The sequence below is a fragment of the Diospyros lotus genome, chromosome 8 (genome assembly GCF_014633365.1).
Source record: "Diospyros lotus cultivar Yz01 chromosome 8, ASM1463336v1, whole genome shotgun sequence".
NCBI classification, from domain to species: Eukaryota; Viridiplantae; Streptophyta; class Magnoliopsida; order Ericales; family Ebenaceae; genus Diospyros; species Diospyros lotus.
In genome coordinates, this window is record NC_068345.1 from 9,025,185 (window position 1) to 9,097,273 (window position 72,089).

General features: G+C 36.3%; 2 protein-coding genes across 9 annotated transcripts in view; one reads left to right on the top strand and one right to left on the bottom strand.

Annotated features, from left to right (window-relative positions):
* Positions 1-11,527: 11,527 nt before the first annotated feature.
* On the bottom strand, positions 11,528-50,469 carry LOC127807508 (mitogen-activated protein kinase kinase kinase 1-like). Of its 4 annotated transcripts, XM_052345399.1 has the most exons (9): positions 49,192-50,463; positions 42,293-42,377; positions 42,097-42,159; positions 31,935-32,092; positions 29,631-29,703; positions 29,468-29,527; positions 26,465-26,581; positions 13,127-13,376; positions 11,528-12,131 (listed from the first exon to the last, which is right to left on the bottom strand). In XM_052345399.1, the coding sequence occupies exons 1-8, from the start codon at positions 50,172-50,174 to the stop codon at positions 13,164-13,166; spliced, it is 1,752 nt and encodes a 583-aa protein (XP_052201359.1). In that variant the 5' UTR covers positions 50,175-50,463; the 3' UTR covers positions 11,528-12,131; positions 13,127-13,163. The 4 variants fall into 4 exon arrangements, 3 of the variants coding, with proteins under 3 accessions (XP_052201359.1, XP_052201360.1, XP_052201362.1); XM_052345400.1 differs by lacking the exon at positions 13,127-13,376 and having other exon boundaries at positions 49,192-50,466; XM_052345402.1 differs by lacking the exons at positions 11,528-12,131; positions 13,127-13,376 and adding an exon at positions 14,382-14,411 and having other exon boundaries at positions 49,192-50,466.
* Positions 50,470-61,032: 10,563 nt separating this feature from the next.
* Positions 61,033-72,089, top strand: part of LOC127808052 (uncharacterized) — an 11,329-nt gene continuing 272 nt past the window's right edge. The window contains exons 1-6 of one of the 5 annotated variants that reach the window (XM_052346382.1): positions 61,033-61,264; positions 61,369-61,644; positions 61,731-62,473; positions 62,558-62,647; positions 70,760-71,482; positions 71,934-72,089. The exon at positions 71,934-72,089 is cut by the window's right edge and continues 272 nt beyond it. In XM_052346382.1, coding sequence (XP_052202342.1) covers positions 61,539-61,644; positions 61,731-62,473; positions 62,558-62,647; positions 70,760-71,482; positions 71,934-71,975 — 1,704 coding nt within the window. In that variant the 5' untranslated portion in view covers positions 61,033-61,264; positions 61,369-61,538 and the 3' untranslated portion in view covers positions 71,976-72,089. The other 4 variants (XM_052346377.1, XM_052346380.1, XM_052346381.1 and 1 more) reach the window with 4 other exon arrangements.

Consider the following 72,089-nt stretch of genomic DNA (forward strand, 5'->3'; position numbering starts at 1 on the left):
TTTATGCTTTTAAATTTATGCAATTTTAATTTTTATCTTTTAATTATCCACCGCCTAAATGGCCGGTTAGTTTATGTCTTTAAATTTCTGTAATTTTAATTCTTGTCATTTAATTGTTCACCGCCTAAATGGCCGGTTAGTTTCTACTATTTTAATTCCTGTCATTTAAATTCTGTTATTTAAATTATGTCATTTAAATTCCTGTCAATTAATTTTCAAATGGAGATGAGTAGCTAAATTTAATCTTAGATTAAGGTAAGGACAGTGTCTAACGCCAATGATTCCCAAAGAAAATTGCGCTTTAAATGAGTAACATTAATTTAAATTCTAGTATGAGTGTATCTTAATTATTGAGAAATCACTAGGTTTGGATTGGAGCGCAAGCCTAACTTAGAGCTTTCATGCCATGTATGAGAGTTACTAGAATTGGAAACGCTATCATATCCAAACCCGGATGATTAATTTAGTTGTTTTGTATATTAATTGTAATTGGATTTATGGTAGTTGCTTAAATTAAAATCCCGCATATCATGTATGAGGATTGCTTAAACTAGAACTATCATCATCTCTAATTGCATTTAATAACAAAAGCTCATATCTGAAATTAAATTAAAGTCGCTAATCTTTTACGCTAAAATTTGAGAATCAACGGGTTGGTACTGAAATTGTCTTAACTCAAGCACTATCCAAATTCATATTCTTACGTTTAATGTTTATTTCAATTTCTACCTTACTTTATTTCCTAGTATCTGTTGTATAAAAAAATCATAAAAAAACCTTGTTGCCAATTTGTCCAAATGCGTGTGCGTGTGTGTGACATTCTTTTTCTTTTGCCATAAATAAATCTCTCAGTGGACGATCTGCACTCATCCAGAAAATATAAATTTAAATTTAGACTACAACTGCACTCGTACACTGGTGAGTATAAACTTCTCACCAAAATAAAAAAAATATATAAAAGTTTTATTATGATTTGTTTTTATTGTGTTTTAATTGCAGGGTGAGAGTGCAGCCATCGGCCATGGCCGCTGCAACCTCTCGAGCTTGCTGTCATGGCTGCTTGGGAGCTTGCGGCTATGGCGATTTGTTGTAGCCCATTGCCTCCAGCCACCCTCACGACCAAGCTCTCTCTCTCTCTCTCTCTCTCTCTCTCTCTCTCTCTGTGGTGAACTCTCGACCTCCCTTAAGCTCTCTGCCCCAGCTCTCTCTCAGTCGCGTCTTCCATTTCCACTTCTTCCCTCATTCACCATTGCTTGCTCCATTCCCTTTATATAGCCGAAACCACCACCTCAAGCCTGCCTTGCCCATCCCTCTTGGTGTGAGAATCTGTCCATAACTCTTGCAAAGGTATGGCTTCGAGTCGCAGAGCATGGGCGACAATCACACACACACAGAGCACGCAACCTATATATATATAATTATATATTACACTATTAAATTACACATTAAAACTAAAGAAAATTACACATTAAAACTAAAGAAAATTACACATAAACCCCAATTTCCTTCTTAATTTCACTTGAGCAATTTCTTTAGTGCAACTATGCCCTTAAACATTAAATTAATTTGCATCTCAATACCGAAAATGCAAAATTAATAACTCAAGATTTACTCGATAAGGGCGATTCCGTCCCAATGTCCTCATCAAGCCATTGTTTCATCTCAAAACCACTGAAGGGTTGCTCATTACGAAAAATCAAAGCCCCCTCAAGCTTCCATTGACTTCCCAAAAATTTCTTACAATAATTCGATTTTGCAGCCTAAATGGCAGCTACATTTTAGCTATACAAAAAATCGCTCTTGATCCGATTTCTTTTGATACCATAAATTCTATCTCGGGATGCTCATCAATGTCGTATCATTTTCCTTAGACAATTTCACTCTGAGGCATTCTCAGCAGTCGATTCCGTACTGATAACTATTAGCAAGCCAATTTTTCGGTATTCTAAACTTGCTTAAATTACGTGGCAACCTCACAAAAATATGGGTTCTTACACACACACTCCCGCGAGTGCATCCTCGCCCAGGCCACCCTCACGCACGACCACCCATGCCAGCCACCATCCTCAACATATAAATGCACCAATTTAACTTTAAAGCAACCTCACCACAGTTTTTGAAAATTACATTTAAACCCCACAAGTTTTGAAAATTCTCACATACATCCCATATAATAATAACTCTTATACCCTGAATTTTCAATAATTACTTACTCATTTCTTCAACACACATAATAATTAATATTTCTCTTAAACCCACAAATAGTTGATAATCACCTTATATGCAATAATTAATAATTATCAACTGTCCACTAAATTATTCAATTTCAATAAATCAAAAATCACTTCAAATGCAGAATTTAATAATTATTAATTACTCCTAAATTATCGAGATGTTACAGGTTGTGCTAAAAGAACTAGCTTGGGAGCTTGTTGGTGTAAAAGGTTGTGGTTTACAACCTAAGATTTTATAGTGGACTTGAAAATCTCTAGTAAGGAGCTAGAGCAGTGGATGTAGGCTATGTTGAGTCGAACGACTATAAATTCTTATATTGTTTGCATACTTTGATTTTTTTCTTTTTGCTTATAGCTTACTGTTTTCATATTTCTCTTAAAAACGTTTACTGTATTTGAAAATATTAGGGCATGTTCTCTTTACTATTTTCAACCCATTTTGAGTTTTGAGTTTTTAGTTTTTCAAAACATTGAAAACGCGTTCTTTTTTCTGTTTTCAAAAATGCATTTTCGAAAATAAGGAAAAGATTTGTAAAGGAAACCCAAAACAACATTTGTTGTTTTGGGTGTTTTTAGTAAAAACACACTCAAAATCCCAAAACACGAAAAACTCACGCAGCCTCTCCCCACCCCCCAATCCTCCAATCTCAAATTTCTCCTCTCTCTCTCTCTCAAGTATAGGTGTCAAAAGGGCCGGCCCGGCCCGGTCCGGCCCACGGGCTTTTTAAACGGGCCGGACCGGCCCTTTTACTAAAAGGGCCGAGCCGGGCCCAGGCCCTTTTATCATTGATAGGGCCCGGCCCGGCCCACGGCCCCCCTACAAAGGGGTCGGGCTGGGCTGGGCCGGGCTGGGCCAACCTGTGGGCTAGAGGGCCGGGCCGGGCCCTTAGCCCACAGGGCCTAACGGGTCGGGCCCGGTGGGCCCGGCCCTTTTTTTTCCTTTTTTTTTAAATAATTTTTTTAAAAATAATACATATAATATATACATATATAAAAATTAATTTGTTTCTTTTTAAAATATTTTCTATCTTAATTCTTAAGTTTTAAATATTATTTCATTAATTTATATGCCTTATAATTTTTCTTGTGAATTGATATGAAAAATAATGTACATATAAAAAGGAGAATGTTTATTTATAATTTAAATATATAAAAAATTTAACTTAAAAATTTTAAATAAATTAATTGATGGTTATTATTTATATATATTGCGAAATTAAATTTTTTATTATCTAATATCAATAATTACTAAATAATAACAAAATTAAAAAAAAATGAGTAAGGGTCTTACTGGCCCATAAGGGCCTCATGGGCCCAGCCCATAAGGGCCCAACGGGCCACGGGCAAGGCCGTGGGCCCATTTTCTTTGGCCCAGCCCGGCCCCCCAATGGGGGCCGGGCCGGGCCCGACCCGTATGAACAGTAACGGGCCGGGCCAAAGCCCGGCCGGTCACGGGCTAGGCCGGGCGGCCCACGGGCTGCCCGGCCCTTTTGACACCTCTACTCTCAAGCCTCGGCCAAATACCGTGTCTACCATCTCCGTCACTACCATGAGCCACCATCGACCTCATCTGCCACTGCCAAAAGCCGCCATCGGCCACCCCTCTCCCCCCCCCACCCCATTCAATCCTCTCTCATGTCTCTTCTCTTCTCTTAACTGCCCCCCGCCATCACCGTGATCGCCACAAGCTGTGATCGACCGCGCCTGCCATCTCTGTCATTGCCACGAGCCCCGTAGACCTCGCCTACCGCAACCAAAAGCATTCATCAATTGCCCTCGGCCATTAAATCTTGTTGGTTCTATCCAATGTTTTGAAAATCGGACGAACAGTGAATCGGCCTATTAATTGAGTCACGAGTCAGTTGGTCCAACCGATTAAACCGAAGTAGTCTGATCGGATAATGTCATATATATATATTTGATAATTAAATAATATATATTTGAAATACTAATATTCTATATATTATTATGAGAAATGTTATTATTAACTAATATACAACTAATATTTTATATATAATTGTTATATATGTTATTAAAGAATTAATTAATAATTAAAAATTTAAAAGTTTAGTGAGAGGGTGAAAAAAATTGAGGTCAACCTGATTCCCAGTTCACCGGTCCGACCGCATTTTGACCGATTTTGACCGGGTTGAAAGACATTTAATTTTTTATGTCAAACTGGACTGGATAGGCCACCGATTCCTGATTAAATTGGTTCGATTGGCCGGTCCAGTCTGATTTTTAAAATAGTGGTTCTATCATCTCTCTTCTTTTCTCTCTACCGCCCCCACCATTAGATATAAGAAGATTTGGCCGTTAGATCTTGTTAGTTTTTGAATATGTTGGTCGATGGGCTCTTGGGTGTCGGATGGTTGCCTCTGATCACCGAAAACCACCAACCACAATGGCCGGTGGCAACTAGCAATGCCGTTTTGAGTTTGTGGCCGAAAATTAAATATTAGATCTACACAAATCCAACTGTTAAATCGGTCCCATTTTTGTGTCTGTTAACCCCTTTGGCTTGGAGATCGTAATGGTAGGCTCTGGTCATGTAAATCTCCAACTAGCGGTGGTCATCGGTGACGGAGCCAGGGACGGAGAAGATGCAAGGCACCGGAGAAAGAGAAAAAAACAAAAAAGAAAAGGAAAAAAAGAAAAAAAATTAAAAGAAGAGAAAAAAAATTAAAAAAATCATTATTAAATTTTGAAAATAAAATTATATATTTATTTAAAATTTAAAAATGTAGTATATCTATATTATAACTAAAAATATAAGATAACATATATTATATTATTAAGTGTATAATTTAATATAAATTATTGTAAAGATGTATGTTAGTAATTTATTAATTGAAATTATTATTTTATTTTAATAGTAGAATTTTATTAAAAAGAGTTAATTTTATTATTTAATAATTAAATTTATTAAATAAAATATCATAATAACAAAAAATAAACAGTTTTTCAAAATTTCAAAATAAACACGTTTTTTAGTTTTCTTTTTTGAGAAACAATTTTTCAGAATAATAAAAAGAATGCATTTTTAAAAATCTCAAAACAGACTTTTAAAACACAAAACTGAAAATGAATTCAAAATTTAAAATTCAAAATTAAAACACGAAGAGAACACCACCTTAAATACTCGATTCACCCCCCTTCTTAGGTGTGTGGTGCCATTCTATTATACAAACCTAGCAAACTTAAGCAGTTTATAAACCTTATTCTCTTCACTAAGAATCACACAACATTCAAGTTAAACCATATAAATTTCTTTTTCTAAATCACCATTTAGAAAAATAGTCTTAACATCTATTTGGTAAATAATAAGTTTGTAAATAGAAGCTAAAACAATCAAAACTAATAAAATACGAGTGACTAGAGCAAAGTATTAAAATAATCAACATTTTGTTTTTTAGTAAACCCTTTTGTAACTAATCTTGCTTTGTACTTATCAATGAAACCGTCAAGATTTAACTTCTTCTAAAAATCCATTTACACCCAATAGACTTAGACCTTAGTGGTAAATCGTCTAAAACCCAAGCATGGTTTTGTGAGAGATAATCAACTTGAATAGTTTCTTTTAAAAAATAACTGAGGAGAATAAATAGTTTCAAAATAAGTTAATGGATCATTTTCAACAAGATAAGGCGCTAGTTTGGCAATGCGGTTTGACCGCTTATAAGCGTTTCATTTAGCTTATACGCTATGAAGCTTATTGTGTTACCTGTTTGGATGTTGCAATAGCTTAAAAGCGAAGCAGCTGAAACGCTAAATCAACAGCGTTTTGGAGAAGCCATCAGCCACCCGCTTTTGCAAAGAAGCTCTGTGGAGCGTTTTGAGTTGAGCAAGAATATTACCATTTCACCCTCCAACAATATAAAAAATTACAACCCCCTATCCCTATACCTTACCGACTCCCTTTCACTGCTCTCACCTTCTCCTTCATTACTGCCGAATCTCCTCCATAAACGGTCGTCGTCGCCGCCCAGTGCCACCTTGCTAGCAGATCGCCGCCATCGCCAGCGCCGCAAGCTTCCATCGCCGCCCATCGCTGCCTTCGCCACAAGTCGCCTCGCTGCTTAGCGCTGCCATCACCGTAAGCCTCCATCGCCGCCCTACTAACAAATCGTCACCATCACCGGCGCCCATCGCATCGACGGCCGTCCTTCGCCCTCGTCTCCTCCGCGCTGCTGCCATGGCCGAACTCTATATATATATATATATATAACAATAATACATAATAATATATATTATTATTATATAACATATATAATACATATAATTTATAATCTTAATATATTTTTAATAATTATGTATAATTTCTTAACATTTAATGATAAAAATATATATTTTTAAAATTTTTCATAATTTTTAACATGTAATTGAAAGTATTTTAGTAATTAGAGATTAATTTAATTTTTTAAAAAATATATATATTTTTTAAATTTCATTTACATTATTTGGTGTCATGTCTATTTTAGTCTTTTTGTCAAGTTCTAATAACTTATCAGCTTTACAAACCAAACACATAACTTTACACTAATAGCTTAAAAGTATATTTATCCAAACACGTTATCAGCTTAAACGCTATCCAGTTTAAACGTTATAACCAACTTAAACACTATTCAGCTTAAAAGCTTAAAAAAAAAAAAAATGCATAGCCAAACTAAGCCAAGGATAAAAAAACATCCCCCAAAATTCTTTTATCTTTTGCTCCTTCTCAATTCCAAGTCAATGTGTTCAACAACCTTTTGTAAACTGGAATCAGAAACAATTTTAATTTTTGAAGGAAATGCATCTTCAAAAGACTCAGCATTTTTTGTTTCAATAATAATATTAACATAAGCACATCACTCTTCATCACAAGAATTCCATATCCAGCACTATGTTCTACATAACCAATAAATGCTCAATCTAATGTCTTATAACCTATTTTCCATTTTCTTTGGATCAATAAGCAGAACCTTGGCTAAACACGCATCGCACTTTTAAATCTTTCAAATTTGGAGAATAACTCTTCCATAAGTGGTGTCTTACCAGATTTCTTTTAAGGTATCCTATTTTGTAAATGACACGTAGACAACAATGCTTCACCCCAAAAATTATCAAATGCCTCGGAACTAACAAGTATAAAATTCATCATTTCTTTTAAAATTCTATTTTTTCTTTCAACTACACCATCTGATTCGATTCAGGGGAATAAAGATGAGTAATTTCATAAATTATTCCTTCATTCTCACAATAATTATTAAACATGATGTGCTCACCCCCTTCTATCTGACCTAGAATTGTTATTTTGAGACTTGATTTGCACCAAGTTGGCTTTGATGCCATCTCTTTAGTTTGGCAGCCTCAACTTGCTTCTGATTTCTTTCTTTGATAATAATATGAATAGTTAACTCAAAAAAGGACCCCTACTTGTAATCAGTTTCCGCCTTTAAGTCTTCTTACAACTTGTGATACTTGTTAATTTGGGACTTGATATTGTTGAGAAATGTAAGAGTGTGCACCTAGGAGGAGAGGTGAATTGGGTGTTTCAAAACAAACTTAGTTTGATAAAGATCTTATATAAAAACTGTTTTGATCATTTTTATAACTTTGAACTCAATGCAAGAAACATAAACTGAAAGTGCTCAAAATATGAAAATCAAAAAGTAAGAGAATTAAAACAGGCAAGCACACAAAATTTAGAGTGGTTAAGCTCAACCCGAACTACTCTACTACCTTGATTACTCACCAATAATTTTTGAAAATCCACTATTTAGTGTTTATTTAAAGAGACAAACACTACCCTCTATTATAATAGCTTTTGTAAGTCTCAACTATAACCTTTTCCAACTCTTTTACCGGGAGAAGGTGTTGACCCTTGCAATAGTTTGAGATAAAAAAAAAAAAAAAATATGGAGTAGAAGCTCACAAAACAAGCAACTATCAAAAGAATATGAAAGAGATCAAGAGGGATTTAAGAATACAAATAAAGAGTATGAATAATAAATAATAAAAGCTCTTTACTCTCTAGGTATGAAAAACTTGAAAATAAAGGAACAATAGAGATTAAGCCTTTCAACTCAGCTTTTTCTTTTCTTTCTTTCTTTTTCATTCTCCTCAAAAGGATTTTTCCATCAAACTGACTAACTCCAATTCTGTGCATCCCTTGGGTACTTATAGGTGCTTGAATTTGAATTTTAAGACACCTACAACCTCCAGAGCTCTTTAGAAAAAGCTTCTTGGTCAAATCAGCTTTATATATATATATATATAAAGGATCATGCTAGATGTACAACAAATTTGTACATCTTGAGCTACATCAAGGGGTATAAAGACTAAAATGTTCTGCGCCTCACATGCGCCTCACGCGCTTCTATGCACCTCATGAGGGGTTTTTTTGTCATTGATACACATTTGTGTAGCCCCAAGGTGTACACAAAGGTGTACCAATAGCATTATCCATATATAAATAAAGAACATTCTTTTTGCACAATATATATGGTTAGTATATATAATCTCAATTAAATCAATCATATATTCAACAGAAAGTTGTCTTATATTTATTCAAACAGCATTTATAAATATCTAATTGTCTAAAGATGAAGAATAGTTATATTTAATGCAGTCTCAATGACTATATTTTTCAAATTTCTAGTACTGTTAATTGAGTAAAGTTAAGTGTTACTCGAATGAGACTAGAGGTTACTCGAGTGGTTTTAGCATTTAATCAATTAAGTGATTTATTACTCTACTACTTAATAATCTTACTCAATTAAGATTATCATACAGATATTTCATTACTCGATTATTCAATTTAGTTACTCAACTAATTAAATAATACTCAATTAACAAACATCTCTTAATTGATTTAACTTTTTCACTAGCTTACTACTCTAGGAATGTTACTCAATTATTGAATATGTTACTCGACTAAAATAGATATTACTCAATTAAAAAACATCTCTTAGTTGATTGACTTTTTAAGTGCATTACTGCTTAAAAATGTTACTCGATTATTTGAATACATTACTTGACTAAAAAGGATATTACTCAATTAAAAAACTTCTCTTAGTCGATTAAGTACTTTTATGCTTAAGAATGTTACTCAATTATATAAATATATTACTCGACTAAAAAAGATATTATTAGATTAACAAAAATCTCTTAGTCAATTAAATTTTTGAGTCAAAAAATAATACTCGACTGACACACATAATACTTGACTAACATAACTCTTAATCGATTAAATTTTTTTAGTATTGTGTTTTTAGTATACTTTACTCGACTAATTAATGTTCATTACTCAAGTAATATTTGAATGTCAATTTAAATTGAATTTCCCTAAGATAATTACATGACTAACACAAAGTTGTACTCGAGTAATGTTGGAATGTTAATTTAAACTGATTTTTCCTAATATAATTGCTCAACTAACACAAAGTTATATTCAAGTAAAACTTTAATATCAATTTAAGCTGAATTTTCTTAAAGACAATTACTCGACTAATATACGATTGTACTCGAGTAATGTTTGAATGTTAGTTTAAACTGATTTTCACTAATACAAAATTATACTCGAATAATGATTATGTTAATCTATTAACTAAGTATATTACTCGAATAACATCTTATTTTCATATTTCATTTCAACAATTGGTATTTTTATTATTTTTAAGCATATGTTTATAATTCTGAAGCATATGTTTTAGGATAAACATAAAAATCAAGAGTTTAACAGACATCCTTGCCTAATTCAGTCATCTCCTAATGCTAGTAGTTACCAATCACAATTTTTTGTTAGCCCACAAGGATGGAGAAAAAAGGTATTTATAGGCTGCAAATGGCTCGTGGCTGGCTATAAAGGGAATTTCAATTACAAAAGGAAGAATAAAATAAAGGCATAACGACTATAGAATTAAGGCTGTAAGTGGTAGTTAAAAGATGATTTCAAAACTCTGGCCAGAAAACAATTCTAGCTGAAAAGCAAATTTAAACCCATACCTATTTCTTCCTCATCTCAAGCCTTATAAGATGGATCACTCAATATAAAGATAGTTGTTTTAAACATTCTTCTCTTGTCAATGCGAGATTTACTATGTCTTTTGAAATACCTCACCTTACACTTAACATACTTAAATTGATTAGAATATTATAATATGAAAAAAGGATATAATAAAAAAAATAATATAAAACTCAAAAGATTAGAGAGTTATGTAAAATCTTAGCAATGAAAGTTGATTGATGTAAATCTATCTCTTTAGATCTCCTCGTGATATCTTTCAAGATTTTGAGTTCATATTTAAAAAAAAAAAATTATTCCCTAATTAGGAGCAGATTCAAAAACGAATTTAGGAGAAAGTTGAACCCCCACTAACTCCGTAAACGAATTTAGGAGAAAATTGGACCCCCCCTAAATCCGTCTTGCCCCTAATAAAGGTAGGAATTTGTCTCTTGCTATATGATACTTTTTTTATTATATCACCTTAAAAAAATTTACCTTCCTAAACTTGTTTTTTTATCTTTATTTCCAAATTTGAAAAAAAAAATCGTATGTATATGTATAATCTATTCATGGACTGAACCGAAAAAGATTCCAAAAACACACCCTTGTGTTCAAAAGATCGAATTATAATGATTTGGATATGTTCATTGGTCATGTCACAACTTAAGGTTTAGAATTCACTCAATTTTTGTCCCTCAAATTAAGTAATAAATGTCACCAACTCGAGTACTAAATTGTCTGATAAAATAAATTAATAAATAATACAATTAGTCCCTCAATTTGATGTTTTGTAACAAAATAGTTTCTACTTTAATTTATCTTATAGCAACCATTAAATTTTAATCTTTTTAAAATTTAATCTCTTTTAAAAATTTCATTAAATTCCGTCAAAAAAATAATTACGAATATCTAAAATAATTATCACCTAAAACATTCTCACCTAGAACAAACAACTACAATAACCCATCTATGTAACAGCGAAATACACTTACATATTCGTAGGTTCGATTTCTTATCCTACACAGTGAAACAAAATCTCTATATACGATTTACCTCCTCTACTAAAATCGAGAACATGAACGAGAGACTATGCAAAAGTAATAATCTCAAAAGTTATTTATTTATAGAATTTAAATCACAACCATAGTAAAATTAGACCTTTTAAACCTATCTTAATTCTCTAAGCAAACTGACCATCAAATAGAGAATATCTGATAATTTTTTCTTCTATCAAATTATCCTCATCTAATCAAAACCGAAAGATACAAAAAAAACAAATTAAAAATAAATATAATTTGAGAAGTTATCTAACAATTAGATCATTGGATCATGAATAATAAAATATATAATTCACAACACACAATATTGAACTCTCGCAAAACTTGTACAAAAGGAACCACATTTTACACTTGCTTCAATGAGGAGATATATACGAATACGACTAGCCCCTCGTCCTTGTTTACAGCCATTCCTCCAAGCCAACTGTTCTACATTCCACAACTACTTAAACTCACAGAGGATAGAAAAGGGAAAGATCTGTCATTCTCAAGAAATTGGTTTTTCCTAAGACAAACAAATGAAAAAGGAAAACAATAGAAAACGAGTTGTAGTGTGATGTGGGAATTTCTTAAAGAAGCCAACTAACATAGTACGGCAGTTCTCATGGAGTCAATGGCGCTGATTTGATTGATGGGGGCGAATATGACGACGCATTTTGAGGTCTCCTCACAAGTTCCAACATCTGGGCATTCGATACCTTCCAGGTTGTCTCAGGTAACTGGCATCCAATCCCCTGGATGAGCGAGGCGAGCTGTTGCTTCAGCACCAGACCAAGGATGATTCAATGGCACAGGGCCAGGCGAAGCCAATAACAAGCAAAACTTTTACCTTTAATTGGGAACGCATATCTGGAAGGACAGAAAAAGAAAAGAAAATAAATGTCCATCCATTTGCACCTTTTTTTCTCTTTCTGGAAGGAAGTAGAATTCCTCAAAAATACTTTCTTTGCAGGTGTATCAACCAAGTAATATAATCCTTCATTTATATGTAGCTGACCGTTGTTTTGCCAAGGTGCAACAACAAAACAACAAAACATCCTAACTATTAAAAACAAACAAAAGGTCTCCCAAAAGTTCCTTTCATGAGAATTTCAATTTCTAGGACACAACAAACAGGGCAGTTTGAAAAGGCTCAATCATGATAATTAATGCATGCATTGTTGTCAAACTCGCATCAATTCGTATGAATTTATGACTTTACGAGCCATGTAGTTTTAAATAAGTCAACTCGCTTATAAACTCGAATTTTCATAGAATTAAAGTTGACTCGCGATTCAATACTGTAAACTCGATAAAGTTGATATGTAAACTCAATCTATAAAATCGTAAACTCGCATACTTTTGTTAAATGTTTAACAATTGTGTTGTTTTTATTTATATATTAGGTCATGATTGACTTATGAAAATTTATATTATATATAAATTAATATTTAAAATTTTAATTATTGATAAATGATGACAAAAAAATGGGCTTAATATTTAAAAAATTTATATTATTTAATATTTTTTAAATTAATAAATAAATTTATTTTAAAATAAGTACATGTACTTTATTCATAAAGAATATGGTTGTAAATTGTAATAATTCTATTATTATGCAATATTAATTCATTTTTTTATAAAATTATGCCATTCTAAACTATATTTACATACACTAAAGAGTATTTTTAATTGTTCTTAAAATTTTATTATTTTACGATTCAATTTTATAGTCGATTTTATAGATCCTCATTCGATCGCACTTAAAATCTCGATTTTAACAACTTTGAATGCATGCCCTTTATATCAGGAAATTTTGGTGTTTCTGACACTTATAATTTCCTAAATCCAGAAAGATTATTTACCTCAATTGTCTTCAATCTTCATAACTACTGGCAGCTTCTAAATCCGACGGGCAGGATGATATGGTGAAGATGAACCTGAGGAAGGGGGAAGTGACCTCCTAACAAATGGGTGGTCCAGCAGCTGAGCAGCGGTGGGACGAGCTTTTGGGTCTACTTTAAGGCATTTAAGAATGAAATCTCGTGCATCTCTAGAAAGAGAATCGGGAACAGGTGGTGGGTGGCCCTTTCCAATCCTAAACAATGCCTGCATCTGCCGGTATCACAAAGCCAGACATTAGAATAATAAACATGGAATAAGTATCCTGTGAAGTTGCAAGTGCAAAAATAACTAATCCAGTATAATACATACACGGTTGAAAATAGAGGACACGGGGGTGAAAAAAATCATTTCACCTGAGTGGGAAGCTCATGAAAGCTGGCAAATAAACTGGTTTGTTGAATCGCGCGTTCAGTTAACAATAAGACTTATGTATGTGGATATTATCATTATGAACCAACATCAGGGGTATTAAAAGCTTTTGAGTTACAAGGACAAAGAGGCACTTGTATGACCGGTACTCTGCAGTTAATATATACACGGCTTTGGTTTAACAGCCCTTCCTTACCCAAAAAGGATCAGCTAACTTATCCAATTATCCCTAAATGCATATCCCCATAACTGATCATTAGGGGTGCTCGAGTGTATACATTTGCCTTCTTTGAACACTAGATGAGGCACACCTCTCAATAACAGTGAGAGAGAGAAAAAAGTAAACTCCCAAAGAGCCTCAATTTATAAATTAGTTACGGCTTCTTGCCTCACCAATAATTATCACTGCCTAGAGGACCCCTGCCTCACCAATAGGAATGATTGTCAAATAGGAATCATTGCAACCCAAATCTTCTCCTCTTATGAGCCCCAATTCATTTGGGATAAGCAAACCAGTAATTGGAATGCCCAATAGATCAAAAAGATGTCAAAATCTACATCACTGTCAATGAGTCAAATGACCAGGTGATACAATTAATCCAGATTTCTTGATAATTTTACTCACAAACACCGACAACAAAGAACGTATTCCACCTCAAGTTATTAATGTATAAATCTCTCTTGAACAACGATACAGAAAACGAAATCCACCCTGCTCAGTACACCTGAGGTTTGGTCTATAAATGGAGGTGGTACCCCCTCTGAGGTTCCAAAAATTGCAGCAACCTCCCTTGACTTTACAAACTTTCTTGCAGTAACCCCCCTGCCATTACTAACCCCAATTTAAATTTTTTTAAATGACTAAAATGCCTGCATCTTCACAATACTTTCTCCGCAATCTCTCTTTCTGTATCTTCCTCCCACTTTGTCCCTCCCCTTCTCCAATGCAACAGCAACGGTGACTCCCTCTCTCTCTCTCTCTCCTGCCTATCTGCTGGGTTCATCGTGAACGCTCCACAAATGGACAAATTTTAGTTCACTGTCTTCTTTGAAGGCCCTTTAATGCAAATGAACACAGAAACCTAAAAGAAATGGGCAAACACCACCAAGTTCTAGGCTGCTTGCTAAAAACTTTCAAGAATATTAAGATTTTCTTGAATAATGAAAGCCCCATTAATGGATAAGCTATCTTTCTTTCTAAGGATCCAAACAATACAGAAGATCCCAACCACTCCAACATAAATTATATCTTGTTTTTCTGTTCATGAGCAGATGATAACAAAAACACCTCAACAATTGTCAATGTGCCATGTTTTCTTTGGTATTTTTTTAGTCATGCACAGCAGATTGATGTACAGTTTTTTTTTTTTTTTGATGCATTGATTTGACATCATTTTCTTGTAATTTTCAGATAATCTTCTTCGTAATGATCATTCACTTGTCTTATCAGGCCATTTTCAAGGTTATAAATCGACACATTAATTCTGTTACTTTTACGTCCATGGAGCCTGATAAAACAAAATCTTGAGATTCCAGGGATTTTCTGGTTCTTTTGTGGACCAAAATCATCATTGCTTCCTGGATTTTCCATTCCCCTCTGATCAGGTGCATCTTCCTCAACCTCCTGTTCTGTTAGAGAATGGAGATTTCCCTGATGCAACTCTCAGGCTGATAAACCATTTCCTGCTCTATTGTTTAGTGGCCAGAAGATATAGACACTCTTTTTCTCTCTTCCTGGCATCTTGCAGGTGATGAGGTGGGTTGATTTTTGTTCACAGGCAGAGCATTTGGTACCCGGATTAGTTAGTGAAGAGATTAAATAATCCTGGCCCATGTTTGGTATAGTAAATTTTGAATGAGGTGTAGGTGGAGTTTGATTGCTAAATGACTATTTTGCCTATTAACCAAATCAATAAACCACAATCGGCAACATACCATCGGAGTTGCCACTTGTTGACAACTCCAACGTTGCTGACCAAAGTTGTAGTCCATGGTGAACAATTTGTTCTTCATGGCAAATGACAGATGAGACACACCAATGAATGAAGGGAAGGGCTGTGTGTGTGTGTGTGTGTGAGAGAGAGAGAGAGAGGGGGGGGGGGGGGGGGGGGGGAATGGCTTATAAGGGGCTTTCATGTCCATAGCAGTAAGGAAATTAATGATCAAAAGTGCGATTAATTTATCCCATGGGGAGCGGTAGGATTAGATATTTAATCCCACCTCACCCAGGATTCCAAACGAGCCATTACCATGTCAGGTGGTAATACTTCCCCTTATTCGTGTACCAAACAGACCGTTGGGGCAGAGGTTTGTCATGTACCTAGGGTTTGATAGGGAATTGAGAGAAATCAGAGGGGGAATTAGACGGATAAGGAAGGAAATTGCAGCAAGAAATGGGGAAGATTACAAAGAACAGCAAGGAGAGGGAAAACGGAACAGAGAAGGGAAGAAATTAGAGGGGGAGAAAATTCTAGAGAGAGAAATCAGATTTTCATTTATCATTTCAAAACATGAAAAATCTCATCCATTTACGGCAGTCTTATATAGGCATATCTGACTCCTAACAGCATACACAACTCACCCATGTGCTCCTAACCAATTGCTAAAATATCTCCTAACAACTATTATTAACATATTACCATATTGCCCCTTTATTATTCCTTGAGTCATGACAATTCCCCCCTCTTTGAGAGAGTTCTTGCCCCCAAGAACTTGCAGCACATAGCTCTGGCTCGTCATCCAATGCCCGCTTTGTCAATCTATTTCATTCCTCTTTCCTTCTTGCTCCTTCTAAGCCTCTTCTTCTTCGTTCTTAGGTTCCTAGGATCAATTCCAAGCCTAAGTTGCCCCAAAACTTCCATAGGAGAAACTTTATCGAATTCAAGCCCAATACAACCATCCCCAATAATAGTTGTCCCATCAAGTTTGATCTCCAATCTGAGGACCTGATCAGCAACTTCCGAACAAAAATACTTAGTAGCTAAAACTTGGAGTCCAACATAAAGACCATCAGTGTTCGTGTTCTCCGTTAAGTTTATTACTGTCCAATACAAGTAAGGGTGGCAGATCTATATCCATAGTTGCAGTTATTATACTCCCTTTAAACCCACAGCCATGCTCTGTTGTACAAATATCAGCAACATCCAAGAATTGCAACAATGGAGAATTGCAAACTTGCCTTCTATACACAAACCAAGGTTGTCTGTGAGCATTAGAATTAGGAGCTACAACAACTTCAATCCCAGCCAATAGTTCCTCAGTAGCTGCCAAGGTTGTCTGTGAGCATTAGAATTAGGAGCTACAGCAACTTCAATCCCAACCAATAGTTCCTCAGTAGCTGCCATATGGCCCCCATCACAATCATCTTTCCCAACTTGATTTACAACTTGCTTATCAACTAAATCCTCAGCATTGTCCGGGATCAAAGGCAATAGAACAATGTCCTTAAGAACTCCAATATCCGTATAAATTGATGGTCCTTCAGTCAGATTTTCTTGATCAAATGTTGTTCCATTTCCCACAAACTTCCGATCCAGAACACCACCAAATCCTTTAGCCCATGCACTAGCCACCGAGGGTAACAAGTTGTCCTTGGCTTCCTCGGTCACTTCCTCAAATGTTTCCCCTTTATTCCTTTGCAGCCTTTCAATAGGTGCATCTTGAGAGGTTATTTCTTCTTCTAACTTCTCCATCTCAGCAGGACAATTCCTCTCCAATTTCATAAACTCCCTGCTGCCTCTTATTATCCCTATCATCTGACTAGCTGCATCATTCTGCTTTAGTTTAGGACTTCCATGACTATCATTTGGAACATCCTCATCAAGAACTTCTTTTCCAAAGGGATCGGTGTGTTCCTTTACTTCTCCTTTTGCCCACACACCCCGGCCCAAACCCTCGGTATTTCTGCGATTGCTGCCAACACTATCCTTACCGTCACCATCCTTGTCAATTCTGCCTAAACCGATATAGGGTTTAACATAAACTCACCGAACTTTAAAAATATAATTATTTACTCACTGAACTTTAGATTGTTACTACCTGCTCACTGAATTTTGCTTAATATCAACCATCCATCACCCGTTACATCTTACAAACAAAAAATACCCACATGGCTAACAGAATCCAGAAAAATTTAACGAACACTCACTGAACTTTAAAGATGTAACTACTTGCTCACTGAACTTTGAATTGTTACTATCTACTCACTGAACTTTACTCAACATCAACCATCCATCATACGTTACATCACCGTCTGATCTTGCACACGAAAAATGCCCACGTGGCTAATAGAATTCAAAGTGGCCTAATCAAATCCTTATTTTGGGCCAACTCAGCAACGCTCTCACTCACTCTTTCTTTCTCTATTTCCCCTTCCCTTGCTCTAGTATCGACGGTTCACACGCGAGCGACGAGGCATCGAGAGGTAAGGCGGCAACAATGCAGTAAGCAGCAAGGCGGCGGTAGTGTGAGGGTCTTCTCTCTCTCTCTCTCTCTCTCTCTCTCTCTCTCTCTCTCTCATTTCCCTTGCTCCAACAACAGTGGTTGGCACTCAAGAAGTGAGGCGATGAGGCACCAGGCAACAAGGCAATGGCCACGAAAGGGTCGATGACAACCGCCGTTGCTGAAGCTGAGTTGGCTGAAAATAAGGATTTGATTGGGCCACTTCGGATTCCGTTAGTCATGTGGATATTTTTCTTTTGAAAGATCAAACAGTGATGTAACAGATGATGGATGATTAACGTTGAGCAAAATTCAGTGAGCATGCAATAATAATACAAAGTTCAGTGAATAAGTAGTTACATTTTTAAAGTTTAATGAGTGTTTGTTAAATTTTTTTAGATTCCGTTAGCCACGTGGACATTTTCTGTTTACAAGATGTAACAGGTGATGGATGGTTGACATTTAGCAAAGTTCAGTAAGCGGATAGTAACAATCTAAAGTTAGTGAATAAATAATTATATTTTTAAAATTCAGTGAGTATATGTTAAATTTACCCACCGGTATACTTCTTCCACTCCACATTGGAGGTAAGCAGTTAATCAATTTCCATCAACCTTGACTTCTCCTTCGGTAGCTCCATTTTAAGAAATTCCTCTTTGTTAAAACTTCAATGATAATCATCAAAGAATTATGTGGAAAGCTGTAATGATACTTCTTAGTTAGTATCATCTCAAACTCTTGTAACTACTCATGTAACATACGGCCAAATTCATTGCTTGTATCATGTACCACACTTCTTGTTTCCTTGTCCAATTGGCTTATCCCTTTCTCTTCTTTTCCCATGCCTGAGGCTTTTGGCCAAACTCCTCATGATGTCTACCTTCAACTGAGAAGCATTATTCTGCTGCAATTACAACCACGTCTGTTTATGTATGCACTACTCCCTATGACCTCACGAGCAGGACGTCCCCCTGAAAATGCAGCATCCTTCTACTGCGATTGAGACTCCAATGGTCTCGTGCGTGCACTGCTCCCCATGGCAAACTTCTCATGAGCAGGATAAGTCGAAGGCCAATAAACAGGAACTCTGTACATCCTTAATCCAACACTTCATTTTTATATTTGCTTCACAATAGTCACCTCTAAACTGATCCAAGAAGTGGCAAATTATAGGCATTGTTCTGCTTCGAAGTTGATCCTATTTTAGGAGCGGAATAAATCGCACGTTACCGCGACTTTGATCAGCCTTCAAGAGTCGCCTAGGGCTACCGAATCTCCTGTCTGGCTTGCTGAAATAATACCTAATACTTGTTGGAATCACCGTCGAAAACACCGTCCTTCTCGCCTCCAAAAGTTAAGACGAAAATTCTGATCATTGGTTTGTTACAGCCACGAGGATAACCTCACTCTGTGACTCCTTCCGATTCGGACCGTGAGGTGATTTAACCTTGCTTCTCCCTTCAATTCCAAATAATAATTATCGAAATTATCGACCGATAGTCACTCACCTGTTGCGCCTTCCAAGTTCAAACTAAGGGTGCTCGCTTGCTTGGAGATTAACCACATCATAAGCGATAGTCTAGGACCGATCGAAATTCGCCTGGTTAGATTGCCAACGAATTCCGCCTTCCAAACACCATCGAATCTTCCATTGGACCACCTTCGTAAATCACCTTCCAAGTCAACCACCTTCCAAGTCACTGGAGTCACCAGACCTGCTTTGCCTAATCACTGACTGCAATTAACAACGGTTGCGTCTCCTACTTCCTCAATCGCTTCAGGTCTGCTCGCCTATCAACCCACTCCAATTGCAAACGCTCCTCTGCACTGATCGTCGATGGGCTCAAGTCCGATGGATCTCCGATTCGTGGATCTTCTACAGGTCTCACCAATCACCGTCGACGATCATCGAACTTTCTTGCTCGCGCTCGTCTCACCCATATGCAGCGACCTAGATAGGTTCCAAGAGTTGTTGATTTCACTACTTGAACTCGCCTGACTATTACCGATTTTCGTAATCGCTTCTGCGTCGTCTTCACGTCTAGACTGCTCTGATACCAATTGTCATATACATAGGGTTTGATAGGGAATTGAGAGAAATCAGAGGGGGAATTAGACGGATAAGGAAGGAAATTGTAGCAAGAAATGGGGAAGATTACAAAGAATAGCGAGGGGGAAAACGGAACAAAGAAGGGAAGAAATTAGAGGGAGAGAGAATTCTAGAGAGAGAAATCAGATTTTCATTTATCATTTCAAAATATGAAAAATCTCATCCGTTTACAGCAGCCTTATATAAGCATATCTGACTCCTAACAGCATACATAACTCACCCATGTGCTCCTAACCAATTGCTAAAATATCTCCTAACAACTATTATTAGCCTATTACCATATTGCCCATTTATTGTTTCTTGGGTCATGACAAGGTCCCCTTTACCTTCTACGTAGAATGCCTTTGATTGCTCACCCATGTGGCAACTTCAACACAAAAAATAGTTAAGAGGTATGATGTGGAACATTCTCTCCCTTTTTTGTGGTCCTCTCAACTCCAAGCCTCCTTTCCTTTTTTATCTTTGTTCATTTTCTTCATGAGTTGTATTTTAACTGTTGATATCTAGTTTTTTTAACAGGGCTCCCCTGAATAGTTAATACATATCAAAACTAGGGATCACCACTAATCAATGATAATTCTCTATGCATGTGCAATATATGATACAAACATTTAACCTCAACTGATACAACAAAAATGAAAAGGAACAACAAGAAGATAAAGAAACAGAAGACAACAGAGAAAGAAGAAAGAAAATAACTAAGAAGTGTGAGAATTTAGATAGAGAGAGAGAGATGGTTTGAAGAATATCTCTATATCATTACAAACTAAGAGATGGAACACATATATATACAACTATCATGACATAAGCCATGACAACATGCTATCTCATGATATAAGCTATGACATCATGCTAACTATCTCTATATACAACTCAACACTCCCCCTCAAGTTGGAGCATAAATATCATATGCACCATACTTGTTACAAATATATTCTATCCGAGGACCCTTTAGAGACTTATTGAAGACATCTGCAAGTTGATCATTGGAGTTAACAAACTTTGTAACAATAATACATTCAACCAACTTTTCACTAATAAAGTGGCAGCCGATTTCAAATATGCTTGTTTCGTTCATGGAACACTGGATTAGAAGCAATGTGCTAGGCAGCCTAATTATCACAAATAAGCTTCATATGAGACACTTCACAAAACTTAAGTTCCTACAAGAGTTGATTAAGCCAAACGAGCTCACGAGTTGCATTACTTGATCTAACTACTACATTTTGTTTCTTACTTTTCCAAAAAATTAAATTTCCTCCCATAATAACACAATACCCAAAGGTTGACCTACGATCAAAAAGAGATCCTACCCAATCCGCATCTACATAACAACAAATATTTGTCCCTTATCCTCATAGAGTATCCCTTTATCTGGTGCTCTTTTGATGTATCTTAGAATCCGAATAACAGTATCCCAATGAGAGTCACATGGAGAACTGAGCAATGTGACTAACTAACTACACTTACAACAAAAGCAATGTCAGGGCAAGTGATGGTGAGATAGTTCAACTTGCCTACCAATCTTCGATACCTTTCAAGATCTGAAAAGGGCTCTCCCTGTCCCAACAAGAGTTTGATATTCGAGTCCATTGGAGTATCGGTCAATTTGCAATTCACCACGCCAGTTTCTTTTAAGATGTCAAAGGCATACTTCTTCTGAGAAATTAAGATACCATCTCTTGATTGTACAACTTCAATACCCAAGAAATACTAGAGTCTGCCTAGGTCTTTGGTATGAAAGTGCTAATGTAGATGTTCCTTCAAATGTTTTATACCAACTTGATTATTCCCTATGATAACAATGTCATCCACATAAACAACAAGGTAGATGGATAAAGAAGAGGAGTGTCGATAGAAAACCAAATGATCAACTTCACTCCAGGTGAGACCAAAGGCTTGAACCATAGTGCTAAACCTTCTGAACCACACTCGTGGATATTGTTTTAGACTATAAAGAGACTTCTTGAATTTGCAAACTACATTGAACTCCCCCTGAGCAACAAAACCAGGCGGTTGCCCCATATAAACCTCCTCCTGTAGATCACCATGGAGGAAGGTGTTTTTAATATGCAACTGATAGAGCAACCAATGATGCATAGTAGCCACAGAAAAAAATAGAACAGAGGCTATTTTAGTAACAGGAGATGAGGTATCACTGTAATCCAGCCCATAGATTTGTGTATAGCCTTTGGCAACCAAGCGAGCCTTAAGACAATCCACCTATCCATCGGGGCCCACTTTTGGAGTGAACACCCACCGGTAACCAACGGGAGTCTTTCTTGGTGGTAGGGACACCAAATCCCAAGTACCATTTGAGTGTAAGGCTTCAATCTCATCGAATATAGCTTAGCGCGAACCTAGATGAGACAAGGCTTCACCTGTGGTTTTAGGAACAGAAACAGAGGAAATACTCGAAACAAAGGCATTAAAAATAGGTGATAGACGCTCATAACACACAAAATTATAAAGAGGGTGTGGATTACAAGTGGACCGTGTACCTTTGCAGGGAGCAACAGGAAGGCTAGCTAGCACAAGATCCGTGGCAGGATGAACAACTAACGGAGAGTGTGAGCCTGGAGAGTCCTATTATGGAGGAATGTTGGCGTCGACAGTAGGTTGAGGACGACGATGATATGTAAGTAGTGGAGGATCCGTGGAGTGTGGACCTAAAGACAGTAGTGGGGGTTCCATAGAGGAGGAGACAGACGAACCCGAAGAGGGCAACGGAAGAGAAGAGAAAGGAATAGGCAATACTTGATCAAGACTCTATGAATCGAGCTGAGCAACCAAGAAGAAAGACTCTTGTTCAAAGAAGATGACACCAGCAGATATAAAAAAGCGATTTAACTAAGGAAAGTAACACTTATAACTTTTTTGCAACTGAGAGTAGCCTACAAAGATACATTTGAGAGATTTGACAGCAAGTTTATCTTATCCAGGTGAAAAAGAATGCACAAAACAGATACATCCAAATACATGACGGGGAACAAAATAAAGTGGTCGTATAGGGAACAAAAGAGAATGAGGAATTTGGTCCTATAACATAGAAGATGGTATTCGATTGATCAGATAACAAGCAGTAAGAACAGCATCACCTCAAAATTTGGTGGAAAGATTGGCATGTAAAAGTAGTGTTTGGTTAGTTTCAATGAGATGACGATTTTTACGCTCAGTAACACCATTTTGTTGGGATGTGTAAGGACAGGAAAATCGATGTAAGATGCCATTAGCAGTCATGAAAGTAGTAAACTATGAGGAAAAATACTCAGGGGCATTATCACTACAGAAAGCACGTATAAAAATGTCAAACTGTGTTTTTATTTTAGTAATAAATGTTTGAAAGACAAAACAATTCGGATCGACTTTTCATGAGAAACAACCACGTGCAACGAGAAAAGTCAATAATAAAAATAACAAAATATAAAAAACTTAAAGAGTAAAGTCAACTCAACTGGGCCCCCATATATCAGAGTGCACAAGGGAAAAGAGAATCGCAACCCAATTATGGACGCAGCTAAGAAAAGAACTACGAGCGTGTTTACCACGCTGACATGACTCACAATTAAAAGTGGATAATGACAACAAACTAGGAACTAACTTCTTTAGTTTGGAGATGTTGGGATGACTGAGACAAGAGTGGAGGAGATCTAAAGAAGTCGCACTGGTGCAGGCTACCGGCAAACTAGGCACAACAAGATGATAATGGCCCCGTGACTCACGCCTGACGCCAATCACCCGCCCCGTACCCTGATCCTACACAAATGGAAGTAGAGGTAAAAATCACTGAACAATCTAGTTCTCTAGTAAGTTGACTAACAAGAAACAAATTAAGAGGACTACATGGGACATAAAGGACAGAATTTAAAGGGAAAGAGGAGGTAAGAGGTAAGAGAGGTTTTCCCTATCCCTTTAACGAGCGTTTTGGTGCCATCTGCAAGAGTGATGGTTGGTAAATATTCAGAAAGTGTAAGGGTAGAGAAAAGATCCTTATTTCCACACATGTGATCAATGGCGCTAGAGTCCAAAATCCAAAGGCCAATAAAAGGGCTTTGAGTAACACAAGCCATGGGATGACCAGTAGATGGCTGAGATGCTTGGAACTTCAAGAAAGCCTCATACCTAGTAGCTGGTAGGGTTACCATCGAAGGGCCCAATGCTGGACTAGAGGCACTCTGGGCAATATGAGTCGCTCGAGATGTCTGAGATGCAGGAGGGGCACCTAGTCGACCATGCTTCTTCCAACACTTATCTTCCTCATGCCCCTTCTTTTTACAGAAGTGGCAGTAAGGGGAAGAGTGGCTATCGGACCAGCCTTGATTACCGCCGAAAGTTTGAGACACAAGAGCAAAGGCCTCGGGAGGGGTACCTGTAGAAGTACCAATAGAGAAAGAACTGCCAGCCATATTGAGTAATCTTTTGTATGCATCTTTCATAGTAGGGTTAGTGGACCCAATTAAGATCTAATGGCGAACAAGTTCGAACTCAAGCTTGAGACCGGATAACGTAAGGACCATGAACAGTTTTTCCTGTTGAGAATCATGAGTGACTTTGGAATCAGAGTATGGAAGAAGAGCTTCAAACTCCTGCATGAGAGAATGCATTTGGCCCAGATAGGATTCCATAGAGTGACCCTGCTGGATGTTCTTGATAGTGTGGACTATCTATAAACGCTAAATGTCGGTGGTATAACATTCAACGGCTTCCGTCCAAACCTCATAACAGGTTTCAAACGGCCGAAAGAGCTACAAAACAGAGCGATCAATGGAATTCCACAAAATATTACACAACTGAGCATCAAGTTGTTCCCATCTAGCTTTGTTGACTAGATCAACATCCTCTACCTTCGTGGTGAGATGGTCTGCTTGTCCCTGCCCCTTGAACCACAACTTGACAAACACTACCCATGAGAGATAGTTGGCAGACCCTATCAACTTGTCAGATGTGATAACATGGGTCCCTATGTTGGAAATGGCAAAGGGTTGAGAGGCAGCAAATGTTGAAATAGACTCAAACACGTGTAGGAGTTATTTGACTGAGGTCAGACATGTCAAGGACTGCAAATTAGATCTGAAATGGGATGGAAGGAGCAGCAACAAAGGTGTGCAGTGGGTGGCCGCCAATGGAGACGAAACCACCTGGATCTAGATGGACTTAGGGAGACGAGTCCAATGGTGGTGACGATGTAGCGATCGAATCACCGAAAAGAGAGATCGAGGCAAAAACGTCCCCACCAGCATATCTGTCTAGCGGCGGCCAGCAGCTGCGGGGCTAGGCCAATCTAAGGCCAGCGATCCAACAACGGCAAGGAAAAGTGGGTGCGATGGCCGAAAAGTATGTTCACGTGCCGACAATTCAAATCTGGCAGATCTGATAGGCGACGCGTGGAAGAGGTGGCAATGACGAGGCTCTGAGATTGGGTCGATCTGAGGCCGGCGGTGGTGGCACAAGCAGTTGCTGGCCTGAAAGTGGGCTGATGGGCGGCACATGGAAGATCTGGTAGATCTGTCAGGCAGCGCGTGGCAGCGGCGACGGCGATAGGTCTCCGAGATTGGGCGGACCTAATGGAGGCAAGCACTATGGTGGCAGTGGTGCTAGCAAATAATGGCTGAACAGTGGAGATTTGGTCTTGATAGAGGCGGCGAGGAGAAGAAGTTCAGGGTTTAGAGACCGCATGAGAAGGATACACAGCGGGCAGCTTATGATTTTCTCACCAGTGACTTTGATACCATATGATAATTTAGAGAGAGAGAGATGGTTTGAAAAATATCTCTATATCATTACAAACTAAGAGATGGAACACATATATATACAACTATCATGACATCATCATGCTAACTATCTCTACATACAACTCAACAAGAAGAAAAGAAGAAAGAGGAGATACAAATCTGAATTGTCTGTATAATAAATATCAAAAGCCAAATTTTCATTATTTTCCACACTTATTAGGTAATTAGTTATAAACTCACATATCCCTACAAAACTAATAATCCAAATTCAAGTCGAAAACTCCTAATCCTAACATGAAATTCAAATGAAAGCAGGAATAAAAACTTGAAATTCCTAATCCTGTAAAATTCTGGAATAATAAAAACCCTACATGACTAGAATTATAAAGTTCTAAAATATTTAGCAAATCTTGTCTCCATTAGAGATCTATTTATCTTGAACATTACACTTAGACCGATTGCTCAGCTTCTAACTCAAGCTTATATTATTTTTAAATTCAAATTTCAAGTCGATCATAATGCAACATGCTTAACAAAAACATAACCATCACCCCCTAAATATAAGAGGCGCAAACATTGCTTCAAGAAACAAATGCATGCCAGAACACATCTTTTAGGAAAAGTTACAAAATGAATACTACACTTACACATTCGAAATCAGAGTATGGAATCTGATGGGTCAACATCTCCAAGACGGTGCATCCAAGGCTCCATATATCTGCAGGAAGCCCATAACCATCGTTCTTGTTCTTCCGATTAACAACCTGCGATGGTAAAAGTATAACAATCAGAAGCCATTTTAGGTCCAACTGTCTCCTATACAACGTGCACATGTGTGTGTGTATAGCCTAAATATTATCCTTCCAAATTCATACAAATGAGAGCATATGTATTAAACTTGATTAAATAGATACATGTAGGCTTTTATCAGTAAAACTATATATGCAGACATATAGGCTATAAATATTTTGGAGGATGGATATGTGCAATATTTTATGTATATTATCTTTGGAAGTATGTGTACAATTTATCTATTACTTACTGGCATCCTCTCCTCACATTTGCCCCCAAATAAGCTGCCATTAGTACTACTAGATCAATGAATAAATACTTCCATGTATTAACCATTCATCTTGTTATTTACTCCACTAAAAAATAGTATAGCATAATACTTTATTATTTTCTTTTTCACTCTTTATTCAATGTCAACCACCTCATAGAATATTTGTAATGCTGAAGCCTATTGTAGTTCCTTAGGTGTTCTAAATTTGGGAAGTCCAGGTACTCCTGAAAGAGGTCACATGGCAAGAACTTTCCCCTGACCAAACAAAGAGTGGCCATTTAACACTTTCCACACACCATAGAACAAAGAACTTGTCTACCGCCTGCCGCCTACCACAACTAGAGCAATCTAACCATAATAAGTAAACCAGCTCTGCTGGCACATTCCAAAATGAAAGGTTAACCTTTCATTCAGCCAACCCAAACAGGCAAGCCACCTGAGCATGATGAGTTTGACCTTTTTGACTCAGGTGGTCTATTTAAAGTGAAGTTCCCCACTCAAAACAAGGACTCCCAAACACAGATATGGTTAAGAGCTCCCTGCTGCCATTCTCTCCCCAGATCACCTGGTCTCTCCGGCATGCTGGTGACCACTTGATGCGTGCCATTATTATTCTCCAGAAGGGTCCCACACTAGCTAGTTGTCACTTCCCACACTAGCCAGTTGTCACTACCAATACCATTCATCCACAGAGAGAAGAAAGACTTGTTCAAAATGGCCCTGATGAACATCATTCCCGACTTCAATCACATATACCTATTTCTATTGGCATAACATTTATTCAAACACTAATTCATTACAAAGCTTTAGCCAATCAGTCATGCAAATTCAAGAGATTCCAGCAAAATCCTATCATAACAGAAGACCAGACATCATTCGACCCATGCTATGTTTTTCACCCATGCAACTTTAAATGGTTTTGGATGTGGTTCTACCTTAAGTTTGAGTCGAGTAATTGCAAAATTAGAAACCATGTTCATGGTACTACCCCCCATCAATAACTAGCATGCAAGTTCTCTCACCACACCTAATGCATGTTTGAAAAATACTAGTGTGTTTCTATTTATCATCATGGATGCTCTCATTCAGTACACACCTCACAATGTTAACCTGTTCTACCAAATCAAGATCGCCAGCAACCTCTTCCTCTCCTCCAGAAAAATCTAGTTCCATCTTGATCCTCAAGTTGATAAGTAAATTCTTGCTCTGGCTCTAGAGTTGAGGCACATTCAAGACGAGGAGCAGCTATGTGACCCTTCTTATGACAATGGTGGCATTGAATGGAAGGGTTATGAGGACAGGAAGTACTAGGTTGGGAATTATTAGAAGCATAATTTATATTCATAGCAAAGCTATCCCCAGAGGCTGAAAGGGACTGCCTTACTAACATTAGTATCTCTAGGGGAAGGTGGAGGAGAGGACCTTAATGGACAGGAGTCAGATAATTGTGTGGACACTCGACAAATAAGGGGGGGCGTTAAGGTATTTTTCTATCTACATGGCTTTATAATATAGGCTTCCAATACAGTCTCAAGGGAGAGTAACATAATCTCTTTCTGGATGTCCATCCTCAATCCATTTATAAATCTTTACATTGTAAAGAAAGAATCCGCATTTAAATTACATCGAATGAGAAGATTTTCAAATTGGGTCGAGTATTCAGTTAACACTTAAATTTGACTGTTTTAGGTTTAGCAGTTGTTGTAACTAACCCTTATGGAAGGAGGGTAAGTATTTCTCTTTTAACTTTTGCTTCATGACAACCCATTGGATGATGGGAGGCTCACCTAATCTCTAAAATTACATTGAACATTTTTCCAATATTTCTTTGCAAAACTAATCAATTTCATTTTTGGCAAAACAAACTCTCTCAATATTAATCATGTTATACCAAGTGAAATCATCTTCCATGTCATCCAGCCAATCTAAAAACACATTAGGGTCTAACCTACCGTTATACTCCTGAACATCCACCTTCACATTCCTATTGTCTTCTTTTCTATTCCAATGGGGTGAAGGCGATTGCCTATATTCTCTTTCTAAATTCCTTCCGTGATTTGCGTTGATTCTAGGATTGCCACCTATAGGTTCTTCAAAGCTCAGATGTCTACGGTCATACCTAGATGCTTCAAGGCGTGTATTCCTATCATGGGGTTAGATTTGAAAGGAGGTTGCGTCTCATGTGAGTGAAGAATCTTATTGGAAGCAATGTGTATCCCCAGGGTATTGAGTGTGCCATATACATATTCATTAGAATGGAGGACTCTACAAAATCATCTCCTATCTTGTACTTACTAGTATTTTGAGGACTTGTGCCATCTGTTTAGCAAGTATTTTCACTGTATTTGAAAGACTCGAGATAGGAATTTGTCAATTACTATAATCACTCTTATAGGTTAATATTTAAAAACATTCTCCCAGTGCAATGTCATGGCTATCCAACTTGATCACCATTACAACTAGAGTAATCTTTTGCACTCCTATGAATAAATTTATGCAGCAGATAAGGGCAAGTGCATGTATGTACGTGGATACCCTTTTATGTAACAAATTTGGGTAAAGAAAGGTGAGTGGTTTTAAGGCAAACCTCAGGTGCCATCCAGAAAGCAGTTCCCTTGCAAGATTTCACATCGTTTAATTTAGTTGCCTGCACAACAATGTCAACCAGCAATTTTAGTAGCAAGAAACACACTGTATTTTATGAGCAACGAGACAGAGATATAAAAAACCGAAGATGGGAAGTGCATGACCTTTGCCAATCCAAAATCTGCTAGCTTAACAGATCCACTAGCATCCACTAATATATTAGCACACTTTATATCCCTGTAAGACAAGGGAAAGACAAAACTTGAGAGACCTGATTAAATTCTGCATATATAGAATTTCCAACAGAGAGAATAAATATTACCTAAGATATTTAGAACAGGTTAAGAACAAGGGCAAGGCAACAAATTTGCAACTTCTTTGAGTCACAAGGAAACAAAACAAATGTGTCATGTCCAACTTCAAAGAGTTGGACAGCAATTCCTTGTAGCATTTTTCTTCCACAATCTAACAGTAATTGACAAATTAATGCCCTTTTTGGGAAAGAAGGATGAAGAATATCCAACTTGAACAATTCTTTTGTTCTCTTCCTGACAAACAAGTAGATGAAGACAGCAGGTCACCAGGCAAACAATTTGATATCTAGTTACTCAAAATTCCTAAACTTACGGCTGTATTTTACACAAACAAAGTCTAGGTATTAGTCTGCGATTAAACATTCAACACATGAACTTGAAGTTTTTTACTGTCAGCTGCAATAACAACACAAGGTCATGTATGAAACACACTCTCCCACTATGGTAACATCACAGGGCTGAAATTCACATCCTACAACCCTACAAAGTCAAAGATTTCAAAGTAAGGAAACTACAGAAGTATCATGATCATGAAATGCAAACTTCATTCATACATAACAATCTTTAATAACAGCATCAACTACCAGTTTTCACAGCTGACATAAGCCTGGTAGTGAAGAAATTTTTGGTTTCAGATTATTGATATCGCATATTAGAAAGATTATATGAATTGCCTTGCTAGAGGGTTGCGCCAAGAAGGACATCCAGTGTAAAATTTTACCACATTGTTATTATTTTGCATGGTTTTTGTATTGTCAATGAAAAACTTTTAGAAGTCAGTTCACATTATAAATGCCATGCCACTAACCCTAACATGGTTCAGATAAGGTGCAGTTGATAATGAAAAAGATTATATAAACTTGGGAAGTTTTACAAACTAAAGAGCAAAAGATCTTTTTTACTGTGTTAAATAGACAACCTGAAAACTAAATTATTTGGCATCAAGGTTAAAAACAATAAAATGGGAATAAAAAGTTAATGAGCATTACACACGTCTTTTTTTTCTTTTTCTTTTTCTTTTTTTAGGAACTAAAATACATTGAAATGAACAAACCACATTATAGGAGCAAAGAAAATATTATGTCCCTTTTAAAGACAGAAGATATATTGACACAAGGCAGTGCAAAGAAATTTGGACAATGCAACTTGTAGTCACTATGGTGGACTAGCCTACTAATCTTATTAAAAAGCTAGCTGGTTTCATATTAGAAGCAGTAGAAAAAGACTAAGCTTTAGCGATACAAAGAGGTCATGATGGCTTGGTTTCCTAGGCAATTAGTTGCCAAACTTTCAGAAACTGTGGCTTGAATTCTCAGGGCAGAATTCATTCCAACAGTTTTGGCATAAACTGGAAGCCAGAAGGTAATGAAAAAGTTAGAACTGATTTAGGCCTCATAGATATAGTTTTGAGCAGAGATAGGGGTTAGTATCAGCTTCTAAATGCAACCATTTAACAGGAAAATAAGAGAAGAGAGGGAGACAGAGAATAATTAGGTCCACAATGCAAAATTCTTTAAGAATTTTCCCTACTAAAGGTTATGAATCAGACAATCTCCAAAAGCTTCTCCTCCCATTAAAAATGGGACTCATGAACACAAAAGTCAAAACTTCTGACACACCATGGTTATTCCACAAGCAACGTAAAATGTACAACTACCCAAAATCCATACAAATCACATGTCTATAAAATATGAAATTTATCATACTATAACCCATGCACAATTACATCGTTTGTCTAGAAAATATTAAGTTTACCAAGATCACCTTAACAGAAAAAATATACAACAGCAGCAACAGCAGCAGCGGCCCAAAAAAAAAAAAAAAAGGGGCATCACCAGCAATTTACCTATTATATACACATAAAAAGGACTTGCAAATAAACCAAGGATTATTTACACAAAGGGCAGCCTGTGCCCCATTCCATGTTGCCCCTTCTTTTTATTATCACTATCCACATCATAGAATAGTGCATGACAGAATAATAAATTCTAGTCCGTCATATTCTCTAACAAGAAGGTACACCAGTACATGCATAAATATCATGGGATAAAGAACTGAAACATAATAATATACAAGAACAGAATAAAACAGTGAAAAGCAGAAAATCTAGAGGTCACATAATCTATAAATTAGCCAAGAATGACATGCAATCACCTGTGAACCACATCTCGCTCATGGAGATATTTCAAGCCATGCAAAATTTGCCTTGTGTAAGAGGAGACTTGAGAATCTCGAAGATCATACTTCTGGTAAAGATTTAAAAGGGAACCCTTGGTTACCAGCTCAAGGAAGATATAGAGATTTGATTCATCCTGCAGAGAAGACGATATAATTAGATACTATCCATAGTACAGAAGACGTTATTCTTATCCAAGATTTGCTGGAAATAATATTTCAAAACAAAGATTCAGATTCCCCACAAATATAGCAACCACCAAGCATGAGTTGCAAGTTACAAGAAAATTAATATGTATCTTGATAACCAAGGTAAGACATCAGGTAAAGGAATTGGCTATTCTCATAAACTCTAAGCAAAAATGAATTCACAAGCAAGACAATTGTAAGCTTCTAACAGTGGCATAAGTGCTATGGACAATCATAATCAAAGGGTATTTAACAGAGAAACTCCAGACCGAACAAACTTAGGCTTGCTATAAAACTTAGAGAGATTGGAAATTTTTGCATATATTAACTAATAGAATGAACACCTATTTATACAAAATCATTCATATGTCATGACATAAGACATGACATAAGGCTAACCCTAAGTCTAGAATACACACACAAGTGTTACCTCTATATATAACTCAACACTCCCCCTCAAGCTGACGCATATATATCATATGCACCAAGCTTGTTACATATATACTCAATTCAAGGACCTCTGAGGGATTTAGTAAAGACATCTGCTAACTGATCATTTGAATTGACAAAAACTGTGGTAATACAACTAGATAAAATCTTTTCTCGAATGAAATGGCAATCCATCTCGATGTGTTTGGTCCTCTCATGAAAGACTGGATTGGGGGTAATATGTAATGTAGCTTGACTATCGCAAATTAATCTCATCTGTAATATTTCTCCAAACTTGAGTTCCTGAAACAATTGTTTTAACCAAATAAGTTCACATGTTGCCAAGGCCATAGCACAATATTCTGCTTCTGCACTTGACCTAACAACATCATCATATTTTTTGCTTTTCCAAGATACTAGGTTCCCTCCAACCAGAACACAGTATCCAGAAGTATATCGTCTATTAGATGGAGAACCAGCCCAATCAGTGTCAGAATATCCGATTACCTGAGTATGACCTATGTCCTCATACAATAGTCCTTTCTCTAGAGCTCCCTTAATATACCTGAGAATTCGAAAAACTGCATTCCAATGACTATCACAAGGAAACTGTAGAAACTCACTAACAACACTGACAAAGAAAGAAATGTCAGGCCGAGTGATAGTTAAATAATTAAGTTTTCCAACTAACCTGTAATATTTCCCAGGATCTACAAGAGGCTCCCCTGTCCTAGTAAAAGCTTTACATTAGGATACATAGGAGAGTCTATAGGTTTACAATCAAGCATCCTAGTTTCTTCCAGAATGTCTAACTTTAACACATACTTTCACTGAGAGATGACTATACCAGAGCTGGACTGGGCAACTTCTATGCCAAGAAAGTACTTAAGCAACCCCAAGTCCTTGGTCTGGAAATGATGGAAAATATGTCTCTTCAGTTGAACAAAATCATCCACATAGACAATCAAGTATATACACTTTCCCTGTGATGTGTGTTTGTAAAAAATCGAATGATCAGACTCACTGCGAGTCATACCAACTTTTTGAAAAACAGTACTGGAGCGACCAAACCAGACTTGCGGAGACTATTTTAACCCATATAGTGAGCGTCAGAGTTTACAAACCAAACCAGACTGCCCCTGAGCAACAAACTCAGAAGGTTGCTCCATATAAATCTCTTCCTGAAGCTCACCATGTAAGAAGACATTCTTAATGTCCAGTTGATACAACGGCCAATGGCGCAGAGTGGCTATAGAGATAAACAAATGCACAGAAGACATTTTAACCATAGGGGAAAAAGTATCACCATAGTCAAGACCATACACTTGGGTGAACTATTTTGCTACCAAATGGGCCTTAAGCCGATCAATGTGCCCATCAGGGCCAACTTTGACAATATAGATCCATCGACATCCAACAAGAGATTTACCTAGGGATAATGAAACCAAATCCCAAGTACCATTGGAATGTAAAGCGATCATCTCTTCTACCATTAAACCAAATCCCAAGTACCATTGGAATGTAAAGCGATCATCTCTTCTACCATTGCTTGTCGCCACCCTGGATCAGAAAATGCCTCATTAACAGTTTTGGGAACAGAAACAGGGGAAAGGGAAGAAAGAAAAGCACTATAAGGAGAAGACAGACGGTGATAACTAAGAAAATTATAAATTGGATGAGGATTGCGCGTAGAACGAGTACCTTTCCGAAGGGCAACAGGAAATTGATCCTCAGGAGGTAAGAGTTGCGGTAGGTGGAGACGCTGGAGTGGGAGGTAAGGCAACAGGAGTCACTGGTGTAATAAGAGAAGCGAGAGGTTGCACAGGGACATCAGCAAGACCATCATGTGACTGAGGCGGAGAGCGTCGATGATAGACCTGTAATGGGATAGACGAGGGAACAAGGAAACGAGGAACAGGAGGGACTATATGGAATAAGGATGGCCTCGGAAATGGGATGGCACTCAGAAGGAAGGGAAGAGTAGAAAGGGGATGACTCAAAAAATGTAACATCAACAAATAAAAAATAGCGTTGGGTGGCAGGAGAGTAACACTTATAACCCTTTTGCAGTCAGGAATACAACAACAACATATCCAGCCTTTATCTCACTATGTGGGGTCGGCTACATGAATTTTAGACTTCCATGTATTTCTGTCTTTTGTCATATCCTCATTTAGATCCATATATTTCATATCAAATTTTAATGCCTCTCCCAAAGTCTTCTTGGGTCTACCTCTACCTCTTTTTGTGACTAATTGTTCCATTTCATCAACTCTCCTCACAGGAGCGTCTCTTAGTCTCCTTCTCACATGACCAAACCATCTTAGTCTAGTCTCTCTTATCTTTTCCTCGATTGGCACTACTCCTACCTTATTACGAATAACTTCATTTCTAATTTTATCCTTTCTTGTATGTCCGCACATCCATCTTAACATCCTCATCTCCGCTACACTCGTCTTTTGCTCATGCTGGTATTTGACTGCCCAACATTCTGAGCCATATAGCAAGACTGGTCTTATAGCTGTCCTATAAAATTTTCCTTTCAATTTTAATGGGATTTTACCATCACATAACACCCCCGATGCATTTCTCCATTTTAGCCAACCTGCCTTAATTCTATGTGCGACATCCTCATGGATTTCTCTATCTTTTTGAATCACTAATCCCAAATATCGAAAATGGTCTTTCTTTGTAAGATTTGGTCTTCTAATTTTATTATAACATCATCCATTCTTGCATTTTTACTAAATTTGCATTCCGTATATTCTGCTTTCTTTCTACTTAATTTAAATCCCTTAGATTCTAAATTGTTTCTCCACAACTCAAGCTTAGTGTTCACTCCTTTTGTTTCATCCACCAACACTATGTCGTCTGCAAATAGCATACACCATGGCACATCTGTCTGAATATCTTTAGTGAGTTCATCCATTACTAGGGCAAATAAGTATGGACTTAGTGCAGAACCTTGATGCAGTCCTATTGTAGTTGTAAATGGTTCAGTATCCCCTCCGCATGTTCTGCCCTTGTCTCTACACCATGATACATGTCCTTAAGGGCTTGTATATAGGCTATTTTGACTCATTTCTTCTCTAAAACCCTCCATAATACTTCTCTAGGGACCCTATCATAGGCCTTTTCTAGATCTATAAACACCATATGTAGGTCCTTCTGATGATCTCGATACCTTTCCATTAGACGCCTCAGTAAATATATAGCTTCCATTGTTGACCTACCAGGCATGAAACCAAACTGATTTTCTGACACCTTTGTTTCCTTTCTGAGCCCCTGCTCTATTACTCTCTCCCAGAGTTTCATGGTATGACTCATTAACTTAATTCCTCTATAATTTTCACAGTTTTGAACATCTCCTTTGTTCTTGTATATAGGAACCAAAGTACTCTTCCTCCACTCATCTGGCATCTTTTTTGATTTAAGGATGGCGTTAAATAGTTGCGTTAGCCAGGAGATGCCCTCTTCTCCCATGCATTTCCATGCTTCTATTGATATATTATCTGGTCCCACTGCCTTATGATTTTTCATCTTTTTTAATGCTTGCCTTATTTCATTTGAACTTATGCGTCGATAGAATGTGTAGCTCACATTCCCTTCGGAGTCAAGAATAACCAAGAAAAATGTATTTGATGGACCGAGCAAACAATTTATCCCGACCTGGAGATGTTATGAACAAAGCACGTACAACCAAAGACAGAGAGGAAGAACATATAATGGTTGATCAAGAAACTGGAGAGAGTGAGGAACTTTGTCATGAAGAACAGAGGAAGGCATCCTATTAATGAGATATCAAGCAGTGATGACACCATCAGCCCAAAAACGAAAGGGAACATTATGGTGTAAAAGGAGGGTGCAAGCAGTTTCAATCAAATGTCTATTTTTACGCTCAACAACCCCATTCTGTTGTGGTGTATAGGCACAAGACGACTGATATAAGACCCCCTGAGAAGACATAAAGGTAGTGAAAAGGGCTAAAAAATATTCAGGGGCATTGTCACTGCGCAATACCTGAACAGATGTATGAAATTGCGTTTTGACTTCAGCACAAAAAGATTCAAACATTGAAAATAACTCAGAACGATTTTTCATTAAATATAACTGAGTGCATCGAGAATAACCGTTGATGAACGTGACAAAATATTGAAAACTTAAGACAGACACAACATGACTAGGACTGCAAACATCAAAATGAATTAAAGCAAATGGGGACATAGCTCGATTATTGACACATTTTGAAAAAGAAGTTCTAGTCTGTTTTCCAAGCTAACAAGACTCACAACGAAAGGTTGACAGTGTAGACAGACTGGGAACCATCTTCTGAAACTTGGCCGAACTAGGATGCCCCAAATGGTTGTGGAGAAGAGCGGGAGACTCACTCACTGAGCACGCAATAGGAGGTTTAGGAAGGTTGAAGTGATAGAGACCCTACGACTCACATCCGATGCCAAGCATCTATCCTGTATCGCAATCCTGAATAGTAACAGAATTGCTATTGAAGGTGATAGAACAATTTAAGGCACATGTAAGTTGACTAACAGATACAAGATTAAAAGGACAATGGGGAAGATAAAGGGCAGAATCTAAAGGTAGAGATGGTAAGGGTTTGGCAGTGTAAATAGCTTTAACAACAGCTTTAGAACCATCGGCTAAGGTAAAGAAACAGAACTAGTAAAATGAGAGAACATATGGGATTACCAGATATATGGTTAGAAGCACTTGAGTCGAGGACCCACGGTTCTAAAGAGGATGACCGAGCGAGAAAGGCAGTGGAGTCACCAGAGTGAGCGATAGAGGCAGTTGTGGATGATGACTGTTGGGATATCTTATACTTGAAATACTCATCATAGTCGTCCCCAGAAGTAAGGAATTTGATGGATGTCCAGCAAAAGATTCAGATCAAGAACTATCAACAGAAGTAACATTTGCATGAGGAGGGCGACCATGCAGCTTATAACACTATTCCTTAGTATGCCCCAACTTGTGACAGAAGTCACACTTGAGGTGGTTGCGCAGATTACTACCACAACCCCCTCCCTGTTCTCCACAATTCTGAATCTGCGAAGCCATAACTAAATTATCGTTGGTCAAAGAGATAGGCACTGCAAGAACAGTGGAAACCCAAAGAAAACGGGAATACACTTCATCGATTGTAGGGACATTGGGGCTGGCAAGGATCTGGTCACGAACTGAAGTAAGTTCAAGATCAATGGCAGCAAGGGTACATACCATGAAGAACTCGTCTCTCTGAGCAAAATCTTCTGCAGCAGTCTTACCAGCGGGAAGAAGAGAGTTATACTCAGCCTTAAGTGAAGCCATCCGACCAAGGAAATCGGGAATAGTTATACCCTCCTATCTCAAATTAATCAGATTAGATACCACTAAATACAGGCGTTGGATGCCATTTCTATAGAGAGCTTTTGTTTGACTCCATAACTCACAACAGGTGGTATAGTTGGTATAGATTGGGTGAAGAGAGAGATCAATTGATTGCCACAGGAGGCTGCATAACAAAGAATCAGCTTTCACCCACGCAGTTTTGTCTGTGGTCACATCCTTAGACTTGGTAGTCAGATGATCATCTAAACCTTGACCTATACACCATAGTTCAACAGCCTTAGACCAAGAGAGATAATTTAAACTAACCATTAATTTCTCAGTAGCTATGGCTGGAGAGGGAGACAGGATACCGGAGAAGGAACTGGATTTACTAGGTCCTGACATGTTTAATGGCAAATCTGTCGGATCTAGGTTAAACAAATCTGAAATGGATCTGTCGAATGTAGGATAAATAGATCTGGTTTGTTGGGGTTAGATCTAGGCTAAACAGATCTAAAATGGATATGTCGGATCTAGGCTAAATAGATCTGAAATGGATCACACTTGGCTAGGTCAAAATAGATCTGAATTGCAAGGCCAAATTGAAATAATCGCATATGTTGGCAAATCTGAAATTTAGAGACACAGGCGGTCAGATCTGGAGGAGGTGCGGTGGCTGGAGATCTGAGCAATGAAGGCAGCGGCGGGAGCGGTCAAAGCAGATCCAACGGTGAGGAGCTACAGGCGATTGTGATGGTGACAGATCTGAAGTCATCAACCAAGAAGAGGACGAATCGACGCGGAAGGAGAAGAAAATCCAACGATGGCCGACCTGCTATGCTGGAGGCAGCACGAATCTGAGCGATGGCAGTTGGAGACGGCGCAGTAGGCAACGATGGTCGTCGGCGACGACAATGGTGGCAGCGGTGGCGAGATCTGGGTGAGTTGGGCGATCTGGACGGTGATAACGGTGGTCGTGAATTGCAGCAGTGGTGCCAGTGATGGCAACAAGAGGGCTATGACAATGGATCTGAAGTTGTTGGCACCAGATCTGGAAGAACGACAGCGCTGGCGACTCTAGCGAGGCGATGTGGAAGCAGATCTGGCAGCGATGACATGTGGCAACAGATCTGGCAACAGCGGTCGCGGATGTGGCGATGGTGGATGGCAAAGGAGTTCGTTGTTGTCGTTGCAGGAGCAGTGGATCTGGGCCAGCGAGAGATGGCAGCGACGATGACTAGCCGCCTGAAGAACTGAGAGAGCAAGGAGATGGTGGTGGCAGAGCAAGCTGCAAAGAAAGGCTCCACTGGAAGGATTACACAACGAGAAAGAAGGCACCGCTGGAGGGATAACACAGCAGGAAACAGCAGCAGAACCAACGTCGGAGATGGAGAAAACAACTAAGGTTTCTATGATACCATGACATAAGTCATGACATAAGCATGACATAAGGCTAACCCTAAGTATAGAATACACACACAAGTGTTATCTCTATATACAATTCAACACTTGCTATATCTTTTTATAAAAAGATCAGATTCTATCATAGGAAAAAAATGGGAATATGAGGAATTTTAGCCCAAATTAAAAATGCATTATTCCAACACCCTAAAACAAAACTTAACACAGCATGCAAACCAGTCTTTCAAGCCAAACCCAAATTAAAAATGCATCATTCCAATTTTTTTTTAACAATTCAACACCTAATATAAGTCTAACTATGATTTTTTTTTCTTTTCTCCAAATTAATCTTCCAAAAACACCTTAGTCGGATATGATGGCCATTTCTTCCCCTCCTTAGGAAACATTTTAAGCAAATGAGTATGAAGTACTTTCAAAAGCTCTGGTTGGTAGATTAATCATTTCCAGAGAGTGCATAACAGTTTGAATGTCTCAATTGTTAGCTTCCTCTAGTAACATTAATGTATTTTAGTTGTCCATGGATCTAGAAATCCATCAGAATTTTGGGTAGTGCGTATTCAACCTCTCTTAATGCCTTTCATAGGAAATTTTGTGTAAATCATCAAATCCAATATTATTATTTCATGCATGAATGAATGGATTAAGAATTTATCTGTTCCCAACTTGATTGGATCAGAACCTTGTGGCACAAAAAGGGCCTTGACTCTTCTTAGAATTCTATATCAGCTCATTTTCTTTTTTTTTTTTCTTGGATAAATAAATCAGCTCACTCTTTCTGTCTCATTAGTAATATAAGCTATAGTCTGAGTGTGATTGGTGGCTTCAGTTTCTCTTCCTCTGCTTCACATTTAGCAGGGAAACATTGCTTTATCTAACAACAAAGTTACTGGATAATTTGGATTCAAATGCATTAAAAAATAAAGGAATTATTCGCTTCAAGAAACCAAAACAGATTCAGCTGCATCTATGATTTGACCGTCATCCACAAAAATATTTTGGTGTTCAAAAGTGACAAAATTTATGACCCCTTTCAACCTTATTGACAAAACTTTGGCAACTATATTATAGATACTCCCCACCATCCATTCACTTCAGCAATTAAGACCAAAGGAGTTGTATTTAGACTTCATCATAAACCACAGTCCAACAATGATGAGAAAAGCCAAATTGAACCCCTTCAAGCCAGGTACTTTACCTCACTTCACATTCCCTGAGGCTAAAATCACCTCCTCTCCCCCTATAAGAAAGGCCTCTCCATCCTCTCCCTCTAGTCTTCCAAAATAGTTTTGAAACTTAAAACCTTGGGCAATGATCCCCACTCCTCTTCAGTATAAAGCTTAATGCAGAACTTCACCACCCTCTATGAAAACTCTCTTTTCTCAACAACCTCCTCTCTATCCCCTTAACTCACAAATGTTATTTCTCCTCCTAAGAGCATTAGCCATTTATGGAGAAAAAAAGAAAAGGACAATATTTTTATCTCCCTTCTTAAAGAAAGTCATATTACTTCTACTCCATTCTCCAACCAATTTCCTCTGCAACCAAAAACTTTTCCACCGCACCCTTCAAAACAGCTCTCCTAGTGAACTCAAGTCAAAAGAAACCCACTAACTGTTCATTTTATAACACTTAATCCCGCTAAAGCTTGGTTAAGAATATATACTACCCACCTACTTGCTATACCAAGACTTCAGATCTTCTTTCAAAAAATTTAGTTTATTAGCCAAATGGAGACATGGAGTACCCTCTACTATACATAACCAGACCACAACCTCTAAAACAGCCTGATGAATATCATAGAAACAAATATTTTGGGGACCACTATGTTAGGCATAAAAATAGGAATTAATATTGGTTTATTAGTTTATTTACTTTAATTTGTTTCCTAGTTTCTTTTGATTTCTTTTATTTCCTAGAATCCTAATTAGATTGGGATTATCTTTATAATCTTAATTAGAATGAGTCAAGCAATCCTAGTTAGAGTAGATTTTTATCTAATAGTTGTCTATAAACAATCCTTTAGTGAAGTATTGTAGATCAGACTTTGATGAATAATATTGAATATTGATATTGGTTTTAAGTAATCAGGATCACTCTTGTTTATTTGGTTTGGGTTCTGCATCACAGCCCCTTCTTTCTTTTTCTTTTTTTTCTGTAAGTGTCAGCCCCTTCTTTCTTAAGCCACATGCTTATATAACTATAAGGTCCCACCCCAATAAAGAAATCCCTGCTCCAGAGAATGATCAGGTTGTGTTCTGAAACCATTCAAAGCAAGGTTAACTTCTTAATGTCACACTAAACATCCTTCCAATTCATCAAAACCAAAAATCTACCTAACTGTGAAAATGAGTCATCATCCCCACCCTTGGACCATGTGAAAGGATCACCTATAAAAGAATGGGCCACATGCACCAATCATGGCATGGAGGGAAATACAGAAAAGAAATAGCTTTTCTTTGTAACATTTCAAAGGTATTTCCCACTCCTATGAATCCCAAGCGAGATGGAGGAGCACCATCAACTTGCCTCTAACACTCTACATTGCTTACCTATAGGCAATTCCTTAATTAAGTTTAAGAAAAAAGAACAGTCAACAAAAAATTATCCTACCTCACTTGTCACTTTTTCACTTTTATTATTTCCTACCCCACACCAACTTCAATCATCAAATAAATAGGCCACCTACCTAGCAAAAATAAATAAGTAGGCCACCTAAAGAGGATTGGGAGATTATAACAGCAAGACGGAAGAAAAAAAGGTAAGAAAGATATACCTTATCTGTCCCATAATATTGGACTATGTTCTCATGTTCAAACTGACTCAGAAGAGCAATTTCCTGAAACAAACATTAAAAACACCAGTAAGGGGATGAGAAAAAGAGGCTTGATAAACTATTACCGAAACACAATAGTGGAGCATGAGGACCTGTATAAAGAATCTACCAACATGAAATTTAAAATTTTTATCACCTGCTCAAGTTGATAAATGCTTTGTCTTCCAAGGTCTCCTTGATCAAGCAAAGAAACTTCCTTCACAGCAAAAAAGAAACCACCACTGCAGGAAAATACCAAAAAAAAAAAGGTTCAGCAAGTTCTCAAAAAGAGACAGGCATGTTATGCTTACTTTTCAGATTGGTTCACAGAACCATTAAATTTAGGAAGTACTAGAAGAACTTATGAATCATGTTTGATCACAAGTTGCATTAGGTAATTGAAAACTAACAGAAAACTTCTTGAATAAACTACCATGAATTCTAGACAAATGAGCAAACTATAGGGGCATAACCCTCTTAGCGACAAGCTGTATTGCCCGAGTGCAATAAAAAATGAGTTAGAGCTACTGCATCATGGCCCATATGTAGTGTTGAATATGCAAAGGTTCTCGTATTCTTATGGACAAACGCAAGTAGGAAGTAACCCAATATCAAGGATTGGGTCATGGAACGTTAAAAATGTGAAAGGAAATCTATGGAAGTGATGAAAATGATGATTAGAAGAAAAATCAATATCACGTGTCTCCAAGAGACAAGATAAGTTAGAAAGAAGGCTAAAACATTAGCAGAATTTGGATATAAACTTTGGTACCATGGAAGGATACAAGCAATGGAGTGGAAATTATTATTGATAAAACTTCAAAAGTATGTAGTGAGTGCCAAGAGAGTAGGAGGAATTATTGCAACTATAAGTTGTTTTAGAAAAAGAGATTTTAAGAATATTATTCATGCTAAGGTTAGAAGAGATAAAGACAAAATTTTAGGGGATTTAGAGAGATTAGTGCAAAGAATACCTAAAGGGGATGATCGTTACAGAATGTGACTTAAATAGTCAAGTGGGTAGAAGTGAAAGGGTATAGAAACATACATAGAGGTTATTGATCAGCAAGAAATGTACATAGAGGTTATTGATTCTGAGCAAGAAATAATGAAGGTAAAGCTATTCTGGGTTTTGCACAGATCATGAACTTATCATAGCTAATATGCTCAAGAAGTAGAATGAACACTTGATCATGTATAAAAATGGCTTATCAACTATCCAAAAAAACTCTCAACAAAATATATATACCTTAATAGATTACTTTCTTATGAGATGAAAATTTCACTTATGAGGATTATAAAGTTATACTAGAAAAATGCATAACCAATCAACATAGGCTTATAGTCCATGATATCCATAAAAAAAAAAAAAAAACAAAACAAAACAAAAAAAAAAAAAAACAAATGGAGGAAGAATGACACCTACGAAGCCCAACAATTGAATGGTGGCATTTAAAGGGTGACAAGTGAGCTACTTTCCCGGGGGGGAGGAGAATGTAACAAACGATGTTAGCTTATAGAAGAAGAGGTTTTTCAAAATATGGATTGAGATGGCTACTACTATTTGAAGTAGGAAAAAATGATTCTAGAAGAGTCAAACAGAAAAGCACTAAACCAAAGGTGGAATGAAGAGGGTTGGAAAAAGAAAAACAAAAGAGTTTGCCAGAAGACTTTACATGTCAAAGCAAATAAAACCTAAAGAGAAAGCAACTAGTGAAGTAAAGTCAAAAACTTATCAAATTTGTACCAAGGACTTGAAACAAAAGATGGGGGAAGAGATATATATAAATTAGCTAAAGCAAGAGTTAAAAAAAAAACATATTTGAGCCAATTGAAATGCATAAATGACGAATATCGAAAGATACTAATAAATAAGGAAGCAATCAAGGAGAGGTAGAATGAGTATTTGTTGAAGCTATTAAATGAAGTTCAAGAAACAAGTTATGTTGGGACATCCTAGTAATTTTGAATATTAGAATAACATGTTCAATAGATGTATTTGTCCAAACAAAATAAAGCAAACATTGAAAAATATGAAGAATAGTGTCAGATCACCGATCTAATCGAGGGAATTTTCGGCGAGAGGAGACTTGAAGAATTAGAATGAAGACGAGGGAGAGAGAGAGAAAGAGATTAAGAGGGAAATTGAGAGAATGAGCAATTCAAATTTCATTAGATGTCTTTCAAATGAGCCGGGACTCTGTTTTTAAAGAGTTCCTCAGCTAAAAGATTAGGCGCCAATTCTGTTACAGCATTGCACATGCTTGTGCCTAACTACCGCCCCTTTTTCCTATCATACCCTTACAATCTCTTCTTTATTACAATTCGGTAGCCTAAGTACATGACAAATAGTAAAGCAGTTGACCCGAATAATATCTCAAAAGACGCATGGAATGCATGGGAGAAGAGGGCATTTTTTGGTTAGCAAAATTATTTAATCAGATTCTTGAACAAAAAGGACAAGACAGGTGGAGATAGAACACTAGCACATATTCACGAGAATAAACAAGATGTTTGAAGTTGTGAAAATTAAAGAAAGATCATGCCCAATGAGCCACACTATGAATCCTTAAGAGGGGTACTAGATGCCTAGACTTTTAGAAACCAAGGTATCTAAAAATTTAATTTGGCTATATGCTTGATAAGTCAACAATAGAAGCTATTTACTCATTGGAACATTTAATGGGAAGGTCCAGATATAAACAAATAGATTTGTATATGGTAAAAATAGACTTGGAAAAAAACTTATGACAAGGTCATCAGAAGAGACTTTGTGGAAGGTGTTAAGAGAAAAATAAGTTCAAAAATCTTATATACAAGTTATTAAGGACATGTATCATCAAGAAGAAACGTGTGTTTAGGACTCATGGAGAAGATACTAAGGCTTTTTCAATTACAATTGGATTATATCAAGAATTCACACTGAGCCCTTACCTCTTTGCTTTTTGATGCATGAACTCATAAAGCACATTTAAAAAAAAAAAAAAAAGTGTTTTGGTGTAAGCTATTTGCATACAATATTGTATTAGCAAATGAGATTGTTAGAAAGGTACTCAAATTCTAACCAAATAGAGATTGATGTGAGCTCATCTAGTAAACATAGTCCAAAGGAAAAGAAGTCCATTGGTAATCTTGCATTTAGTAGAGATAGGGATAGAGTTAAGATACCTAATCCCATTAGTATTGTTGCCTAATAGGCCACCCCAATAGAGTTAGAAATATATAAATATATATATATATATAGAGAGAGAGAGAGAGAGAGTCCTTCATGTATAACTAACCAGTTATATGGGGTAGAGAAGACTGAAGGTTTTTCAGTTTTATCATGCAAAGTTGTATTTTTTATTGAGTTACTGAATTATCCCATTGTTGTGAGAAGTGAATGTAGGCATTGAGGCCAAAGCACGTTACCAAATTTTTCTATCGATTTTCTCTCAGTTTTTATGTGTGATTGTGCAATCCAATCCTAATAGAGACAAAAGAATGTGTGAATAATAAACTTAAATTATGAAGAACGACCTTAGAATTCAAAGGTTTTCAAGTTTAGTAAGTCAAAAACTCAATATATGAAACGTAGGTTCAATAAAAATAGAAGTATGAATAATGTCCTTCTGAGAGACTTGAGGTGACACCTAGCACCTTTATTAAGACTTAAAAGGAAATGGGAAATGGGATTAAGAATTGATTGTAGAGGCCAATTGCTGAGCAAACTGCCAATTGGAGAAGTGGAGAAGTACAAAGCCCGTTTGGTTATGAAAGGGTGCAAGCAGAAATATGGTGTTGATTACCAAGATGTGTTTGCCCCCATTGCTCGTCTTGAAACCATACACTTGGTGCTAGTGTTGGCAGCCCAAAAACAATGGAAGGTGTTCCAAGTGGACATCGAATCAACCTTCTTGAACAGCTCACTTCAGGAAGAGATATACCTTAATCAACCCCTGGCTATATCATGGAAGGAGATGAGAGTAGCCCCCAGGACACAGGTCAAGTGGTTAGGCCATGATAAGTTGGGATTCGCACCAGTAGGTCGTGAATTCGATTCCTTGCCCCGCACAGTGAGGCAAAGCCTCCACCTATTTACCTCATTTACCAAAATCGAAGGCACGAGTGGTGAGGGACCACGCAAGGGCAGTAATCCCAAGGAAGAAGAGGAGAGTAAGGTATATCAACTAGAAAAGGCCCTTTACAATTTGAAACAAGCTCCCCAGGCTTGGTATAGTCATATTAACTATTATTTTGAGAAGACGGGATTGAAGCGGTGTCCATTTGAGCACACTCTTTATGTCAAAGAAGGTTCTCGTAGTGATCTTATCATTGTTCTTTTGTATGTCAATGATTTGATTTTGACAGGAGAAAACCCTCAAAGTATTGATGAGTTCAAGAAAAGTATGATGTATGAGCTCGAGATGATGGATATGAGCCTTGTTTATTTTTTCCTTAGCCTCGAAGTAAAGCATGTTGATGGCAGCATCTTTGTCTCACAACAAAAATATGCTAAGGAGTTGCTAATCAAGTTCTGCATGCATGAAGCTAATTCCATTTCTACTCCTGTTGAAGTTGGCTTGAAGTTAAGCAAGGATGATTGTAGCAAAGGTGTTGATTCAACGATGTTTTGAAGTCTTGTGGGGAACTTGATGTATTTGACAGCCAGAAGACCCGAAATTGTGTACACAATGAGCTTAATAAGCAGATTCATGGATTCCCCAAAGAAGTCACATTGGGAAGCAGGAAAACAAATTTTGTGGTATGTCGCCAGAACTATTTCCGATGGACTTTATTATGGTGCTATTGATGGGTCAAAATTGATCCTCTATTGCAATAGTGATTAGGGAGTAAGTATTGATGATAGCAAGAGCACATTGGGCTATGTTTTTGGCATTGGTTTCGGAGCTGTTTCATGGGCTTCCAAGAAGCAGCAGGTTGTTGAACTTTCAACTTTTGAAGCTGAGTACATTTCTTTGGCTTTCACGAGTTGCCAAGCTCTATGGCTTAATTGGGTTTTGGTGGAGCTTAAGCAATCTTTTGAAGTGAAACCAGAGATTTATTGCGACAATAACTCAGTCATTGCATTAACAAAGAATCCAGTGTCCAAGAAAGAAGCAAGCATATACAGCTAAAGTATTATTTCGTTTGTAAATTGGTGAAAGGAGATGTTGTCGTAAAGTAATGTAAAACAAAGGACCAGCTTGCTGACTTATTACGAAGGCTATAGACGCTGAAACATTCAAGGATTTGAAGAGAAGACTTGCGGTGAAGAGTGGTCTTGCTTAAGGGGGGTTGTTGGAATATTAAGGGGTTGTTTACTTAATTAGAGAACAGAAAACAAATTTTTTTTCTAAATTAGAGAACAGAAAACAAATTTTCTGTTTTGCAAATTTGTACTAGACTTCAGAAAATATCATAAAGATGTTTTCTACTGTTTCCTTTGTGAATTTTAACCGTGTTTTTCCACTTATTTCCAAGGGAAAACACAGTTTTCTATGAAAAAGCCCCTGCTTCGAATCCTCCAAGCCACATATCCTTCATCGACACACATCCTTCATTGACCTCTCCTCTTCATTGCACATCCTTCAGCTTCAGCCCCTGCTTCGAAGGATTGCAGATTGTTCGGCTCTCCTCTTGTTGCTAGCCTCTCCTCTTCCCAGATCATCGGTCTTCCCTCTTCTCACATATCCTTTGTGGACCGTTCAGCTCTCCTCTTCAGGCAAATCCTTTGCGGATCATCGGCCTCTCCTCTTTTTAGTTTTTATTCAAGTAGAAAATAATATGATTTTGAACACATTCTCTCATTTTTTAAAGTCTAAAACTGGTTTCTATTTGGCAGAAATGAACTCATTTTTTTCTCTAATTTTTTGTAGAAATGAAAACGTCGAAACAAAGATGAAAACCAGAAATGAAAAACAGAAAACATTCTCCGCGGTTTGTTTACTTATAAAAACTAGAGTAGTTTTCCAGAAAATATCTCTATAGAAATAGAAAATGGGAAGCTATGTTCAAAATGGTTTTTTTTTTTCTAAATTGGAGAATAGAAAACAAATTTTCTATTTTCTAAAATTGCACTAAACTTTAGAAAACATCTTAAAGATGTTCTCTAAGGAAAACACGCTTTTCTAATTTGAGCCTCACTTTTGACTCATGTTAATAACAATTTTTTCCCTTTTACTTCTCTTTTTCCTTGTGTTCCATTCGCACCCACCCACCCACTCACCACACCTTCCTCTCCTCTTCCCCGTCACCCTCTGCCATTGCGACAGCAAGCACAACTGGCCTTTTGCCTTCCTCATGCTTGCCATTATGACAACACCCTCAGCCACTGCGACGCAAGCACCACCAATGCCCTCTTCCCCTCCTCTTTGCCATCCTCATCTCTCGACCAGCACCATCATGCCTCCCTCTACCACTGTGACAACAACAGCTCCTCTCTTCATCAAGCTGCCTTAACCATTCACCTCTCTCTTTGCCGTCGATCTCTATATCTCTTCTCTTACATGATTTTAAACACATTCTCTCATTTTCTAAAGTCTAAAACCAGTTTCATATTTAATAAAAATGAACCGGTTTTTTTTTTTCTGATTTTATGTAGAAATGAAAACATGCAAACAGAGATGAAAACTGGATATGGAAAACAAAAAACATGCTCTACAAGTAAACAGACCCTAAGCAACTCCGCACATTTCTAGAAGATTAATGGAGTGATTTTTCTAGATACATTTCTGGTTCATGTATTATTAAATATATTGCAAGCATTTAAGTTTTCTTGTCGAAATCTGTACCACCCTAGCCTCTTTATACTAGTGATTTGTGTTTTATCCAGAAAAAAAAAAAAAAAAATCAGTTTTGAGGATTACTCACAAATTGAGTGAGTTCTAGAGTTAGTGAACAAGTTTATTCTCTAACATTCATTGGGTAAATTGTCTGATCAATTTTTCCAACACTTCCAAACCAAGACTCCTTGCTTTCCAAATTGCGAGGTTTGGGTAAGAATCACATTTGCATGCAAACCTTCCCTTTGTTTTTTGAAACAAATAAAAACATAAATATATGAAAAGAACTTACTCGGCTATGCCTTCATATACGGATCCGAACGACCCACGACCCAGAAGGTCACCCTTTTGCCAACCAGAGATAATGCGTTTGAATCTACCATTTGGTGAGATGTTCGACATAGGCTCAGTGGTGGTACTAGAAGAATCATCATCGTTCGACGTAGTAAAGGAGCACGAAGGAGAAAGATCAGCAGTCACTCCCGGCCTTATCTCATTCACCCCTTCGCGCTGCTCAATCTCTTCATTATCCTCATCATCTGAAGAAACGTACCTTCTTGCAGAAGAGGAACCTTCGTCAAAGTCCGGAGCAAAGGACCTCAAAATATCCCAAGTTGAGCAGGAATTGTCGAGGACCGGCAGTGAAATAGACGGTGGAGGAGCAAGAACCGGCGGCCGAACGCCCTTAATTCCTCCACCATTCCGAGAAGACTCAATATTCCTCGTTAATAGAACAGAATCATACAACACATTCTTATTCTCATATATATCGTTAAATCCAAGACCGTCACGCAATTCATTCGACAAATCACCGACATCAGTACGTTCAATCAACTCGGCAGGTTCGGATAAGCCTCCAGCTCGGACAGTAACCCTAACACTATCCGAATCCACCTTGGGACTGCGCAGCTGGTGCAATGGAGGCCTCGGAAGAAGATCGGACGACGAGCGAACCTTCCTGGACTCCCAAGCAGCGGCAGGTATGGCAAAGTCATCCGGGCCCGAAAGCCCCAAACTCCGGCAAATTTCGTCGAATTCGCCATCGATTCCTTGAACTCTGAAGCTCCTCCTGCTCCCGAGAGGAGAAAATTCGAGCGATCGAGTTCGAAGAGACGACGAGTCCTGCCCCGGCGACGACGAGGACGACGTAGAGGGCTCGTAGTCGATGTTCTTCTTCGCCAATCGCCGATCAAGCTTCGGACCCTTGGGCTTGTGCTTGGAGTCCATGTCGCTGCTTCTCTTGTTATGACCGAAAAATCGAGGCATGCGATTCATTGAGAGGTCGATCCATCTACGTTCTCACACTAGCTATTGACCATTAAAAAAATTAAAAAAACACCAGAAAGCGAGCGAGTTCTCCAGTTTCTGAGCTGTGGATTTTACCTAGCAGAGAAAGGCGGCCAGAAAATTTCTATCCCGTCAACTGCGATTTGGTGGCTGAACAGAGACCAAGTGGAGAAAGAAAGCGGAGATAGAGAGAGGGGGACAGAGCGTACGACTGAGAGGCGACTAGTAAACGCCGTCGGGAGGATAGAGAAAACGCGTTAAGAGCCCGTTCGGGTGAACTTCCGGAAAATGTTTAACAAATGAAATCTAGAGTGGAGGAGCAAGAGGATATTTCTTTGTCGGTTTCTGGCAGAAATATATTCCTGTGGGAAAAAAATAAATAAAACAATACGCCAAAAATCATTTGAAAACTATCTATATATTTTTTAATTTATTACGTATCCTGCCCTGCTGCTTTAGTTGTAATAATTTTTTAATTAAAATACAGTACATGTGCTATTTATTATACTTTATTTTCTATTAAAAATATACTTTTGTTAATTACAATACAGTACACAGCATAATAAAAGGATTACAAGCTAAACTTAAATCCAAACATTAATGATCGAATGCTAAAAGACAGACGTTACGATACATCTTCGCTTTGACACCAATTTTTCAATTTTAATTTAATCCTTCTACTTTGAAAATAATCACGGGTCTAATAATATACTTATGTGTAACTCAACTCCTCAAGTAAAAATGCATCAAATAAGGTCAGAGGGTCTAAAGATATGTTTGAGGACAATATCTCGATAAATGTCTTCTAAATGAGTTTAAAGACTCATCGAGTCATCAAATAATTTGCGTCTAAAAGATTCTTCAAACGAGTCTTATGTCTTAGAGATGCTAAAGGATAAGCTGTCCCAGAGACTTTGACCAGAAGACTTTTTAGAATCATCCAAGTCTTCAGCCTTCTGGAAATACTTTTAAAATTTTTTATTTTTTTTTTATTTTAATTTTTGTAAGATACCCCCACAACAATACGTTTATATTGTGCTAAATGAACTGTTTGCGTTATGTGTACGTCAAAAACTAAAAAAATCAAATTAAGGATATAGTGGGTCCCACCAGTAATCATAGCATAGTTTCTACTTTTTCTATATCAAGTTTTAAACAAAATAAAACTTGATATCATATAAATAAAATGTTTATAAGTTAATTAAAATGAAATGTCATAAATTAAATCTTATTAGCGTTTGCTTAATAATCCAATAGATTAGAGTGTTTGTCTTCCTATGCATATTTAGGTAATAAAATAAAAAAAATTAAATAAAAATCATCTTCAATAGATAAAGCGTTGAGGTTATAATTTATTTTTTTAACTTCAAAAAATTAAAAAAAAAGTATTTAATTCTTTAAGACCAAAAAAATAAAATCCCTTACTCAGAGCCTTAGTAACTTAGCTCAAAATTTCTATAAGGGGTTAAATCACGAAATTCAGTGGCGGGATTCGAACACAAGACTATTCACTAACTATATAGCAGTTAAATTTATGATTCTTTAGAATCAACATATATATATATATATATATATAGTCTCAACTACTAAGCTATGCATGTGGGATAAAAAAAAAAAATGAATTCTTACTCAAATTACCGTTGAAGTGTAATTTATAGGACTGTCACGTCATACTTTCTCTATCCCCTCCAGTCTATTTCTCAAAACCCTTTCTAAATTTTCACTTCCAATTCCAAATCAATGAAAGATATTATTCAAAACTAAAAATTATTAAACGGCTTTATTTTTGAATGGTAACATTAGATTTGTTGCCTTTAACTTTTATATTAAATAAAATATAACGAATTAAAATTGGATAACTTGCCAAATTTTGAAAATATTATTGCTTAATCATATAATATATTAAAATAAAACTAGTATATCAAATATCACTTCTAAATATATAATATGAGTAACATTTTTGTGCAATATTTTGCTATCAAGCCCACAAAACTCTGTTAGTCAATATTTGATTGGATAAAATGAATGATAAACAAAAATGAAAATTAGTAAGGTGGTGTTTTTTCGTGTTTTAATTTTGAATTTTGAATTTATTTTTAATTTTATATTTTGAGTTAAGTTATACGAAAACAAAAACAAAAAACGTTTACGATATGAAATGGAAATGTAGAAACAGACTTTTTTCTAAAAAAATAGTTATAAATAGGGTCTGAAACGAGAATGTAAAATGTTTTGGAAACGGGTGAGCCGTTTCCATGCAACATAGGTTTTGAGTGTTTGTTTTGAGATTTTTAATAATGTGTTTTTTTTTTTTTTTTGTTATTCTAAAAAACTAGAAAACGCATAATTTTGAAATTTTGAAAAAACTTATTTTATGATATTTTATTTAATGAATTTAATTATTAAATAATAAAATTAATTATTTTTTAATAAAAATATACTATTAAAATAAAACAATAATTATGATTAATAAATTAGTGGCATACATTTTAACTATAATTTATGTTAAATTATACACTTAATAATATACTATATGTTATTCTATATTTCTAATTATAATATAAATATACTATATTTTTAAATTTTAAATAAATATATAATTTTATTTTCAAAATTTAATAATATACTTTTCTTCTTCTTTTTTTTCTCTTTTCTTCTTTTTCGACTCCCTACATCTTTTTTTTTTTTGCCGACAACCATCGTCGGCCGGAGATTCACAGCATCAAAGCCTACCATTAGAAATTACAAGCCATTGGAGTTAATATATACAAAAATAGGTCAGATTTAACAATTGAATTTTGGTAGATCTAATTTTTAATTTTCGACCATAAGTGAAAAACGTATTGTCAGTTGCTACCAGCCACCATGGTGAGCAGTTTACAGTGATTAGAGGCAACCCCCCAACACTCAAGAGCCCATCAACTAACATACCTAAAAACCAGCAAGATCCAATGGTCAAATCTTCTTAGATCTAAGCTTAAACGTTTGACCCACTCACCTATATACACATTGCCAGTCGCCATCGACCCCCGTGGCCGATGGTTTCTAGCGATCAGAGGCAACCACCCAACACTCAAGTGCCCATCGACCAACATACTCAAAAACTAGCAAGAAAAGGAAGATAAGAGATGAGAGAACATATGAGGGATAAGACAAAATCAAGAAAAGATGGACAGGGGCGGTTAACGACGACTTGCACTGACGGTAATGGTGGCAGTAGCGGGCGCGATCGACGAAGGTGACAATGGAGGTCAACGACCGAAGGAATAAAAGAGAAGAGAAGTGAGAAGAGAGAGACAAGAGATGTTGGGTCTGTGCGAGATTGGTAGGGGTGAAGTGGGGGGGTTGTGTGTTTTTCGCATTTTGGGTGTTGTCAATGTGTTTTGCCCAAAAACACCCAAAATAACAAAACAACAAATGTTGTTTTGGATTTTCTTTTCAATTTTTTTTTGTTGTTTTTGAAAATGTGTTTTTGAAAATAGTAAAATAAATGCGTTTTCAATGTTTGGAAAAACTAAAAATTTAACATAGGTTGAAAATGGCAAAGAAAACGCAGCCTAAGGCTCTGGTTGTTTTGTAGAAAGTGTTTTTCAAAGAGAAAATAGTTTTAAAGGAAAAAAAATTAAAAAATTATTGAATTTTATTTTTATTGTTTAGCTGTACCTTGAAAACTTGCTAAATGACTATTTTGAATATTTAGTGCTTGTTATGATCAAACTCAATGAGATATCCAAAAAAAGAGCCGAAAATAAAGAGATCAAATAAAGAGAGTTAGACAACAACTCAGACATGAATGATTAGCTGAAATAGGTGTTGAGTAAAGATTTCAAAAAATGACTTATCTTTTTATAGATGGAAAGTCGTTTCTCTCATATTACCCAGATTTAAAAGACTAGTTTTTCATTAAATAAAAAATAATTTTAGTTAATTTGTGTGTTTTCTTACTCCAAATCACTAAAAAATTTAAAATATATATTTTCCTGTAAAATACTTTTCGCAATGTGTGTTTAGAATTTAAGATTAAAAAACAAATATTGTGTAAATTTGATATTGCTAATTTCATTCTATTCATAAATTATCACAATAACCTTTATGCCCTTTATTTCTATAAAAAATTACAAAATAACCTTGATCGGATCATTTTTACTCTCGATCACAATCGCATTTTCATGTTTGTTTCTCGGGAGACACTATTTGTTTATAATTTATTCTTCACATATTTTTGTTTTGCTTTCGACCACCCCCTCCATTGTCGTCGCGTCATATCTCTATTTAGTGAACTACTTCGCATTTCCAATTTAAGCATGCACAAGGTGGTAGATATACGCCTTGGTGGTTATTCGAGCGATCAAGTTTTTCTTTAACCTTTTCATGAGTAACTATCACTCGTCTCACATGTACACATCAAGTACACTAGAGGTAGTGACGGAGTTAGAATTTTTGACCTAGGTGGACAAAAATTAAATAGTAAAATAAAATTTGAAATAACATAATACTAAAGAAAATATATGATAACTTACTACAATTGTTCTCGACTCGTTTTTATATTTTGATAATGTCACATAATAACATCATTATCAATTTCATTAAATATATCATTTTCAATATATACAACTAAACTATCATTCAACCATTGATCTCCAATTCGATTGCGCAGCTAGGTCTTGACAAGGTTTGTGGCAGAAAATACTCTTTCTACTGTAACAGTAGCAACATAAAGAATTAATACTAGTATCACAAGTCTATAAACTAATGGATACACATCATTTTTCTTCGTTGTTATCAACTTCTGTGCAAGATCATTAACGTCCCATAGTCCTTCAAAATTCTTGTCAATACGCACATTAATAATATATATTTCAAGTATATCATCAAGCATCAAAAGATCTATTGGTGAAAAATCTTAAGGATAATACTCACTAAGTTGAATTAATTTGTTGAAAACATGCCTTAGCTGCTGTAACAAGAATCAATCAATGGCTTTGCTGAAATTTCTCATTTTTTTAATATTTGTCACGTTTCAGATTTGTTGACTATTTCATTGTTGCATTAGTTGATAATTGTTATTTTTTAGGAGTTTGTTGATCATGTAAACATGCTCCATTTAGTTGCTTATTTCTCGGATGCATTAGTTAACTTTTTTCTGTATTTAAATTCATTTCTAGGTAATGAAAAAATACTCTCTGCACTGCAAATATTTTTGTTCTCTCAGTCTCAGTTTTTCATCTTTTACTTCAATAAATTGGTATTAGAGCTTCTTCTTGAGGGACTTGTGAGATTAAATGAGCCAAAATACAACTCAGAAACAGCTTTCACCTATCCTACACAATACATAAAACCTTACAAACCATTTTAAATGGATTTAGAATCTTCATTCACTGCTCTTGCACCACTAGTGTTTGATGGAATAAATTATCAAAGTTGGGTTGTTCGTATGGAAGCCTATCTTAAAACAAATGATCTTTGGGAAGTTGTTGAAAATGAATATGAGGTTCATCCTTTGCTAGCTAATCCAACAATCGCACAGATGAAGAGTCACAAAGAAAAGTAGAGAGTCAAAAGAAAAAGCAGTCTTGTTTGTAGCTGTTTCCTCTTCCATCTTCACCAAAATTATAATGTTGAAAACAAGTAAAGAAATATGGGATTTCCTGAAGAAAGAATATGAAGGTAATGAAAAGGTCAATGGTATGTAGGTGCTAAATCTGGTCCAAGAGTCTGAGATACAAAGGATGAAGGATTCAGAGACAATCAAGGATTATTTTGAGAGACTTCTCAGCATTGCTAATAAAGTAAGGCTTCTTGGTACTACATTTGATGATTCTCGAATTGTGAAAAAAATTCTTGTTACTATTCCAGAAAGATTTGAAGCTATAATCTCAACTCTGAAAAACACTAAAGATCTATCAAGTATTATTTTGGCAGAATTGCTAAATGCTTTATAGGTACAAGAACAAATGAGGCTTATGAGGCAAGAAAGATCTGTTAAAGGGGTTTTTTAAACAAAGTCAATGAAAAATAATGAGGAAAATCATCTTATTTGTCCTCATTGTAAAAAAACAAATCATTCAAAAAACAAGTGTTGGTGGAGACCAAATGTCAAATGCAATAAGTGTGGTCAATTGGGTCATGTGAAGAGAGTATGCAAAAATCAACAATAAAATAAAGCCAAAACAGTAATAAATAGTCAACCGAAAAATGAAGAGTTAATTTTAACTCTACTTAAAATTATATTCATGCCATGCCCCATAACCATACATATGCCTCATAACCATAAACCATAAAATACTCATATCCAAGACATGACAAAATTAAAAATTTACAGCCTCAAAGTCAAGGAAGAGTGTTGAAAATATGCCTTATCTGCTGTAACAAGACTCAGTCAATGGCTTTGTTGGAATTTCTCATTTTTTTATTATTTTTCACGTTCAGATTTGTTGACTATTTCATTGTTACATTAGCTAATAGTTGTTGTTTTTTAGGAGTTTGTTGATTATGTAAACATGCTCCATTTAGTTGCTTATTTCTCGGATGCATTAGTTAACTTTTTTCTATATTTAAACTCATTTCCAGTTAATGAAAAAATAGACTCTTTGTACGGCAAATATTTTTGTTCTCTCAGTCTCGATTTTTCATATTTTACTCCAACATAATTTGTTATTTTCAAAAGCAGATAATGAATCATCAAGACACGAGAATGCTACACAAAGACATAAGTTACTATTTACCTAAGAAAAATGATCATTCAACTTCTGAAATTACATATCAATGACTGCATTAAAGAAATCCACCAGCAAGTGATGCAAATTTGTCATTTCTAGAGTGTTACATCATGAACAACCTGGAGGTATATACATATCATCCATGTTGGGAACATCAATACTGTATTTCTAACATAAATAATAAGTTGTTTAAAAAAATATATATATCTCATCCATTGTCCCTTATTGCTTGAAACTGTTCTTTATAAATTTTCATCAATCTCATGGCATTGAGAATATCTTGATCTTTCTTTTGTAGTGCATTTGAAAATTCATTTGACATTCCTGAAATATTTTTCATGAGATGTAAACTAAATGCAAAGTCAAATATTATTATCAAATTCAACAAATTACGTGCTTCACATCTTTTTCCATAACTTGGAAAATCATTAGCAGTCATTTCAAGGACATCATTGTAAGTGAAAACATGTGAATCAAGTTCAATAAATAACTATAGTGAGAGCACTAACATGTATCACTGAAACGCTTAAGAGTAGTTTGTTGATTAAGACTTCATCCACTTGATATTTCACCAATATTGAGTGTTTCAAGAATTTGGAGTTTTTGTTTTTCTCTAGGAAGATCACATCGTTTAGTCGATCCTCCAACAATATTTATAACCTTATCAACCAAATCAAAGAATGCTTCAATCTCTACATGCTTGTTTGCCACAACTACAAAAGCTAATTGATGTTGATAAGCAAAGCAATGAATATAAAAAACACTTGGGTTCTCTTTTTAAAATAAGTGCTTTAAGACTATTAAACTCACGTTGCATATTGTTAGCCCCATCATAACCTTAACCTCTCAAACTAGATATACTTAATTTGTATCTAGAGAACAAATGATCAATAGCATCCTTAAGTGAGAGAGTTGTGGTACTTAAAACATGCTTGATACTTACAAAATGTTCAACTACACATCCGTCTTTGTTCACATAACGCAAAATAATAAACATTTTTTCATTAATTAAGATGTCACGAGAATCGTTAACTAAAATAGAAAATAATTCATCACCAATCTCGTTGATAATGAAATTTATTATTTTGAAAGCAACAACATTTACAATATCTTTTTGAATGTCAAGGTGATGTTAGTTTGAGATTTTCAAGAGCATTATTGAAAGTGACAACCTTAATCTCATCATGATGATTTGCTAAAAAAATGCAACAATTCAAGAAAATTCCCTTAATTATTTAAATATTTAGATTTATCATGTCCACGAAATCCAAGTCTTTGTCGTAAAAGAAATCGAACACAATTTATTCATACACCCAAACGAATTCGGTAGTCATTTCGTGTTTGATGTGATTGCTTCAAGAAAATTGCCCAAATATTTTCTCTTGATTCATAAAAGCTTCAAATTTAATTCGAGCTTTATTGTGTAGATTATTGTGACTTCTAACGTGCTATTCCTGAAGTTTTTCTTTCATTTTTCAATTTGAGAATCCCTTCTCAACAAAAGTGTCACCACTTCCTCATTCCATACTTGGTTGGAAAATATAACAATTGAAGTAAAATGCTGCATCTTTCTTTATGCTATATTCTAACCAAGAATGAAATTCGTTAAACTAATAAGCTTGGAAACGTCTCAACGAATATTTTTTAATTTTTGTTTTGTATAAATTTATCCTTACGAGGTCGACAAGGACCCAATTGTGTGTATGCTCTTTGAATTTCATCTCAAATTTTAACATCATATTCCATAATTAGAATTCGTAATTTAGGATCTGTAGGAAATTGAGTAACATCAATTCTATTTTGAATATCTTCATCCTAAATATCAATTTCAATTTGAATATCTATTTCATTATGAATTTCACTTTGATCCCGAGCAACATTACTTTCTACGCAAATATTACTTTTTTGTCAAACAACATTAGTTGCACTTAGATCCCAAACAATATTAGATTTCTTTTTATTAACATTTTACTCTTCAATAGAAAATGGAGGTATCATTTTGAAATATCTCTCTATAACTATTGACATTAAATTTAAATAAAGAATAAAAAATCAACATAATTTCAAAAATCAATTACAATTAATAATTCATTTATATCAAATAGGAGTAAGCGAAGAAAAATAAATAGAAATTTGAAGAGGCCCTAATAGCTCTCATACTCAAGACTCAAATACAATTGATTCAAGAACAGTGTTGAGCCAACTTACTCATATTAATTAAATTTTGATGATTAAGAAAAATATTTTTATGATATAAATGTTTTTTTTTTAGTCATGCAAAAAAAAAATATTTTGAATTAAAAGAGAATTATTTTTAAACATATTTTCTTGTTTTAATCATTTATATCTCAAAAGTTTATAGTTAAATTTTTAAATCTTGATTTCTCATGCAAAAAATAAATTTATTTTGAATTAAATGTGAGATATATTTTTTCATTATTTGAGAAATTTTAAATATTTTTTGAATTTCAAACTTCATATTAATCATTTTTTTAGTAACTAAAATGCTTATAAATACCTCTCAAACTCATTTTTTGAGATCTAAGTACTTCCATTGCATATCCAAAGCATCCGAAAGCTCTCAAACGCTTTCAAGCAAAGCATTCAAACAATCCAATGCTTTCAAAATATTATTGCATATCCACCGAAGAGTCGTAAGGCAAAAGAAGAAAAATTCTTCAAGTTTTCTACGATAAATCTGAATTTCTCCATTTGAGATTATAAATTTATTTATTTATTTAAATATTATTAGTTTGTATAATTTGTTCTTAATTGCTTATTTGTGTCCAAGTGTGGATAAATTATTTGTAACATTTAAATTACTATTGTGGATTGTATAGGTTTCCTAGATCCATTAAAATCTAGGTGAATATAGTTTGTAAAGTAAGATATGGAGAAAACTTTGGTATAGTGGTTACCTAGAATCCATAGTAATCTAGGTGTGTATCTAGTTTCCAAGGTGAGCTAGTGTGGAAACCTTGGCGATTTTGATTTAGTGGAACCCCAAGGGTGGTTATTAGATCTCGGGAGAGTGGATTAGGTGTGTGTGGAAACACTGAACCATTATAAATTATATTGTGCCTCATTGTATTTATTTTTATTATATCTTGTGACTTACATTTATTATTGATCTCAAATATAATTTATTATATTTATCAAATATATATTTTTCAATAAAATCATTAATCAATAATATTTATTAAAATTACAAAAAATTTTAATCACTCAATTCACCCCCTCTTAAGTGGCCATATCCTAAGGGATCAACAAACAACATAACAAATTGTAACAATAAATATAGAAAAACATAAGTTAACAAAAGTTCAACTAAACATTTTATATACATAGAATTATGTGTCTATAATAGACTATAAACAAACAGCTATAATCATACTTGGTGCAGTGGTGGTGGTTGGGGATGCGAAATGGCTGAATTAGAGAATCATCTGAAAGACGTAAAAAACTTATCCGAATCACATGAGTTTTAAGCAAAACGCACACAAACACAAGGATTAGATAACTTTTGAATTTTGGCTTAAATTAAAAAACGCACACAAAACTATAGTCATATCTGCTCATTTTTGAATTTTGACTTAAATTTTTAAGTATTTTTTCTTTTTTTATAGTGTAATAAAAAAAAACATTAACTTGCAAGCTAGTCTAACATGACATATTTTATCAATGCTTGATGACTATATAAATAGATGTATATATATATTATTTATAATACGTTATTATCTAACATTTGAAATAACAATGGGCGATTGATGAGAAGACAAGTTGGAGTGGAGCATTCTGGTGCTGTTGTTGTCCGAGACCAAGTGAAGAAGATGAAAAAGAAGCAAGAAGAACTCCAACAACCCCATTTTTTGGACAGCTTTGACTTTTTCTTTCTCAAAAACTTTCACGAAAAGCGTTTCCTTCCTTTTTTTTTCTCTTTCGTTAAATGTCAAAGGCTAAAGGTTATGGGCGAAGCTTCCTTTAGTATATTATATATATATATGTGTCTATTATGGATTTATAAATAATTATTAATATATTTTATTTTTTTAATAATTAAAATAAAAAATAAAAATCCAGGGTGGGCAATGGCCCACCCTTGACTGTTTGTGGCTCCGCTACTGGCTGGAGGTGTAGATTTTTGCTCGGTTGAAACCCTAGGTGCTGGGACTTGCATTTGAGGGTTTTGTCTTGTTCCCTGTTTTTCGTTCTCATCGCGTCATTGTTCTGGCCGAAACGAGGGCTTCAAGTTTTGTCTGTACTTATAATAACCGAAATTGATTTCGGCCGAAATGTGGGTCTTCTGGGTGTCTTGCCGTTGGCTGAAGATGGGGTCATGGACAAGCTCCTTACATAGTTGTTAGTTCTCTCAATTTACAGTTCATTCATCATCGCAATTTTGCTTGTTTTCTTTGCTCTTTGATGACATTTGCCTTAGTTAATTTCAAAGTTTCTACTTAAAGAGGCAGGACTGGGGCTGTTGCGGCAATTCACTGGAGTAAGAATGTTTCTGTAGGGATAACAAATCTGAGTTAAGCCTTTTTTACAAGTGGAGCAGCAATTTTCTGCGGTGAGGTTTGAGATCAAGGCGAACTGGTGTTTTTCTTATTATATTTGATCATGTTCTCTTCTTATGGAAAGAAGTGAACCCACATTAGCTCCACAATGGTTGAGAAGTACTGGAAGTGTCAATGGGAGTGGCAATGCAAGCCACTCTTCTGCGTCCTCTTTGCGCTCGGGTACTTCTATTCATTGTTTTGACTCGAGTTCTAATTTTGTTCTTAGTTACGCTCTTAGCATTTTATCATCTGTATTTTTTTTGTAGACTTTCCTTCCTCTGCACGCTCTACGAGGTTTAGATATTCTAGGAGCAAAAGTGATATAGATGCTCCACGGTCTGCATTTTTAAACCAAATATCTTCATCTAATTTCGAGCGTAGTTCAAGTAGTAGTGGTTCCTCAAAGCATCCCTACAGTAGTTTTGGTCGGACTCGTGATAACATTCGTGACAAACAGAAAGAAAGCAATGTTAGTGGGGACTCCTGGGGACCGAACTGTTCTGATCCCTTGGGTGGCATCTTAATTAGTAGGGCCAAGAAGGATTCCAAGTCGCATTCTGGTTCACTAAAGTGTAGAAAGCCTGGAGAAGTGTTATCTCAAAGGACTGTGGATGTAAAAAATTGCCGGAACAACAATAGTAATAGCAGAAATGGTGTTTTTTGTGGTGGCAGTTCTGTTAGTAGCATCCAGGAAACTGCATTTGAAAAGGATTTTCCATCCCTTCGAATTGAAGAGAAGGAAGTACTGCTTGATCTCAGAAGAGTTTCATCTCCTGGTCTAAGCATGGCTGTACAGGGCTTTTCTGCTGGCAATGCAAGCTTGATTTGTGGTGAGGGGTGGACCTCAGCTCTGGCAGAGGTGCCCCCAATAACTCGCAGCAATAGTATGGGGCCTTCATCTACTCAACAAAGTGTAGTTGAAACCCCACCTGGGGTGTCAGGACCTACGTTTCTTAACATGGCTGAGGCATTGTTGCAGGTTCCTTCTCAAGCTTATGCTACTCCTCAGGTAACTGGTCGAATATTCCTATGTTTTTTTTTAGCGATATAACAATTCTGCACCTAATGGGAAATATTTATCTTTGATTTGCAGCTGCCTGATAAGACACAGAGGCTTGAGGCATTGGCCATAAAGCAATCCAAGCAATTAATACCCATGACACCCTCAGTACCTAAAGGCTTGGTAAGAGGACTTCTTTCTGCACTTTATATTTTGTCAGAGATCATAAAGATGGCAGATTGGATGTTTAAGTTTAAAAAGAAAAGATAGGGTGGTTGAAAGAATTCAAGATTTAAAAGATGAGTCAGCCTAGAAGATAAGATAAGCTCCAAAATTCAAGGGAATGATAAAGCTTGAAAGAGGAAGATATTTCAGCATTTCAAATATCAGTTATTGTTATCTAAATTTGAATTTATTCCTGTTTTCTAGGAGATAGCATAGATATTTTGTACTTGTATAAATACCCCTACTTGGATTCAATGAAATTTCAATTACGCCTCCTCCCTAATTGCTAACATATTTCACTTGCAGAAAGTGAAGTTATTTTCAAATTTTAAATGCATTTGCACTCAGTTCATCTTGTAGGCAAGTATGCTTTACTTACATGAACTTTGTGGTTCAGTTTTTTTTTTTTTTAGCACCAAGTAATTTAGGATCCTTTAGCAAAATATCAATTTCCTCTTCGTTCTCTTAGAAACAATTCCATTCACTTCTCATGTTACAACATTTCTCTCTTTTCTTAATTACATACTTTATCAAACTTTGCAATAGTAGGATTTTAAGCTAGTTTCTTTCAAGAGATCTGCAGATTCTATTTTATCTCTCAAGTAATTGAGAGTATGGAATAACTCCATGTTCCAGAAGAAAAGTAGGTGATCTATGATGGAAATGTTAAAAAACTTAAAATGTATGAAAAATGTGATGGATCTTCTGAAAACATATATTAACAAGGGGACACTTGCTTTGTATGACTGCAAAGATAAACAGTGGAATGCTGCTCATTGTGTTATCTTGTATATTTATGTTGTTTCTATGGAACGTTTTAACACTTATCCTCATTAAGGCTTTGTTTGTTTGTCAGAAAACATTTTCCTAGAAAGTGTTTTCTAGGTTTTCCTATGTCTGGCGACAGGAAAACATCAAAGTCAAAGGAAATCACTTTCCGATCAATGGAAAGTGATTTCCTAAAACTATAAGAAAAATTGGAAAGTGATTTCCCGAGTTGAAATCGGGAAGTCACTTTCTAGAGCTATAGAATCAAGCATGAATCCAGAGCATCCAACGTCTTCTTTGCCTCCTTCGAGCTCATCTTGCGTCATCGTCATCCATCGACTCCTCTTGTGTCACCGCCATCTGTCAACAACTCTTGTGTTTTCATCGTTTGTCGACTCCTACTTTGCTTCCTCTGTCCATCAAGCTCCACCTGGATTGATCAACCTCTCTTTGTCTCTGTCGCACTCTGTCAGCCTCCACTTGCGTCGCCATCTTAGTCGGGCTCCATCTTCGTCTAGATTTGTCTCCCTGCATTGCCATCTTTGCCAAATCCACCTCTCTACATCGTTGTCTTTGCCTCATCATTGTCTCTGCCTCTATTCATCTTCACCTATGTCTTTGTCATCATTTCCATTTTCACCTGCACTGTCATCGTTGTCGCCGTTTGGCCCTTTGTCCGGTGCATCACTATCGTCATCGCCATCTAGCCCTATGATATTATTATGTTTTGATCTTTATTACTATTATGTGCTTATTATGCTTTTTTTTTTATCTTTATGATATAGATTTGATGATAAGGAAAAAAAAATATTGTAATTTTCTAAAGTGCCAACCAAACATTGGAAAAGGTTTTCTAGCAACATTTTCAGGTTACAACCAAATAACATAAATCACATTTTAGGAGAACACTTTTTAGGAAATTGTTTTCTAATGAAACTGTTTTCCCTCAGGAAAACACTTTCTTGCAAACAAATGGAGCCTACATTATGTTTTAGAAAGATGTGTTTATTAGATGAGCTTTCGGTAATGAGTTCTGCACGTCAAACTTTTCTCTATGGATAACCTTTGCCATGTAAAGCACCTGCTTCACAAGTTTCATTGACATGTCATCAACCTGGTTTTCCTATTTTAGTCCTTTTATTGCCCACATGTCAACTATGTGTCAACACATTCGACCTAGCTAGTTGAACCCAAAAAGTATATTTGTACATAATAGGAGATCAGTGTTATGATGGATACTCTTAACAATACTCCCAAATATAACTAATAAAGTCCAAAACATTAAGGTAGAGGTTTGTGACATAGCATGGGCTGATGAACCATTAAAGCAAGTGCAGAATTTGGACTAAACAGGGTAAGCTCAAAGTGAAATGATAGTATGAAAATTAGGGTTTGAGAAAACCTCAAATGATGAATTGGAATGATAAGGGGACCTATAAAGTATCCTAAAAGACAAGTTATACTAGGGTTACATTAGTAATAAATCCTAGTCCTTGATCACAAATGAAGCCTTCTAATCCAAGCCATCTATATTAAAAGTCACGTGCTAGTCATAGGACTACTTATGAAAACTAATAATATAAAATATAATCATAAGTTAAACACATAAGTATGATAAAGACAGTATAAATCTAAGAATATGCTCTTTATTGATCTCCCTGGGTTGAAAAGAAACTTGAATTTGGTGAAAAACTTTGACAGCTTGGATGTACCTTTCTAGATTAATCTTCTTCAACTCATCTTCTGCAATCCAAGTACTTCCACTAACTGGTTCACCTAGCAATTTCACTACAAATCTTGTATATTGATTTCCTATCTTTAACTTCGCTTCCTTGACATCTAGCATATCTTCAACTAAATCTTTCTGCATTTTTGGTTATCATTCTACTTGATCTTTGATTGTCATCACTTCACCATCAAATTGCTCAAAAGCAAACAAGTCAGAAACATTTTCAGCTGCTGATTTGTAAATCAGTTTGTAGCTCTATTATGTATACATTAGGGCTGATTTTCTTCAATACCTTACATGACCTAAATTTTTGTGACTTAAGTTTGTGATAAATACAAAATATCCCTCTTCAAATTCTTTCACTTGACCATGTTGATTAGCAGCTGAAGAATAAGCCTCATTGCTGTCCTTTAAGTTTCTCTAACCTCTGTATGGACCTGCCAAATATAGCAAAAGCTTCCCCGTCACCACCTACTTCGCTTCTTGTGGTAAAGGCACCAAGACAAAATCAGGACCCTAGGGTTCAAGTCTAGGGATTCTAGTAGATAATAGGGAAAGAAGGAAGAAAGGGAGAGAGAAATGAGGGAATTTAGGGAGAATTATGAGAAGGCGAGAGAAAGCAGTAGGTGAGAGAGAAACAGGATCGAGAGAGAGAAGAGCAGAGAGGCAGATCAAAGAATTGAAGAGAGAAAAATAAAAATTCTTTACTTCAAAACCATAATGATACTCGACCATGTGGTTATAATTTTATATATAATCTATCCACAGATTTAAGGGGTAGTTACCACTCCTCCACTATCAATAATTAGGCTGTGCCCCTATTTGCTTTAGTTCATTCTGATATCTGGGGTTCTAGTCGTGTCGTGTCTGTTTTAGGTTTTCAATATTTTGTAACGTTTATCAACGATTATTCTCGTTGCATATGGTTATATTTAATAAAAAATCGTTTTGAGTTATTCTCAAATTTTGAATCTTTTTGTGCTGAAATCAAAACGCAATTTCATACCTCTGTCTAAGTATTGTGCAGTGACAATGCCCTTGAGTATTTTTCTATTCCCTTTACTACCTTTATGTCTTCTCAGGGGATCTTGCATCAGTTGTCTTGTGCATATACACCATAGCAAAATGGGGTTGCTGAGCATAAAAATAGACATTTGATTGAAACTGCTCGCACTCTTCTTTTACATCATCATGTCCCCTTTCGCTTTTGGGCTGAAGCTATCCTTGTTGCTTGCTATCTCATTAACAGGATGCCCTCCTCAGTTTTTCAGCACCAGATTCCTCACTCTCTCTTGTTTCCTGATCAACCATTATATATTCTTCCTTCCCGTGTCTTTGGTTGTACCTGCTTTGTCCATAACCTGTCTTCCAGTCAAGATAAATTGTCTGCTCGGTCCATCAAATGCATTTTTCTTGGTTACTCTCGCCTTTAGAAGGGTTATCGGTGTTATTCTCCTGACACCCGCCGCCATAGTTCTGAAAGGGGCGAGGCGCATGAGACGAGGCACACCTTTTAGAAAAAAAAAACTCAAAATCTTGTAAAATCATAAAAAACTATTAAATTATCAATAATAACACATGCATATCATTAATAATTCATTATCTTCAAATTCTAAACTAACATCATCAAAGTTGATTCATTTATCATACAAATTCTAAACTAGAAACATCATCAAAGTTCAAACTTAAAATCTCAAACTCAAACAAGTACCAATCATCATGCAAAGCTCTAAACAAACATATAAACACTACAAGTTCACAATCAATAAAGAAGTTTTAATCAATCATCAACATCAAGGTCAATATCTTCATCATCCCCTTCAATCAAGAAAATGTTTTAAGTTTGAAAAATCCTATTTTTCTATGTCTGGAAGATTAGCGTATTATAAGGAGACATATAAGAAAATGTTTTCATTTTGAAAAACTATCTCCCGGTATTTTGATAGCTAATATTTATTGTTGTTAAAATGATTTTTAATGAATTTTTCAAGAAATAGTAGGTATGTATTTTGGAGGTGGTAAAATTGCTAAATCCTGAGTTTGTATTAAAATTAAAATTCTATTTTTTTATTCTTATGGATTTTGATTTTTTAAATATTTTTATTGAATCCAAATGGGGGTATTTTTTTATTTATATTTATGTATTAAAGTAAATGAAAGGTAAAATATAAATAAAAGAAAATGTGGATATTTACTTAAACTAAAGAAATGTAAATATGTTGTAATGTATACATGTTGGAACTGAGAAGAGGGGAGGAATTAGGCTGCCTAGATTTTAATTAAAACTTAGGTTTCATACTTAGGTTTCATGAGGCGCACCTCTCGCCTTGGCACCTCACCGTGCAAGGCACGCGCCTCACTGAAATCACCTCGCCTTGACCCAGGCGAGGCGCTGAACTGGCGCCTTGCGCCTAGACGAGCGCCTAGGCGCGCCTTTAACAACTATGCCCGCCGCTATTTTCTTTCGGCGGATGTTACCTTCTTTGAGTCGTCTCCTTTCTACTCTTCGCCTCATTCTAAGTGTTAACCCATTTTTGAGGCAATCCCTCTTCTCGCGAGTCCTCCTGTTCCAATTCTCCCTGTACCTTCTTCTACCCTATTGCAAGTTTATCATCGGCGTCATTAGCCTCGGTCTCCTCCCGGTGGAGATGTTGTTCCTGCGCCTTCTCCCGTATCTCCTACTACTTCAGCGACTACTGCTGCCTCACATCCTGCTCCAGTCTCTCTACCTGTTGCGGTACTGCCTTCTGAGGATTTGCTTCTTATTTCCCTTCAGAAAGATACCAGTTCTTCTCGCAATCCTTACCCCATTTATAATTTTCTTAGCTATCACTGTCTCTCGTCTCCTTTTTGTGCTTTTGTGTCTTCCTTATTCTCTGTTTCAGTACCTAATACTGTTAGTGAGGCACTTTTTGATCCAAGGTGTCGACAAGCAATAGTGGATGAGATGATTGCCTTGCATTCCAATGGTACTTGGGATTTGGTTCCTTTACCCCCAGGGAAATCTCTTGTCGGCTGTCGGTGGATCTATACTGTCAAGGTGGGTCCTGATGGGCAGGTTGATCGCCTTAAGGCCCGTTTGGTTGCCAAAGGGTATACTCAGGTTTATAGTCTTGACTATGGTGACACTTTTTCTCCTGTTGCTAAGATGTCCTTTGTGCGTTTGTTTCTCTCTATAGCAACTATGCGCCACTGGCCGTTGTATCAATTGGACATTAAGAATGCCTTCTTACATGGTGAGCTTCAGGAGGAGATTTATATGGAGCAACCTCTTGGGTTTGTTGCTCAGGGGGAGTTTGGGCAGGTTTGTAAACCCGTCGCTCACTATATGGGTTGAAGCAGTTTCCTCGAGCCTGGTTTGGTCGTTTCAGTGCTGTCATTCAAGACTTTGGTATGACTCGTAATGAGTCTGATCATTCGATTTTTTATAAACACACATCACAGATGTCTATGTGGATGATATTGTTATTACACGTGATGATCAGGATGGTATTATTCAATTGAAGAAACATATTTTCCATCATTTTCAGACTAAGGACTTGGGATTACTTAAATACTTTCTTGGCATATAAGTTGCTCAGTCCAGTTCTGGTATTGTTATCTCTCAACGAAAGTATGTGTTAAGACATTCTGGAAGAAACTGGGATGCTTGATTGTAAACCTATAGATTCTCCTATGGACCCTAATGTAAAGCTCTTACCAGGACAGGGGGAGCCTCTTGCTAATTCTGGAAGATACTGCAGGCTAGTCGGAAAACTTAATTATCTCACTATCACTCTTGTCCAGATATTTTTTTCTCAGTCATTTTTTACAGTTTCTTTGCGATAGCCACTAGGATGCGGTAGTCTGGATTCTCAGGTATATTAAGAGAGCTCTAGGTAGAGGACTATTATATGAGCACAGAGGTCATACTCAAATAGTCGGATATTCTGATGCTGATTGGGTAGGTTCTCCTTCTGATAGACGGGTTACTTCAGGAAACCTAGTATCTTGGAAAAGTAAGAAATAGGAGGTTGTTACTAGGTTGAGTATAGAAGCAGAATATCGTGCTATGGCTTTGGCAATGTGTGAATTTATTTAGTTAAAACAATTGCTTCAAGAGCTCAAGTTTGGGGAGATATCACAAATGAGATTAATTTGTGACAATCAAGCTGCATTACATATTGCTTCCAATCCAGTCTTTCATGAGAGAACTAAACATATCGAGATAGATTGTCACTTCTTCCGAGAGAAGATTTTATCTAGTTGTATTACCACAGATTTTGTCAATTTCACTGACCAGTTAGCAGATGTCTTCATTAAGTCTCTCAGGGGTCCTCGAATTGAGTATATTTGTAGCAAACTTGGTGCATATGATATATATGCTCCAGCTTGAGGGGGAGTGTTGAGTTATATGGTTATAGTCTAGAGTTAATCCTATATTAGAGCCCATGGCCCATGGTCCATTGTATTTGTATATATATATAGGTGTATAGTCTATGAATTTAATTAAGTGATATGTACATATTAAAAGTTAGGTTTTCTTCCTAAGTTTCACATAAGCCATACACAGGGGTAGTCTTGTAGCAGTCTGATAAAAACTTCCCTTTTAACTTTTAAAGGATTTTATAATTGCATAAAATACTGGACATAGTTCTCCACTTTAACCATTATGCCTTCATTGTCCGAGTAACTCTTTAATAACCCTTCTTTTTGAACAATTCATCCAAGATATCATAATTGATCTTTCTTGGGATAACTTAATCTTCAAGTCTCACAATAATACCATCCACACTCCTATTTTTACTAAACTTACGTTCTACATATTTGGTTTTCTATCAACTTAAAACCTTTTGATTTTGAGGTGTTTCTCCATCACTCAAGTTTATTATTCATGCCTTATATTTTTTTTGATCCACCAAGATGATATCATTTGCAAATAGCATACACCAAGGTACTTTTTTTTTTTTTTTTAATGTGCTTTGTGCTAATGTTCATCCATCACAAGAGTGAAGGGCTCAATGCAGATCCTTGATATTATCCACTTGCAATTGGAAAACTTCAATATCTCTTCCAGAAATCCAAACGCACATTTATTTTTGATGATGCATGTCCTTAATAATCTTTATGTAAGCAATTCAGATGCATTTCTTCTTAGGGGACCTTCCACAATAGTTGATAAGTAAGAATATATAAAAAGTAAACAGAACTGCTGAGAGGGGGAAAACATGGTACAAAATCTATCTACAGTAAAACCTAATCTACAAAGGAGGTGAAGGACGTAAAAAAAGAGGAATCCTCCTCCTACCACAAAATAGGAAATGTGGAGTGTTACTTCAGATAAATTCTCTCTCCCCATTCTTTCAAAGTCTCTTGCTTCTTTTACTCCAGGGACACCACATTAGTCATAAAGGAGAAGTGTTTCAAAGCACTCTTTAGCTCTCCTTGTCCATGTAAGAAACAAATCTGACACTTTATATATTTGTGGTTTGACATTGTGAGCTAGCTGTTTTGAGTTCTTACCTCATTAGCAAAAGAAATAAATGGTTTTTTTTAACCTTCATGACCAATTAGCTACTTTCTTCTTTCTTCAGCTTATTGGTTCTGATAGATCAAAATCCAAAGCATTTAGAACCAATGAAATGGTTGCACCTGCAAAGTGTGTGCAGCAGCAGGTCCAGTCTTTCCAACTTACCAATCAGTCTCTTTGCACAGAAGAAGTAAGATCTGAAGCTTCAAATTCATCTCATCCTGGGAAGTTTCTCATTCTTAAGCCAGGGTGGGAGACTGGTGTCTGCTTGATGGCTAAGGATGTACCAGGAGCAGCTAATAATGCCAGCAGAATAGCAAATAATCAGCTTTCTCCTTCTTCAGTGACTCCTACACCTTTCCTGGCCCCAGATAGTTCAAAGCATTCCACAATTGAGTGCAAGGTATCGGCTCTGGCTCTGAATTCTGAATCTACCATGATAAAGAGGCCATCCCTGTCTCAGGCACAGAGCAGGAGTGACTTTTTCAATCTGATGAGGAAGAAAACATCGTCAAGCTTGTCCACTACACTTACTGTGTCAGAAGTTCCTCCAGCCGAGGAGAAATTGGACCAGTCAGACAGGGGACCTAGTGTTCCTGTTACACCGAATGCCAATGAAGTGACTAGCAATGGTAATGCTTATGAAGTTGACAACAAATCTTGCACTAATGGTCCAATTTGTCCAGATGAGGAAGAGGCTGCATTCCTTCGTTCTCTTGGTTGGGAGGAAAACAGTGGAGAAGATGATGCCCTTACAGAGGAGGAGATCAATGCATTTTATGAGGAGGTAATAATGTACTCTTTCTTCGCTTGGCTATTAAAGAGAAAAAAAAAAAAAAAAAGAAACAACCTCCTTTTGCATGCCATCTTGTGGCAAACTTGGTCTGAATTGACTCGGTCAAAACTTGATCTGGTATTTTCTATGTAGTCTATTCTTCAGTTAAGAGGGGAACTGAACAGTTCTAATATAACACGTAGTTCCCGTTGAACGTATTTAATTCCTAAAAGCTTTACGTTTATACTGAAACCAATGCTGGAGATAATTTTTGCGCTTAGGGGTGATCCCTATTGAGATAACTCCTTGACTGGGTTTAGATTCATGATTTTCATTCCTGAGAAATGATGTAAAAAGCTACTGCAAACTTGACCTTTACTGTATAATTGTGTTTTACCCATTTTTCTCTTTTACCCTTTTTGATGCAGTGCGTGAAACTGAGGCCATCCTTGAAATTTTGCAGAGGCGTGCTGCCTTAACTTTCGAATCTTTCAACGCTTTCTGAATCAAATGTGTGACTAGTTCAAGCAGAGCATCATCGGATTTGAGGGTTTCTGGATCTGAAGCTGAAGCTTGATTTAATGGTTCGTTTTCTGTTTATTATTATTATTATTATTCT

Excerpts from the sequence above, each read along its gene's own strand:
- LOC127807508 (XM_052345399.1), bottom strand. The coding sequence starts at position 50,174 with ATGAATCGCATGCCTCGATTTTTCGGTCATAACAAGAGAAGCAGCGAC. Across the intron at positions 42,160-42,292 it reads GCATTTATCAACTTGAGCAG|GAAATTGCTCTTCTGAGTCA; the intron begins GTGATAAAAATT and ends TGTTTGTTTCAG. Across the intron at positions 32,093-42,096 it reads AATATTATGGGACAGATAAG|GATGAATCAAATCTCTATAT; the intron begins GTATATCTTTCT and ends TCTTCTCTGCAG.